This window comes from Astatotilapia calliptera, chromosome 1 (genome assembly GCF_900246225.1).
Source record: "Astatotilapia calliptera chromosome 1, fAstCal1.2, whole genome shotgun sequence".
In the NCBI taxonomy this organism is placed as follows: Eukaryota; Metazoa; Chordata; class Actinopteri; order Cichliformes; family Cichlidae; genus Astatotilapia; species Astatotilapia calliptera.
The window spans coordinates 10,117,000-10,189,088 of NC_039302.1; positions in this window are offsets into that span (position 1 = coordinate 10,117,000).

Sequence of the window (72,089 nt, forward strand, 5' to 3'; positions counted from 1 at the left end):
TATTTCTTCCTCTCTCGCTCTGTTTTTCTCATACAGCTTCTCTTGAAGTTTTGCCCCAAAACAAGGTTCAGAGTTCACTTTTAACTGACAACGTCCGCTAACTGACTGCAAATCCACCAGCAGTTGTTTTAATAGTCAGTTTCTGTTGTTTGTGGTGTGTTTGACAAACTGAATTTCTTCTGGCTAAATGGTCAGAGAGAATCTGCAACCTGAAAATGTTGTTTTAGACTATGTAAAGACAATACATTGCATTTTTGTTAATTTTTAATGTTCTCTTTCTGATAGTTAAATAGCTGAACAATGAATTTTAATTTGCTAAACTAGCACTTCCTGAAAAGCTGGTATTGCTCGCCTGTTTGAGCAGGTGACCAAAGGCTAATGGCTAGAAGCAGTAGCCTGGGTTCAATGCTAACTCCGCTCCGTTTCCGGTCTTCCTTTTTTGTCTGGAAAAATCTTCACTGTCGCATCAAATAAAGGTGGAAATGCTCCCCCTCCAAAAAGAATTACACAAAATATGAACTCCTGTTCAGAGTTGCAACACTTGCACTGCTTTAATGAATCTTTTAACCTGTCAGCACCTTCGATTCAAGCCTTACAAAAGTGAAAAGAAAAAAGAAAAGAAAAGGAAATGCTTGCTGCTGAAAAGACACCATCGTAACATACGACTGTTAGCGGTCCACCATATTATGGTTAATGCATGACTGATGATTGTTTTTGTCAATTCTGCCTGCTGGTTTGTAGTTTTTACTTGCAGCTCTGCTATGTGGTTGCCAGTGGCTTCCAACCACGTCAGCCAGACAAGAAGAGCACGTCTGCTGTCTGCACACATCAGTGACCACATTGCAGACATGCCTCCACACACATACACACAAATATGACAGACACATCAGATATAAAACATGTAAGTAGTGTGTGAACCTAATAGTATGGTTCCCTAAGCATGTGTGTATGTGTGAAAGCGTTCTGACACTTTGCACCGAGACAAACTGCAGCACTCAGCGGTGGGAAGATAAGGCCCAACTCATCTGCTAGATTGCCCCGACAACTGTGATGCTCCTGCACATGCACAGATGAGAGATTATGGATGAGTTCAGTTTAGGTGAAAGGAGAGCAAACATGCAGATGGCACATGTTTGAGGAGAGAGCAAACGTGTTTGGCGCTCAGCGCTGCTTATAATCGATACGTTTGTGCCATTTAGAGGACGAAAGTTTGCTTCGAGGAAATGGAACGCTCCAAAACAGAAGATAGACCCAAAAATAAATGGAAATGTACCACCTTACTGTGCAGTAATTTGTGGCTTTCCTAGGTTTTTGGGGTTTTTTTGCACTCAGTTGTTGAGTAGATCCAATGTAACATAAGCGCACAAATCGGCAGGAAAATAGATATTTGTTCGCAGGTTCTGCTCATTATGTTTGTGTGGGAGACGTCTGCTTTGAGGATAAGCGAGAACCCCCTCATTTATAACTAGTTCCACTTACATTCATCTGATTTAGTTTGTCTGGTAGGGGGAGTCAATTTACATCCTGCTTCTTCTTTTATTAAGAAGAAAGAGGAAAAGAATCGTTGTGAACAACGTCTCACCAGTTGCCATGACAACTCACCATACCCAATAACCCATGGAAAAAAAAACTGTGTAGCCTCATACACATAGGAGGACTCTGTCGGCCATGGTTTGAGGGCAGAAGCAAATCTTGTTTACAGAGCACAGACTTGCTCACACACACACACACACACACACTGCACGGAAACAATCTATCCACTTCACCGCAAAAGAACCTTCAAGCAACTCTGTCGGCACATCCTGTGTAGATACAGTAACCCACAACTGCATGCGGTGTTACAGTTTCTACGTCAGACATCCGTTCTGAAACAAGCCCTGTAACACAATGAGAGACTAAAAGAAAAGATAAGAAGACTTTAACGTTTGCTTCGGAGGTGCAAAAGGGCTGCAAAGTGCAGACTCCTCCTTAAAACGATTCCGGTAGATACGTTTGAAGCATGGATTGTTTCAGTGCAGGAGGAGGAAGGCGAGGAGGAGGAGAGAGCTCGGTTTAGAGAGGCTGCTACTTGTGGCTTTTGGGTTTGTGGGCTTTTGTATAAGATATAACGGTTCAGTTTCCCTGTCAGCATATTTAGGGCATGTAAGCCACCACTGGGGTTGTGAAACAGAAGACGTGCTGAGAACAAAAAAAAAAAAAGAAGAAAGAAAGAAAGAAAAGAAAAGAAAACAGGCCTTAAAAATAGTCACGGCGATGTCCTGCTGTACCTTTTGTTGCATGAATAAGGTGAGATTTTCAGAATAACAGCCCAGGCAAGAACACTTTAGTATGTTATTCAATATACAACAAGATATAGTTAAATATGGTCATCTTTGCATTATTAAGGAGTAGAATAAAACATTTATAAATAAAAAAAAACTAAATAATTCTCACATCTAAACTTTTTAATCATCTTAGTAAAGATGTCAAAACCTCTATAATGTAAATGTTGTTTGTTTACAGGCTCTCCCTGCAAACTATTAAATATCAAATCTCTGTCAGGGCAACACATTGATTTGTTTGAGTAGTAAAACATTATTACACAAGCTTCATTATTCCCTAATTTAATGCTCAATACTGTCTTGCAAGTCTCTCATAATTCAAACCACTTCATATGCAGACGCACAGTGCTCACCCGGTTTAAAAAAAAAAATCCAGATCAGATGTGCGCTGCTTTAAATGATCAAACGACCTCGTGTGCGTCGAGGAATCTGTGCTTGTTGGCTTTGTTCACAGCGCCTCTGCTGCCTCAACTGAGTGACAAGCTGAGAGTTAGACCTGGACCCAGAGGTCTGAATTATCTTTGATTGCTTATTCAGCTGCTAAAGTGCTTATAAGGCAACTAATAGGTGACAACACATCTGTTTGTTCAGGTTAAAGCTACAGCAACAGGTTAAATTAGGCTACCTTCAAAACTTCCACCACCGGGAGGCAGCATTTTATCTATGGCTGTGCTGAGATGCTTTCAGGTGTGTTGCTGTCTAAATATTGATGCTTTGCTTTTTAGCTACCCCCATTTCCTCAAGAGGCTTGTCTTCTTCCCACACTACCGCTGCAAAGATGAAAGCACATGTAATGACTCACTTGGTAAACCAAAAGAGCACTCGATGCACCACCTGGTGGTATAAAGCGGTATTAAATGAAAGTGCAGTCAAGCACTTGTTTAATTTCAGCTGACATCTCTCCAGCACAACAGAGATCCTTGGAGCATGAAGTCAGAGTGGGTTTTTTTTTTTCATATTCAACTGACAGTCTAATTTAATTTGGGAAGGTTAAAAAAATATGTTTGTATGGTATGACAGGAATTTACAAAAAAATAAACAAAATAAATACATTTAAAAGTTTTTTTCTTACTCCAGCACAGGATGTTTGAGGATATTTACTTCTCACTGCCAAACCTTTGCGTGCATCATATTTGTAGGGACTGAGTTCAGAGCCTAGACACCAAACTCTAACTGTATTCTGCTGACATAAAATATGACTCATCTCAAAAGTGACTTATCTGACTGAAAGGTCATTTGAAGGAGAGCTTAACAACATGAACATCCACGAGTCATATTGAACTTGTTTTTTGAGTCCTGCTTGTCAGTAGTTGATGCAATAATTCACAAGCTTTGTGGTGTTTTTACAACACTGTAATTGTCAGAGCGAGTTAGCAGCAGTTTAGTAGCTGCAGTAAATTAGCAGCTCACTTGTGCTGCTGTGTGAGGCATTTCAGTGTGAACACAAAGCTCGCACGTACAGATACGGGGAGACCATTTAATGTTTTTCACTGAAAGACAAAAAAACCCCCCAAAAACATACATCAACTAACCCGGCTTCGGACGAATGCAAACCAGTTTCAGTTTTTAAAGAAAACGACCGAGCAACATGATAGAAAGACTGTCCATACTTTGAGTTGACTTGCTAATGAGCTCATTATGGGCAGCAGACATACTGTATAATAGGGCTGCCACAAACGATTATTTTGATAGTCGACTAGTCACCGATTATTTTTGCGATTAGTCGACTAATCAGATCATCATCCATTGGACGTAAAACTACAGCTTATTGCACCAGCAGCATCTGCTCTTATATAACTATCATTAGCTTACAGCTTTAAGTGTTTAAGGTCTGTGCTAACTAAAAATAAAGACAAGATAGTTTATTAAATTTTAATGAAATTTGCAGATTGTTTCGGTGAAGTTTAATAAACTCCTTGCTATCTAAAATATAACAGGACACTGGAGTATATTCTCCAGCATCTCACACTTCTGATAATCAGCTGTCTGCTTGACGTTTATTCAGCTGTGTAAAAACTATAACTTTAATCTCAGACAAACTGATTTACTCAGGAACAAATAAAATACTAAAAAAAAAGCCAAACAATAACATTTTAAGTTATCTAAGTGACTCATATATATTTAACCTGAGTAGCGAAAGATGGCGGTGGGTTTGAAAACGATTTGCGGGGAGTCCGGTGTTCTCACGGCGCTAGTGACCTAGCCCCCGGCTCGCTAACGAGCTAGTGGGTAACAGATGTCTCCAAAAACGTTGGAGCGCTTTTGAAAATATGTGGTGTCCTGATAAACTGAGCAGATATTTGAGGTTTACACAGCTACATTCTCGCCTGAAAATATGTTAAACGTTTATTTTGTGACCCAGAAAGAATAATAAGAGTAACATTAAAACTAACTAGCTGCCGCCATTGTTGGAAACTGCGCTGGGCCGCGCTATGAATTCTGGGACACAGCTGCTTCTTCTTCTTCTTCTTCGGGGTTTAACGGTAGCTGGCATCCTTGTACATGCAATGCTGCCATCTTCTGTTTCAGTCCGTTATTACACTCTTAAATCCTGCCACTTATTCCTGCGTCTTTTGTGATCTTACAAAGCTTCAAACGACGCGTCGACTATTAAATCAGTCGTCGACGATTTTGATAGTCGACGTAATCGTGACTAGTCGACAAATCGTGGCAGCCCTACTGTATAACACTGCAGGAGCTCAGCAGCAAACAGCATAACCTCATTTCCTGGGGCTTCCTGAACTTTTAAGAACCTCATTAATGTCTTCAGTGTTTGTTTTACAAACTGTAATATTTTTTACAAATTGAAAAAAAAATACAACGGCACCCAGGATGCGCTCTTTTTGTCCTTAATGTAGAAAGTCAGTGAGGATGATTTTTGAAAGCACCTATGCTTCCAATATACGCATCTCTGCAATCAATCAACATATTTAGAGCTTGCATCTAATTTTCTGCACACAAACCAAAACAGGCGACTGCAACTATTGATTGTTTTCACCAACAAATAATGAGACATTTCTATTTTATCAGTTAACACACTGACTGTGCAATGAGTTAAAGTCTTAGATTGTCCCATGTGAGCATCTGAGCTCATAAAGCAGTTTAATTCTGGTGACTTTAGAACAGATAAAAACACGAGGTTTGTCAGATCTAATATAATCTAATATAGATCTTCTGTACAAGGATTATGTGTTGTCATTTACACAGTTACTGCCAGAAAAGTCATTCACCCTAACAGCACTGCCAGGTGGGGAGGAGCTTTTTAATACTCTACTTAAGCAATGCAACTTTATGAGTCATTGACTCAGTGCTTCTTTACATACACACTGGGTGTTATTACAGAGAGATCATGAATTTATTTCCCACTTTAAAGCCTGCACCAGAACGAGATCACCGAATCACAATAAATATACAGCAACGAATGATCTAGCATTCGGTAAACATGATTACTCCACATAAGCGTCTGGATTTCAGCTGAAGAGCTTAAAGTTAAAAGTAACATTTGACTATATTATTACTTTAAATGAAATAAAGTAGCTGCCATCATGATTGTAGTGTACTTTTGTAAAGGCTACATCAAGCACAGAGTCAGCTGAGGCCAGACGAGCCACCTGTACTAATGACTGACACAAAATTGATGGAAACGCTCACTAAGGTCCAACGTGTGTCAGAAAACTAAAAAAAAGTGTCACAGTGTGCATGGTGTTAGTCCCAGGGGGTTACTGGCTTTATTTGTGTGCAGTCGCCATGTCACATTTATCAGGAAATTCATTCACAATTGCATGTTTTATTCAACCAGTGCTCCAAATCTTAATTAAATCAGTTTACTGTTGCTCTCAAAACAAGCATCAAAAATTAACTGAAGAAGCTGCAGTTAGAAGGTAACTGGTATGAATTTAGCGTAGGCTAGCTGATCAGATACTCACCTAATTATTGCAGCACCTCTTACATTTATTGTCACACAGACTGCTTTTGGTATTACAGACACATGGAAGTACAATGAGGTAAATTACAATAGACCACAGTGTGTTTTAGCAATGTGAAAATGGAGAGTAGTTTCACGTGAACTTACAGCGACATTTAAAGATCTCATGGATTTTTTTAAATGCTCTAACCACTTTTTATGCTGGGTTTGAGTCATTAATACATGTGAAGTGAGAACTTAATGCACGAGGACATAAAATCTATGTTTTTCTACACATCTTCTGAATGCTCTCACTGCTTCACTCTCAAGTTAAATCATATTCTTAAAAATGTGCAGCGTGCAGTCACAGGAGATTAAGTTACTCTGCACATGAATGAATGCCAGACAATTGCTATTTGCCAAACAGTAGACAATAAGTTGACAGTGGTACAAAGTGTGGCCCAGAATCATACTCCTGCTGATTAGCAATGCACAAACAGAGGATGACATACTGTACACAGCCCCCGGTATGGACGAAAACTGCCAGCGAAATCCCCAAATTAAAATGTAAAGCTGGTCTAAGCACCACCTTGATGAAATCCCATATTAAGCCGAGCAGGGAGTCGGTGTGCACTGGAGGGAATGAGAGTGAAGCCAAGCCAACAGGGAGTTCTGCCTCCTATCTCGTCCCCCTTCCCTCTTTTTTTCTCCACTATCATTACCTTGCCTGTCACTCCCCACGCAATTTCCTCCTCTTTCCCTCCCTGTTCCTCATTCTCCCCTTTTTACCGACTATCTTTATTGCGCTTCCCCATCACTGTTTCCCCTCTCTCCTTCCTTCGTTACCTCTCGTGCTCCTCTTTTTCCCTCCTCCTTCTCTCTTCCCTCAGGTTGTTTCCTCCTCTCTCTATCTGTAGGTGCCACATCTGGCAGCTTTCAGTTCCAGACTAGGCCTGCCTGGCTGGGAGAGAGAGAGTGAGATAATCGGGCTAATCCCTCCGTCATCCCAGAGGCTATCACGCTACTCTATAACCCCCTAATCCCTCTAATTCCCTCACACTCTGCAGTCAGCCTCGCTGTCAGACACATCGGGATCCTTATCGCCAGGAAAGAGCTGCAGGCACAGTGTGTATGTGTACATTTGTGTCTGTATGTGTGTGTGTGTGTGTGTGGTTTCCTTTTAATCAGTGAGGGATGTGGCCTTGCAGCCAGACTGACCTGACCCAGGCTTTGAGGAACTTTGGCAAATGGATAAACAAACCATATCCATGGAAAAAAAGAAATACATCCAGAAGATAAACACACCCGCTCTTCCAATTAAAGCACTGTATGACATTGTTATCCACCCCTGCTCTCCCCCCCCCCCCCCCCCCCCCCTATCTCTCTCTCTTTTCTTTCTTAGCATAAGCTGGTGCAGATGCGAAGGAGTGTGGTAACAAAGAGCCAAATATTGGCAGGCAGACCAAAATCAATAAACACATTTTAAACACAGATTTGCTTGAGATGGAAGGAGGTATTTGAAAGATAATAACAGCTTCCAAACTGCATCGCGGATTGCCAACGGTTGATCACATCATCACAGATATATCGATCAATGTATCAAAGGCACGGGAGAAGGAGGAGAGGCAGCACTTCATCTGAGCAGAGCTCAGCTCTTGTTATCAGAATCATCAGTGACTGTGCCCTCTGAACTCTGGGAAAAACAGACCCATGAGCCAGGGCTGCAGGGTGGGCGAGGTGTTAGGAGGCTATTTTCTCCTGTATGCTGTCACCAGGGAACACTGAGTGTGTGGTGTGGAGTGTGTTATTGATCGGCGCTCCTGTTTAACAGCATGTTGTTTGTCATGCTTGCTGCTCTGTGGGTGCCCGTGGATTGCATTATTGGAATTTGGCGGTGTGCCGATGAATAACTGTCAGCCTGTTCGTCCATCCATTAGATTCGAGTGATGCTGTCTGAAAAATTATATTATTCTAAGTTAGAAGATAACGAAAAAATCACAAGATAAACTGAGGTTGCACTGTGTATTCTCCAACCTGACAAAAGATTTGAATATTTCTTGTTAAGAAGGCTGATTTTCAACAATGTGGATGTGCATGTTTTCTTCTCTGATTTGTTTATTGAAATACCAAAAGCCAGAGAACAATGCTACCTGGGACTGAGGCATTTCTTTGAATGCTTTGCCGATCGATTCCTGGTGTTTATGACTCGATGCACTTATGCTGATGACATTTTAGGTCAGTTTTTTTCTTCCTTTATTGGCACAGACAAAGTTTAAGACAAAGACAAGCATGTTTGTTTAACTGATGATCCAACACGGCAAAATGTGGAATAGACATGCCGGCCAACCGTGTCCTTTTCACGCTTTCCATCTCCAAATCGTGAAAAGGACAAACACGTATTAGTTGCATTACCAGCAGGGGGAGATAATCTAGCCACAAAGTCGGTATTGAGCAAAATGACGATTAAGCGAGGCAGCTAATATTTATATGCATGTCTGTTTAAACACTTTCCTGTGTTATTTTTATGTAGGCTTAAAATAAAATATCTCCCCCTGCTGTAACTTCTGCATGTGTGCACATTTCACATTTTAGGGGCAAAGCGTGAAATGGAGACAGTGTATGGGTTTGTCTATTACACGCTTTGCAGTGATATTGGGTTGGGTGATTCTAAATTGATTCTGAATGGTTGTGTGTCTCTGTGTTGTACCCAGCCTCTTCCCCTATGACGGCCGGGATAGAGGCCAGCTGTCATGGATTAAGAAGGTATGGATGTTATGTTTGTTAAAATGTCACATTATTAAAAATCATACATGCATACTGCATGCTTGATATTTTTACTTAATGGCTCAAACAATCATGGCCCAGCTCAGACTGACTGCAGTCACTCTCAGACAGACTGGTAAAGTTTTGCAAATACCTGCTGTCCAATTTATAAACACAGACAGACCTTGCAATCAGTCTGGGCCTGTTTGCTTAGACGGAACAACTCATCTGCAACCCATCACTTTGATGTAGAGGACTTAACTAATTTGACTGCCAACTGGTTGTTTAATGTGAATATCTGTGTAAGTAAACGCTAACAGGTTTGCGATTTTTGCCAGTTTATCACAGTTGAAGCCCATTTTACAGTATCACAAACAAATGGCCTGTAATAGTCAAATTGGCCCCATTCAATCGCAAGCTGATAGCAGACTGACTCTGTCTTATTGCTGTTTTATCACTGTCTCAATGACGCAATGGCACTTTTAAGACAGAAACTGGTCCCCATGTTTGCAGCAACCATTTCAAAGGCAACAAAATCGCAGGTTCCTCGCACACAGCAGTCTTGTGGTCTCCAACCACTAGGCTAACTGATGAGTAGATGATTCAAATAGTTACCTCACTACTAAACAGCTAATACACAAGCTCACAATGATTAATTGTGTTGCATGGTAAAATGCTGTTTGTTTAGCCATGAAATGTCTCCATGTTTGTGCTAATGTAAAAAGGGTCCTTTAAAGGGAACGCTCATCCCTGCAATCTAACTATTCAATTATAGACAGCAAATCAATATTATGTACGTGCCCCTTCTATATAAATACTTAGACCTAGATTTGTGTTTTTGATGTCACTGGTTCTGCATGTTTCTCAGCAATGCGACTGTACGACAACACAACATGTTTACCATTATCGTCTTTAAATCGTTTGCCTCCCACCTCTTCCGTCTATTGATTCAATGCAACCACATATTTATCTTCCCATCCATCCAAACTATAATTGCAGAAAAGATGCAAAGGACAAAATGTTCACAAGCCCCCTTGCCTCTTTCATCCTTTTTATTCAGTGTCACCAGTGCAATGTGGCATCTTATGACACTTCCACCCACTCCCCAACGACTCTGTGGTTCTGCGGCGGTGATGTGAGCGCTGGCATTGTGGCTAATGCTAGAGATTGAGCAGGGCGCTTGCAAGAGAGACAGCTCATCAAGCTGGGGAGCTAGCCAAGTGGAGTGTGACAAATCTCCATTTACCATCAGCGCACAGGGGCAAGGGTAAAATTAGAAACTCTGCTGCTTCTAACTCCCCGCTGCTAATTCCATTTCGTGCAAATTAATAAGTGTTTTTGTCCTCCTCCCCTCGCTCCACCCCCGCCCCTCATTCTCCAGCACCCTCACTCCCTCCCTCATCTGCTCTCCTTGACGAATTGCATTAGCTCAAGGAAAAAAAAGAAGCTCATACACTAGTAATGAGACATTGTTAGGCAAATCCCAAGTCAGTTCCAGCATTGTTTATGGAATAAATGCCTGATTATCAACTTGGGAAGTGTGTGTGTGTGTGTGTGTGTGTGTGTGTGTGTGTGTGTGTGTGTGTGTGTGTGTGTGTGTGTGTGTGTGTGTGTGTGTGTGTGTGTGTGTGTGTGTGTGTGTACCAGAGAGAAAAAACCACTGCTGTTGGCTGCAGGGCAAGATACAACTTGTTTTATGCTGTTGTTGTTCTTTTGTCATCATCATTACCATTTCCTATTTGACAAGAAAACACTCCAGATAATTTAGCAATTCATTATAAGAAATGACCCATTGTGAACTGAAGCAAGGCGCAGAATGCAGCAGTATGTTTATGGTCCTCTGGTGAAGTGTTTGCTTGTAAATGGATGCATTTTTCCTTTGAAATTTAGACTAATTTCCAAGAGTTATTCACCAAGAACATGATTTGTTGATAGTGATATGGCATTTAATATGACAACCTGAGGTTTAGCCTCCTTAGCCTTCTTTAGCCTTCAACATTACCAGCATTATTTTCTGTTGGGCTTATAGCTTGCTGTTGTTGTGGTTCTTTTTTTTTACTTTAGCGAACATTTTCTGCACTGCTTATGGTCTTGTAGGGTAGTTTAATCTAACAATGAGAGAAAAAAACTCTCATTCTAAATCATAACATCCTTTTGGTCTAGCAGTTAAGAACAATAGGCCACTTAGGATCGCTTGAAGCTCCAAAAGTGTCTCCCATTTTAAAATGACTAACCTTACAGTGCATGTAAATGTATTTATAGCCTGGTACTGTAGCTAATTTAAACCTTTGTGACTAATGTGTTTTGTTTTGTTGAAACTCAATTAGTGGCATGACCACTGTGACTGACAGGCGGATGCCGACACAGGCAGCTGTAGCCAGCAGCTGTTTGCTGAGCTTCCCCTCGCTCATCTGAGATATGTAACTAGACCTGCCATGTGGTTAACACTGTCAGGTTGTTACTCAAAGAAGTAATGATTTACATGTAGTATATATCAATATATACTACATAGATTGTTTGCACCCGAGGAAAGTAATTTGTTACACTACTTGTCACATTACTTTTGCATTACACTGTAACATGGCCTCGTATAACCACCAGTTGACAATATAAATCTTAGGTTATGGTCCTACACACAAATCACTCTAATGAGGACACAAACTGGATCTAACTTATAGTGTTTAAAAATGAACACAAAATGTTACCAAAAAACAAATAAAACTAAAAATCAGATTCTAGCTACAAATGGCTACACGCCGTTTGAATTGAAGAACTTATGCAATCACATTAAAGTTTGACTATAGTAATGGGATTACCTTAGAACAGAATTTAGAACGTTAATGCATTAGAATGTAATGTGATTACAGTAATGACTCATGGTGGGCCAGTTTGAGCTCCAGCTTTGTTGAGTAAAATTCACGGATTTTATTTATATGTTACTGAGCACTAATTAGGAGATACAGTTATTTTGCCTCTGTACATCTCCTCAGTGGATTGTAAATCAAACAATAATAATTCTATTCAGTTCGGTTCGGTTTTTATTTATATAGGCCAAATCACAACAACAGAGCCTCAGGGCACTTATATTGTGAGGTAAAGACTTTACAATTATAGAGCAAAAACCCCAACAATCAGGTGACCCGCTATGAGCAAGCACTTTGGTGATAATGGAAAGGAAAAAGGTCTTTTTAACAGGTAGAAACCTTCAGCAGAACCAGGCTCAGGAAGGGGCGACCATCTGCCTCGACAGGTTGGTGGTGAGGGGAGGAAGATGGGACGAAGAAACACTGTGGATGAGAGCCAGAGATTAATAATAGCTGGTGACTGAATGCAGAGTGATGTTTAAGCACACAGTGATTGAAAATGGGTAAGAAAAGAAGAAGTAGAAACACTCAGTGCATCATGGGAAACCCTCAGCAGCCGAGGTCTATTTTAGCATAAAAAAATGGGAGGATTCAGGGTCTCCTGATCCAGCCCTAACTGTAAACTTGATCATAAAAGAAAGATTTAACAAACCAATCGAGCATCATGAGGACTACTTTCAGTTTTCACAGCGTTAAGCAATATATTGTACTGTATGCCTAGTGTCCTTTAACTTCTGGCACTGACTTCAGTAGGATGTGGTGTCCCGCTCTTCTGCCCCATGCTCCACGTCTGTAATACACCAACAGCTCATCAGGAAAGGTTAGCTCACCAGCTGAGCGGCCTTGGCAGAGGTTATCGGTGAGAAAAATGGCCACATTCACGTCCCAGCATTCAGACCAAAAATACAAGTGGAAAAATAAAAAACCTCTGAGCCTCCCAGCTGTGATTCTGACCCGCTCTAACATCTCGCTGATAAAAAGGTGATGTTTGAAAAACCTCCAGAAAAATTGCACAAGTCTCCGCTTGCTGCGAGCTGTAAGTTCACTTATTGAACAGGAACCCTATATGCACTGTTTGTTGGTAGATGTCACATGAGCATGAACAGGAGGTTTTCCTGCTCTTCCCATACTACTGACACTCAGCATGCCTTTAAAAGCGGGTGTAGCTTTCATTTACTTTAGATCACAGGGAGTAATCCATTTTAATATTTACAACCTTTAAGACCTTTGATAGCAATTAGTAAAATTAAAAACACGTCATCATTTTTCTCGTCCACATCTATATCTTCACATGCTAGCTTTCAAATGTTACCCAGCGACACTGAATACTCATTACTGAAAGCAATGATTTAGGACTCACCATTAAAACCAACAGAAATGGGCAATGATCACTCATAAGAGCTTAAACAACCATCGTATGCTGGCAGTGGTGGATTTACAGTAGTTCCTCAGCCCGTCTTCCTAATAGACCTGCGATTAGCAGGCTGCAGTGGAAGGAAAACATCCCGGATCAATAGAGCACCAGGGAGAATCAATGGGCTGCTCCACTGTGGGCCTCAGTGACTAACAAAGCTGTAAAGTCTACCATTAACTCTCATCATAAAATGTGCATAATGTCGGGTCACTAATGCATTTGAACAAATTTAGTTCTGTTTCATTTCACTTTTTATACGTTAAGTGAAGAGAAAGATATTCCCGATGAGGTAAATCCACAGGGAAAAATACTTAGAGCACTATTGCCTAAAATGGAACTGACTGCTGCAGGTGGATAAGGAGATATAATATGAATGCATATAATCTAAATATGCAGTTTTATGTCATGGTTCTTTGCACTCACCTGGTACCGATCTGTATAAAACAAAGTAAAGCAGATTTAGGACATAAACCCCCAACCTCAAAATCGCAGAAGGAGCTCAACACCTTCTTTGCTTAGTTTGAGACTGTCACCACAGACTGTCTACCCCCCTCTCTCGGCCCCCGCCAGTTTGCTTCTGAGCAAATCAGTCCACGAGGGATGCCATCATCATCACCGTTCACAGAGCGCTGAGCCATCTGGAGAACAGGAAGAACTACGTGAGGATGCTATTCGTGGACTACAGCTCAGTGTTCAACACCATAATCCCAGACATCCTCACCACCAAACTGGACCACCTTCAGATCCCCCTACTTTACGCCTTGTACACATATGTCTGTACACCAACCCAACCAACCAACGTCATCATCAATTATGCCAATGACACCACCATGGTTGAGCTCATCTCTGATGGAGAAGAGACAGCGTACAGTGCGGAGGTAGAGAACGTCCTCAGAAAATAACCTGAAGTTGAAAGTCCGTAAAATAAGATAACTCATAATGGACTACAGGAGGCACAGACAGGTCCACTCCCCTCTGTTTATAAATGGGGAACGGGTGAAATCCGTCTCCACCTTTAGGTTTCTGGGCACCCACATCTGCACTGACCTCACCTGAACCCACAACACCCTTGTAAAGAAGGCCCAACAGCAGCTGCACTTCCTCCGTGTCCTCAGGAAGAATAACCTGGATAAGAAGCTACTGCTGGCCTTCTACCTAGGCTCCTCAGTGGAGCGCGTGCGCTCCTACTGCCTGGGTGTTTGGTACGCAAGGGGCCACTACTGAGAACAGGAAGGTTCTGCAGAGGGTAATTAACACCACCCCCAAAATAAATAAGCTGCTCTGCATCGTGATCCCTTCGAGTGTTTTGTACATATTCTTCTAATTTATGTATATTTCTCTATAAGGTATGTATCTCTTCTGTTTGCTATTTGTTCCTGATGCCTTTACTATTTATACTTTTTTTTAACTCTTGCACAGTTGGTGTGGTGCACCCATAATGTCATTGTACATATACAATGACAATAAAGGGCTATTCTATTCTATTCTATTCTATTCTATTGTTGAAACAAGTAACATAGTGGTATTTTAACTATTAAAATCCTGTAACACTTAGCAGTTGCTTACTGCAGATCTCAATGTTTCAATTTTAAGTCAAGATTTGTTAAAGTGCGCTTCTGAAACCTTGTTCAGTGTTGCTTGCAGTTTGCTTACTACAGCAAAAACAAAAGCGGACTGATTTGCTTATCATGGTGGGAAAAAACCCTTTGAAATTGAAGTGGAAACGCAGCAAGTACATTAGATCATTTGTTACCACAAGCTAAGTATCCAGCGGTGATTTCCGATTATAAGCAGCGCAGATACTCCTCAAATGCTTTAGCAGGCACTAAATTATCTGAGTTCTGCCCCCTCCCTTTTTATTTACTGTATAGCTAATACGCTTATTAATCATCTCACACAGTTTTGTTCAGAGGTTAAATGGTGTGAGATTTATCGCAACGCTGAAAAAACAGCCAAACGCCAAACTGATCATTGGGAAATTTTTAAGATTGCATTGGCAGTCACAAACTACTGAAATTGTTCACAATGATTCGACAGTGATAAAACAATATATATGACTCAGTGAGAGGTGAACCAGACGCACATGCTGCGTCAGTCAATTGCTGTGGAAAGCAGAGGAAGTCCATCTGCTTTCAACAAAAACAAAATTTTGTACATTACTGACATTTCAGAGTAAAGATAAGGCTGATAAAGGATATGCAAACTATGCAAAACCCGAAATATAAAAAGCTACTTTCAGCTGATCACTTATTCACAAGGTTTCGCGTGTTTGATTTTGCACCAGATGCAAACCTTAATGTGATGTGTTCCCCCTTCTCAAACCAGGGACCTTATGTTGTGTGTAAACCACTACACTATGAAGCCACAAACACTATGCAAAATACAACCAGCTGTAACTTCAATTATTATACAGCAAAAAGTTAGACTTTAAAGTTGTGGTGGTCCTGAGCCTGTTGACTCAGTGTTTTGTGTTTCTTTATGCTTTTGTTATTCTGATTAGGTATTCCAATATTATTCGCCATTTTGTTAGGTTTCTGTTCTGTGCCTGTCCTGGTCCCTCCGTCCATGTCCCCCCTGTCTGTCCATGATGTCATTATGTCTGCTTATAAGTCTGCTTCTGTGTCTCTGTCTGTCGTGTGCTTCCTGTTTTATTTTGTAGGTCTGTGTCCTATGTCAGTGCGTTCAGCTTTGTGCTCTCCCTGTCTCGTCAGTGTAGTCCGCGTCAGCTGTGTCTCCCAGCTGTTTCCTCTTCGCTCCGTTCACCGCTTGTATTTAGTGTCTGTGTCTTCCCCTACTCGGTGTCGCGTCGTTAACGTCTTCTACCCTCAAGTTAACTGTGTGTTCCGTCTGCAAGCCTGTCTGCTTAGTTTATTTCTGTATTCTTAGTTTAGTTAAGTTTATGTTCCTTTTCTGCCCAGCAATAAAGCTGCGTGTTTTGAGTTTACATCTGCCTCCGAGTCCTGCATTTTGGGTCCTTCCTCCCTGCCTGCCTGCACACAGCCATGACAAAAGTGTTAAACCATGAATACCACTAGAAGACAAGTGGAACATTTTCACCTTAGTGACAGTTTTTTATATACAGATTAATACATCAAGGGTTTTAGATATAAATAAAAAACAAAATAATCAATCATGAAAGGTGGAGGTAATATTCCAGCATATAAGAAAAGGTATAGCAACACATTATGAGCGGTTTGATAGCTCATTAAAGACAAAGAAGGCTTCATGCTGCCCATGTATACTCAGTGTTGGGGAGTAACGGAATACATGTACCGCCATTACATATTTAAAATACAAAATATGAGTAACTGTATTCCGTTACAGTTACCGTTTTAAAAGGTGGTTTTTAGAATACAGTTACTTTGTTGAAATGAATGGATTACACAGCGGTATTTTCCTGTTTCATAAGGCTATGAACTCTATATTTTTGGTGTCCACACCAGTGGAAACCCAAACAAAACACGCATTAAGAGGCTCTCATGTCTGTGTCTCAATCTGACCAGAAACGGGAGATAGAAGCATGTAAATATATAATATATATATGTATATACAAAGTTGACCCAGACAACCAAGTAAAGCTAGTTTTCAGCTACGAGCCCGACACGGAACCCGACGTATTAGCCAGAGGTCCCTTTACGGCTTCATGCCTTTACGATTCGGAGCCGAGGACCTGTTTTATATTCACGCGGAATAGTTTTCTATATGAGATCACTGCAAAAAGTGCAGCCTTACCTAATGTCCACCCTACTGTTACTCATTTATATTAAGATTTAAAAATCTAGTTGGTGTTGGTATGGCGAGTAACCTTCAGTAAAAGTAATAAATCACACAGCACAGTTGTAAAAAGCAAGATAATATATTAACTAATCCAAAGTATTCAGAATACGTTACTCTCATTGAGTAACGTAACGGAATACGTTACAAAATACATTTTGGAGCATGTAATCTGTAGTGGAATACATTTTAAAAGTAAGCTTCCCAACACTGTGTATACTCATACATGTTGCACCACGTGAAGTGTCCTTTGCGTCATGTACAACGTGAGCTGCAAATAAGCAGATATATGTACATATCAAAAAAAGCAACAGTGTATAGATACATCTAAGTCATTAAGGAAACATTATGAGAAAAAACCCCAAAACCTCTAGATGAGCACAGATGATTTTGGTGGTTTTAATAAATACTTGGAGAGGAACTTTAAAAATGAACTGATCGATTTTGGGCAGGACCTCAAACACACACATTGCCATGACTGGCATTCCTTTCAGGTGCATATGTTTAATATGTTGCACACAGAGCAGCAGTATCCCCCTGCTGCAGTTTCTGATTAGGCCAGGAGTACACAGGTGACTATGGCTGCAACTTAAGGTTATTTTCTTCTCTCACTGCTAGATTAAATTTAGTAAATGAGTTTTTTTTTTAAACACTGTCTTAAAAAGGAACCAGAATCGTTGCTTTTTCCATTCTAGCTCTGCTACTCAAAATTAAATTACTTTGATTTTTTAATAGATGGACCGTGTTGCTCTACATTTCCCTCAACAGAGCACACTATAGGATTTAAACATAACTCCGGGCTCCGAAACAGGTGTCAGTGGACACCTGAGCTGAGCAGACCTGACTAAAGGGGTACCCGTCTGCAGGTGCCTTAATAATTCAACACAAGTTTTATTCGCAATCACAATATCGGTGCTCACTGAGCCGTTTGTAGACTATCCCTCAGGCCTCAATAGTTATTAAAGACAGAAATTATATATTCATAACACAGGATATTGCTGCTTGTTTATTTATAGCTTGCTTCCATTTTTCCATGATATTTTGTCAGTTGACTTCCAAGCTATCTACCTTGCACTGCCTCAGGCCATATATAGCACTCCCTCTCCCAAAATGAAAGAAAAAAAAAAAAACAGACAAAAAAACAAAAAAAACAACAACAACTCAGGAATGGCTAAATTGAAAGTGCGTTTTTCCATTATTTTCAGGTTCGACCACCACCAAGCTATTTCCTTGTTTGCTTGTGCCCAGACTTTGCAATGAGGATGTCTCTTTCATTCGCAGCCTTACAGACAGCTTGTTTGGTTCAGCAGCTGCCCAGGGACTGCAGAGGATGCTAGAGAGAGCGCAAGCCCAACATTGTTCGCTGTAGTCAGGGGCTTCCAAGGACAAGATGATATTATCACACTCAAAGAGATGTGTGTATATGTGTGTGCATATAAGACACAGCAACTCTATGTTTCCTAATAAACATTTTGGAACGGAAATGTTTTTCACTGAAGCAGGAAAAAGACAAATCTTACACACAACATGTAACAAAAACACAATTAAGGAATAAATAAAAGAAAAAGAAATCTGTTTCAGTTCACTTACAGTTAACTAAGCTTCTCAGCACCTGGTTCTTTGCTTCTCCGCCTTTGTTTATTCCACTGCCAATACAAGCATCCTGCTGGACACACAGTCAATCATCCCAAAATGTCAGCACCAATGAGCTGTGGCAAAAAGCCAACAACCAGAACCCCCAATGAGCGACTTTCACACATTTAGCAGAACGCCTCACATCAGAGATATTCGCTGCATTTCACTTTCCAAAAAAAAAGCTGTTGCCACAGCACATTTGCTCCCACTTAGCACTCAACATTCACAGAGAGACAGTGAAATCCTTGTTGTTCAGAGTGATTAACAGGAAGGAAAGAGAGAGGGAGAGCAAAAAAAAACAACATTTCCTAAATTGGCTGCCTTCCAAAATGCATTTGTCTTCATTTGTCAGAGGTGAGCCACTCTGTTCTGCTGTGCAGGGTAGTTTGACTTCGAAAGCAGCGACTTGGCTCAGTATTGACGAGTCAATCAGCAAAGGTCAGCAGGTTTAGGGGAAGTGGGACACCTGAGCGGGACTTAATCTCCTTCGTCCTTTAAGTGAAGGATTTTGGACGAATAAGCAGGTGCTGCAAAGCTATTATCTACCCCCTGCCTTGGATTTGTCATCAGCCAAGGGCAGAGGGGCCTGGAGAAATGCCAGCTGCACTTACTAATACACACAGAGAGACATTTGCAGAAGAGCCAGAAGTTGGCACCTGCCATTTTGCCTCTCTGATAGGCATCTAATGCAACCTCCCTCTGCTCTTTTATCTCTCCTCTCCTACTCACTTCCTCTTCCCACAGACACGAGCAAATCAAAGTAATGGGTGTACAGCTGGAGCCCGTGTCCTCCGCTGGATAGCTGACATAATTGTCCCCCCCTCTGCTGCTTAATGGAGACAGTGTGCAGATCTGACATCTGCGTAAGTGCCCCAATTCCCTAAGTGACATGACAGTGTTTACGACTCCACAGGCCTCAAGAGTGTTGGAAGTTTCCAAATTCATAGCCAATTGAACAGTAGCTTACAGATGATTGCACTGTGTCCAGTAACATCAATGAGATGTCTAAATTTATGGAGCAAGACCAAAAAAGCTTGAATTTGTGAAGCGTGGGTTAAAAGCCTGGAAGACATCAGTAAGACAGGTCTGCATTGGACAAAGTTGTGGACTTTATAAATTGGTATAATCAATTACAGATGTCGAAATGTGAAAGAGCAAAAGTCTCCAAGATTTACAAGATCCCGAAAAGAGGGAACAGAGAGGATGACATGTGTTTGTTTAAACCAGAATGTTCCAAGTTAAATGTGACAGCAGGAGAGATCTCATCAAGTGTCTCCATCATGGCTGCCAGTGACAGAGTTCATAAAAACATGGTTGTGACTGAAGCAACTCACACGAACGAAGATCACACACACGCACGCACACTTTCTTGGCTGTCAGACACACGGGGGTCAGGAGAGCCAAGGTCAAAATGGGAGCATGTGGAAAGGGTTTATTTCCCACTTGTCAGCGTAACCTTGGTGACGTCAGCTCGCTCGATACTTAAGAACAAACCAACCTTAAACTATCAAAAGTCCAAAGAATAACAGTAATAGACGGCACCATGCCAAGAAGAGGAAACATCAGGACGGTGAATCATTTTATAAACCTGGCGATCAACCAATGAAAGTTAAATTCTCAGATTGCCTTAGTGCTCAACTTTGAGTTAAAACCACACACAACATCCAGCCCACTTTTAAATTGTACATAGCCTACGGGGATTTCGTCAAGTCTGTAAAAATGAGAGCGATGGTAATTAGCTTAGTGAGTATCTGCATGGCATTAGCTTTGTTTCATGAAGCCAGAATGCATTCTGAATTAGGGAGCATGAATGTATCAACAAAACTCTTGGGAATCCATTCAAAAGCATTAAAAACACTTTGTTCTAGATGAAAAACTTTAACCTCTTTGTGGCACTGGAGGGAGGACTGGAGCAAAAGTTGGTGAGATGCAAACTCACTGACAGACAGATCAGCGCTACCATGGTCTCTGTGGATTAAATTGTGTACTTACTCTCTCCCCGCTGACAGGTACAGCAACACATTATGCACTATGATGTACTCGTAACAGTTAAAGAAGTGCTGTAAACATCTCACCCTTATGGCATCCACCTTGGCTATGGTCATGTGAAAAAGAAACTGTTTCCACAGCACTGCACAAAGTCCTGTGGAAAACTAAATATACCCTGTGATTCAGTAGGTTTCACAGCATTAACTTGAAATAACAGTTTTCTGTATGTCTTTATCGGTCTATCACACTGTTGTGGGGGATTTTGGCCCACTCTTCTTTACAACATTGGTTCAGTTCAATGAGGTTTGTGGGCAGTTGTTTAGGAACAGCTGTCTTAAGGTCCCACCAGTGTTTTAATCGGGTTGAGGTTTGGACTTTGACTGGGCCATTGTAACACACCTTGTTTCTTTTCTTTTTCAGCAATTCTTTTGTCGATATGCCAGTGAGCTTTGACATCCTTGTCCCTAATTTGGACCAAGCTTTAGCTGTCGGACAGATGGCCTCAAATTTGATTGTACAATACTTAGAAAGGAGTTGACTCAGTGATCGCAACGTGCCCAGTCCTGTGGCAGCAAAGCAAGCCCAGAACATTACCCCTCCACCACCGTGCTTGACAGCTGCTATGAAGCAGGCGATTGTAATGATATGTCGTGTAATCTAATTGTGCTGTCATGAACGTTTAATATTTTACATACTAACTGAGGCCTATAGAGTGTGAGTGAGTTTCTTTAATCGTTGCACAGCCTGATGGGATATTGTGGCAATGTGTTAACAGACACCTAAATGCTGCAGATGAGAAAACTGGCAAAACTTGTGCTTTTATAGAGGTGCTCACACATGTCAAAGATCAGTTAAGCAGTGCATTTGATTAACAGCTCCTGGCTGCTACTTAAGTCTTATGAAATTGGTCAGGTTGCACATAGTTTTTCCACAGGATTGCATTTATCTTTTTTTTTTTTTTTTTTATAACATCTTTTCTTTCTGTGTTTATTTGTAAAATGTAAAAACATTTTCAACCCTCGTGTGAAAGATCAAAATGCGCTATATCCATTTAACACCGGCTCATTATTTAGCTTTATTACTTTACATTTCTGCTCTAACACTGAACAACAATGTACTGCACAATGTAGTATAGCAATTTCACACTATGCACTGTGTCCCTCGGCCTTTTTAGACATGACCTTACCAAGGTGCATGTTAGCAAATGGATTAGACATTAAAAAGTCTTTAAACCAGCTGACTCTCTAGTCCAAAAACTGTGCAACATCCATTTTGCTCCATTTTGCATTGATAATAACACAGGTTAGTTCACTGCTGGTGAGTCGCCCTCCTATGAGTGGTTGGTCTGAAACTGGAGCATTTCCAGTAGCGAGAGTACAGCTGATGTAAGCCGTCTTTATCTCTGTGCTACATGTGATAAACAGCAACTTTTTTGCAATTTATATGTTAAACCGCTTATCTGCCGATAACGTTCTGCCAGCGACGCCACACAGCATCGCACAACATGTCAGTTTTTCCTTCACAACTGTTTCCATTCACATAGGTACAAATGTAATGTCACATAATATGATTGTGTTACATCTGTTGTATATTTAAAAAAATGTTCTTCTTGGGTTTAAAAATGTCATTTTAAAATGTTGTATTTTCATGTGCTAACTAGGTTGGATTTGTTGCGGTGGTCTATATGTAACAAACCAGGAAAAAGAATCATATTTGGCGCCATTATTTGCACTGAACTGCTTTCGTTAAAGCGTTCACAGGCATGTTGATGGAGGGCTTCAGTGTTATGATCTACTCGAAAAAGCAGATTCTTCAGGACTTTGTACTCACCTTCTGATTCCATTACATTTTCACAGCACTAATGGAGCCGAACATACGGTACAAAACATTTATGTTTCAACAAAAGCCAGTTTTTGAAGAGTAATGTTCAGGATTATTGTGATATTAACTACTGTATAGATGTCTGTCGGTACAAGCACCTGTCTTACGCCTGTGCACAAAGCCAGGAGGTCATAGTTATATGTAGTCACTTAATCATTTTTTAAAAATATTGTCCTTAAATTATTTGCCTTGTACAAACTCTGTTGTTAGACAGTCTTAAAGGGAGAATTATTATTAAATATGATTAAATAGGATTGCATTTATCAGGAGGGGCCACAAAAACGTTCTAATACTTGAGTAAAAGTATGTCTACCTGTGAAAAAGTCTTGCTTATCATGCTTTTTTTGCTCTAATATTTTATCCCAAAGTCAAGCAAATGAAGACATCTAACTTCTTGGAAAGACGCCATACTGTTTGACCTACACACACAATCAAGCCAATAGGCCTCGTTACAATACCTGTAAGCACACACAAACCTCCCATTAGCGTTTCATGGCACCGGCGCCCAACGGCTGAATGATCAGGCGATGATGCCAAAGCAATATCTATAATTAGGACATAGAGCCGGTGGAGAATGAACCCTGTGCTTGGCTCCTTCCCGTAAGCAATTAAGACTGAGGCAGACAGATCACTGTGTCAGAGGTTTGATTGAGGAGTGGGCCAAGTGCACAGCTGAGGACGTTATGGCTTTCAAGCTGAGTGGGTTTTACTGCGCTGACAAAATAGGTTTGTCAGCCACTTTTGTTTGTTTTACAGATTTAGCCATTTAGTATCACTTAGCTTATACCACTGGCAGATGTTTGTGATTAGGAGGCAAATTTATTTGGAACGCCATATTATGCAAACATTAGCAGTCATAAACCAAGATATTAGGTGTGGACAACCAATGTTAAAAAGACATTGTTCTCAAACAATTAACTTTCTTTCTTGTCAAACTTCAACTGTCATAAATGTCTAAAACTGACTCCTGGTATTAAATAGTACTGATAAGCAAAAATATTCAAAAAGTTGAAGCTATTTTCCGAAGACTATAATGTAATTAATGGTGGAGTTTGTTTGCCTCACGGTCCACTTACACAGGTGTTTATACTTGGCCGAACAGGGCTCTACTTAAATGTTTCCTATCTTGCTGTGTTTCACAGGAGGGGCTGACTTTGTTATTCTAGTTTCACATTTTAGCAAGAAAACAAAAAAAGTAATCACCTGAATAAATGTCTTGATGCTCAATCATCCAGGTAAGGCTGATCAATGGCCATGAGTGCCATTCACAGAGAGTTGGGGAATGGCTGCAATCACAGCATATGAAGATGGTGAAAGATGTACCCTTGGCCCCCTCCTTAATTCAGAGATGATCTTTCTCTTTTCACATAAATTACCTCCTTGACTCCGCGCTCAAACCAGCGTTCCTCCCTGTCCATACGTGTACATCCTCATCATTGAAGGCGTGTCCACTGACCTGTAGGTGTAAATAGACTGCAGAGTCCTGGCCTGATGAGGTAGCTCTTTTGTGTTTTGCCTTGCGCTTCGCCAGAGGTTGTTTGTTTTCCCCGATGTATAAATCACAGCAATCCTCCTCGCACTTAACAGCGTACACTATATTACTCTGTTTGTGTCGAGAGGACCCGATCCTTGGGTTGGACCAATCTTTGACGCAGCGTGTTTTAGAGTTTGAAAGCCACAGAGATGCAGTGATTAGTGAAAATGTGTCTCAGCTGTTTCAGTACTCCTGAAACATACTGGATCTCTAAGGGTTTTCATCCAGTGGAGAAAGAGATCAACTCCTGCCTAAGTGAAGACCCAGAGGGGCTTTCAGTGATGAGTATGTACACATCCTGGAAGAAACACTGGTTTGAGCGGGGAGTCAAGTAGGCCATTTACATGAAAAGGGAAAGACCATCTCTGAATCGAGAAGGGGGCCTAAGAGTACCTCTTTCAACATCTTACAATGTTGTGATTGCAGCCTTTCCCCAATTCTCTGTGAATGCTACTCTTGGCCATTGATCAACTGTCATTGACCAGTGGTTTTTGACCAGTGGTCATGACAATTTACATTATCAAGAAACTGACCTCGCAGCCCATTGATCATTCAGTGGGCTGGTTTCAGTCACTGTGCAAAGGTACTGTTTCTAAGGTTGGGGAAACCTGCAGTCAGCTGAGACTGAAGGCGATGACTGACAAAACGTTTCTGCCACTGAAAACTCTACGTCCAGATGAGCATCATTTTGGGGGACACATGAATAATTGCTAACACTTCTTATCTAGCCAACTGGCTAAACTACATGTTTTTTGCAGAAAAAGTTCAGACTTCACAGAATGCTGCAGTGGGAAAAAGCAGCAGAGTTTCACTCCTCGAGGTTCTGCACTGTCATGCAACACTTTATGGACCTTCATCTTTAATTACACCTGTGCTTTCTCAATGGTGAAATGTCAAAAAAAGGTTTATAGACGGTTTTCATGGCACTCTGTAGTGTTACAGTAGGATAATGGGCTTTCTATTGTTGGAGCTGTCTCACTGGAGTTGTTGCAGACCCTGGCACAACTAAAATTATTGTGACATTATGCAATAAACTTGCATTTAAAATGGTTATTTCAAAGATGGGGACCGGGTTTGCGACATCTTAGTTTCCACCTTATGTGTGTTTGGTACATGCCAGTTTAGCTTACCTGGTTGAGCAGGTGACTTTAAGCTGCAAGGTTCAATGCAGCAGCCTCGGTTTTAAATCAATCCAGGGCCCGTTGCTTTGTGTCTTTCCTCTCTTTCACCTTGCCTTTCCTGGCTAAGCTCCACTATTCTGTCAGAAAAATCCCAAAAACTTTTAACTAAAACAGAAAAGCAAGTTTGTAGTGTCAAGATAACAAAAACACAGAGTTGGTTTGCAATTGAACAGGGTCAGTTGGCAATTACATGCACTACTTTTATGATATTTAGGCAGTGATACATCTGTTGCCATCTACATACAGAGAAATTTACACATACAGAACTTCATGCCTTATAATCAGAGTCCAGCCAAAACCTCATAGACCTCACAGATCTACAAATAGTGATATAGTTGCTGCAGGGTGATTTAACTGCAAATTGACAAAGGCTTTCAGTAACCTTTCTTTTTTATAGGAATATAACCAGAACACAACTATCTGAGTTGTCTCCTATTGTACAGATATGCATAGCAGATGAGTTGTGTACAGACTGACTCAGGGTGAATGCATCGTGTTGGCAATTGGTCTGCATTTCTAAATAAGCAATTTAATTATTTGCAAACCTTTACCAGTCCATCTGAGTCTGCATGTGTTTGCAGACACGTTGCTTCCAACCTGGTGAACTGTACAATCACCTTGCAATTGAAAGTGGCTGTGCAGATGATTATGATGTTGCACGCTCAACCTCTGCACAGCCAAAAAAAAATCAACACAATCACTAAACAACTGCCGATTTCTTAGTTGCAGAGAGGATGTTGTCCTGTTATTTTGTTTTTGCTGTTTTTAAATCTGGGGTGACCGAGCCATTATGCAGCTGAGTCATCATTAATGATGATGATCTGTGCTTGTCTTGCAACGACAAGTCAAACATGAAAAACATTAGTACACAGAGTCCAGTGAATCATTTACATCCCAGCATAAATATACCAACTTGAGTCTGAGCAGAAGTGTAATCAACCTAACTCTAAACAGCTCTGTGGGAGCTCTACACTTTCTGCTGTGAATACAAACCCAGATCAGCACACCGAAACTTAAAATACCCACACACACTGTGATTTGACTGTGATTATAACAGCTATTAATGAAAGAACGAACACTGTCCTAAGAAATGCTGCAATCTTATGATTCTGATTGTTCTTGTTATTCTCAAACAGGCAGATAGATCTGTTGTTTGACAACAAATAGCATTGAATATTTGCTTGGGAGGTCTTTTGGAAAAGGGATTTATCTACCAGACTAAAGGCCGTCACTGGTGGTCTTACTTACTTCCTTACTTTTGTTTATAGCCAAAGACTAGATCATAATACAGCAGTTTTTACATCAGGATACAAGGCCAAGAAGAGTAATTACAGCAGAATGGCCAGTAATAAACATATCGGCAAAGGGCACTCGTGGCTCAAGAGTTCGCCTTGTAATCGGAAGGTTGCCGGTTCGAGCCCCGGCCTGGACAGTCTCGGTCGTTGTGTCCTTGGGCAAGACACTTCACCCGTTGCCTACTGGTGGTCAGAGGGCCCGGTGGCGCCAGTGTCCGGCAGCCTCGCCTCTGTCAGTGCACCCCAGGGTGGCTGTGGCTACAATGTAGCTTGCCATCACCAGTGTGTGAATGTGTGTGTGAATGGGTGGATGACTGGATGTGTAAAGTGCTTTGGGGTCCTTAGGGACTAGTAAAGCGCTATATAAATACAGGCCATTTACTATATATATATATATAGGTATAGGTTGCTGGTTGCTGTGAAATTAATTGCTAAAATCTGGTCAATGACACTGTGGTAGCCACTGGTCACTAGGTTGCTGTGATTTCATGAAACAATAACGCCATACTTGTCAATGCTCTTGTCACATCTCGTTTAGATTACTTAATTCTTACTGTAATTCTCTTCTCTATGGTCTACCTCATAAATCTCTCCTTAAATTGCAGTTAGTTCAAAATACAGCTGCTTGTATTATTTCCAGAACTAGATCCACTGAACATATAACACCTGTTCTTAAACAGCTCCACTGGCTTCCAGTTCATCTCCGTGTTAATTTCAAGATCCCACTTCTTACTTTAGAAGTGCTTCATAACCTCCATACTCCCCCATATTTATCTGATCTTCTCCATACACACTCACCCCCTCGTACACTTCGCTCTTCTTCAGCTTCCCTTCTGTCTGTTCCACCTGCTCGCCTGACTACCATGGGACTCAGAGCTTTTAGTTGTTCTACCCCAAGACTTTGGAATGCACTTCCACCAGATCTCTGGACCACAAACTCTCTCATTACTTAGAAATCACGTCTCAAAACCCATCTATTCAAAATTGCATACACCTGATTCTGTCTTAGTCCATTTTTACGTTGCTCAGCTTTTATACTTTTATGCTTTTTTTTTTCTTTTTCTTACTATTATTCTTGTGCTATTGTAAGGTGACCTTTAGGGTCTTAAAGGCGCCTATAAATAAAATGTATTATTATTATTATTATTATTATTTCCCTGACTGGTTGGTTACGTTGGTTGCTTACTGCTGCTAGGTGAAACAGGTCGAAAAGGAGTACACAGTGACGCACCAAAAACCTTGAGATTGCCGCAGTTGCCCCAAGTTTGAATGGAAGATTCAAACTTGTTTGCAAACACTTGCCAAGTGATAGTGAGACTGTGAGCAAGGTGACGCGAGGGTTGTTTGTCTTCAAAGTAAAAGCAACACCTTTAAAAAACGATTTCGGGTAAGGCAAACGTTGTCTGTTTCCTGTTTATGCCACACACTTTCCAGCTTCACCAACACTTAGCAAGTAGTTGACAAGTCTTTGCAGACACAAAAGTCAAAAAGCGTCTTTTGTGCAAACTACGGACAATCCGCTAGCAATCAAAGCAATCCCAAGGTGGTTTCTGGTGCCGCACCAGCAACATCCAGCACCCACTTGCTAGCTAACACAGATTTTTCCCCAGTGATCAGAAGTTGCCATGTGGTCACCGACAGTTCTCAAGGCCTGTGTGGCTGAGGGCTAAAACACAAGTTGAGTTTAAACAGGGCCAAAATATTACAGGCTGAAGCTTACACACAAAATTACACAAAAAAGAGGGTGTGCACTTTACTAATCTAGCATCACTTTCCTGAATTGCCCTTTAAGCAATACAAATGTCCAAAATTACACGGAAATATGCTCAGTAAAACAGTAAGCCTACTTAAGTTTTTATTTTTGTTTAAATAACTGCACACTTCCCTTTAATGGCGAAAGCCGTGTAGCTGTGAGTAAGTAGCTGTTTGAGTAAATGGATGAATAATACAAGAGTTTAAAAGGCACACAGAGAGACAAGTACATAACGTATGTGCTCATACGGGCTGAGCGTCGGCTCAGCGTGAGGCCCCGTGTGTGTGCATATGTGCGTGTTAATATTATATGACTAACTAGAGACATTAAATTTAATAAGGAATTTACATTTCAAATAGAGGGCATGTCTTCGGTAAAATGTGTTGATCCACAAAGCACGATTTCCTCTCTAAGTGTTAACCATGTAAGTATATACAAAGCTCAGTGCACACTTCCACGCAACAGGACTGTAAAAATCTTCAGGCGCTCTGCCTAATTGGTCCCTCTATGATATTTTCTTACAGATCCCTTGAAGATTTGTTGATATTAATATTTTATGAGCGAGATTTTGCAGACTCTTGCCAACTTTTGGAAATTAATGAGCTGGGGATGCACAAGATCCCCTGCCAACATTCACAGCTAATGCGGTGTGTATCACAAGAATGACCTGTGTTTTGTGTGTGTGTGTGTATAATTTGGGTGGGTGCGTATGACCCATGTGTGTGTGTGCATCTGGTTCACTTATTTTTCTTTTCATATTTTCTCTTTCCAAGCAGCCTTAAAATAAACTCCCTGAGATGTTCTCTTAACTGCAAAAAAGATTTAAAGTCAGATACAAGATCAATGAAAGCCAAGTTCACGCTCCCCTGGTGACAGAAATCGGGGATTAATATCACGTATGCACAGCTTGCCCTATTTCAAAACGTCTACGGCGGAAAAGACCAGCTTCACTGGCTTGAAGAAGGGAAACAGGCAGCCGTATGGAGACAAGACTCCAGTTTAATCTTTGAGGAGTAGATCAGTCATTCATTAAACTTTAAAACAGATTAAAAGAGACATACCAGAGGTGATTTTTCTTCTTATATTAGAGCATTAATATAACTGTGGTAGGTTGATGTAGTGCAAAAGGTGCATACCAGGATTTTCCCTAACCTTCACATAAGAATCAAAACTAAAACAGACAAATGTCTTCAATTATTATGGTCGGGCTCCATGGGGAGTTTTTCTATCTCAATCCAAGGCACCAATCCAGTGCTTTTCAACACTTCGCAGCGATCAATAGCGGTTTAGAATTTAAAACGTTTTTATATTTTTCTGCAAAGATTTTCAGCGTGAGGCGACCTGTTCTTCCAAGGTATTCACATCTTCATGACCATTTCAAGCTTCTTTGATCAATAATTTGTAATAATCAAAAGGTGAAGGTGAGTCTGTCATCGCGGGGAGCTGTTGTCGGGCAAGTGGTGAGCTCGCCTCACGGGCACTTCTGGTAACAATAGAGTCATTCAGAGCTACTTCTAAAATTACAAACATCATGAGGCAATTATCAATTTCCTGAAGACCTCAGATGAAACACACGTCATGCAGAGAGGGCCCCCGACCAGTGATAATTATTTCTACATGGTATAAGGAATTTCCTTTTCCGCCACAGACTCTGTTTATTTTCTGTCGATGAAGATAAACAAATAGCCTCAAGAACCGAAATGGTATGAAATTCAGACATTAACCTAACTTGATTCAGGGCGAGAAAAGAATTCAGTCAGTCTTTTACAGCATAACAGAAACACAAAGGAAGTTAGGTATGTGCTTGTTTTTTCTTTTCGTGCAGTATACTTTCCAAAGTAACTGAAAGCATCTAGCAACAGGTCCAGGGGAAACAAGTTCAGACGATCGAGCATGGTGTAAACACAACCTCAAGTTAATCAGACTCATCTGAAAGAGAAACCCAAGCAGAACAGCAGAATTACAACCCGAGCGCCCGGCTGTAAACATCCACTGTTTACACCCTGCTTTCCTGGTTATACACTAACCTACTGTACTTACCGTAGCTGTGCAAGCTCACACTTTCCCTGCATGTCATTAGTGGAACGGTGCCCACACTCGCTTTTGAGTTATACCTCAGAATAAAGTGGGTGTTAATCTAGCTAGACTTCACTTTACAACAAAAAAAAACAACTAGCTTATCATAACACAACTTTTGACTGTTGATTTGTTCTACTCATTTTTAGCAGTGCCACCCCCATTTAGATGAAACTGAGCATGTGCTGTTAAACCCTGATATACTTACACGGTCCTCCTACAACTGATAAAGCCCCTATTTTAACAGGAAAAGAAAGTAGTGAGGAGTAGGTGAGCGACAAACAAATTGGTGTTCAAGGGTTACAAAGTTCAGAGGTGAATTACTTAAAATACCAGCAGTCATCAGAAGCAAAACACAAGCCGTGCACAGATCTACATATTGCTCACATTATTTAAGGCAGTCTGGAGCTCAAATAATCAGCTAAATGCAGTCAAATGTTTCTCGGCTCTTCAGCCTTTCTTGTTTTTACTTCCAACACATGGAAAAGTTACTCAGCTTTTAAACTACGTGACTGACTCGATAATGTTGTTATGGCAAACGGCAAGATGTATTTTGGAAAAAAATATATTCAAATGTCTCCATAATAATTGCGAGTGATCATCGAGGTAAAAGGGAGACAAATGTGGGAGATGGAGGAAAGAAATCTGCATTCGAAATGGAAAGAAAAAAGCCAGAGGAGAGGAAAAAGAAATAGCAACTCAGGGGGCAAAGAAAGCATAAACACAGGAAATTATTCATAGTCTGAAAGTTGTGTTATTCGCAGGCTTGGCAAAAACACTGAACGAACACGACTGAGCACACACACACACACACACACACACACACAGTACGCACTTGCTGGCTTTGTGCGCTGTGTTTGGGAGACACATCTCTAGAGTGCGGTGCAGCCTTCCACTCTGCTCAATATTGCATGAGCCTCCACTAAAGTTGAACCCTGCCTTTTGTTTTAGTTAAGCAGCAGAATAAATAGAGCATAGCCGCAGCATCATAGGGACAATTAAATAAACAGCAGCACAGGGTTTTAGGAGACAGTGTCGTGCTAATCACTCGCTGCACTGAGAGCACTGCGCTGTGATACAATTAAATCACAGCCATTTATTACACTGTAAACTAAAGCCTGGGAAGAAAAAGAGATAGGGATTAGGGATATATTTTCCTTCTAAATGTGTAACATGGGCACCGAGATTGTGTAGGTGTGTATATGTGCAATGGGGTTGCTTCTCAAGCTCAAGACTTTAAAACAGCACAGGGGATATTTGAAATAATAACTGATGCAAAACAGCGGATTTGAAAAGAGATTTATTCGGTTCTGCATCACAACCGGTGAGTCAGCCTTTATTCCATAAACCAAAGCTTATCTGTCTCTTAGGATGGGTATGATAATATTGTACCAGACAATGGGATTGAAAAGAGGCTGAATTCAAGCGCAAACATTTATGTGGGCATGTCATGTTTGCGAGCTTCTCTGCAGCCATACCGCTGCATTGACAGTGGGAGCCTTTCACCGGCATTTGTGACTGAAAATAGAACAGATGTGAGCAAACTGTAAAATGGACTTAGGAGGTTGTGTGCCAATAAAAAAATATTAGAAAAAATCTTTACTTCCAAACACGAAAAATTACTGTTTTAAACTCACAAAATGAGAAAAAGCAGCAAAAACCGATCAGGCAAACTGAGAACATTCAGTCTGTAGCTGACATTTAGCAAACTTCATCAATGATTAACGTTACTTTCATTTGGATACCCTTTGTGTTCGGATTAATGACAGCATTTCTTTTAAAGCCTCATCTACATCAGACCTGGATGGCCGCTAACTTCCTGCTTCTTAATTCAGATAAAACTGAGGTTATTGTACTCGGCCCTGAAAAGCTTAGAAATATGGTATCTAACCAGATTCTTTCTCTGGATGGCATTACCTTGGCCTCCTTGGCGTTCTTCCATTTGCGCAACATCTCTAAAATTAGAAATATCCTGTCTCAGAGTGACGCTGAAAAACTAGTTCATGCATTTATTACTTCCAGGCTGGACTACTGTAATTCATTATTATCAGGATGTCCAAAAAACTTACTGAAAAGCCTTCAACTAATCCAAAATGCTGCAGCAAGAGTCCTGACAGGGACTAGAAAGAGAGAGCATATTTCTCCTCTTTTCGCTCCCCTTCATTGGCTTCCTGTTAAATCCAGAATTGAATTCAAAATCCTGCTCCTCACATACAAGGTCTTAAATAATCAGGCCCCATCTTATCTTAATGACCTTGTAGTACCATATCACCCTATTAGAGCACTTCGCTCTCGCTCTGCAGGCCTACTTGTTGTTCCTAGAGTATTTAAAAGTAGAATGGGAGGCAGAGCCTTCAGTTTTCAGGCCCCTCTTCTGTGGAACCAGCTTCCAGTTTGGATTCAGGAGACAGACACTATCTCTACTTTTAAGATTAGGCTTAAAACTTTCCTTTTTGCTAAAGCATATAGTTAGGGCTGGACCAGGTGACCCTGAATCCTCCCTTAGTTATGTTGCAATAGACGTAGGCTGCCAGGGGATTCCCATGATGCATTGGGTTTTTCCTTTCCAGTCATCTTTCTCACTCACTATGTGTTAATAGACCTCTCTGCATTGAATCATATCTGTTATTAACCTCTGTCTCTCTTCCACAGCATGTCTTTATCCTGTCTTCCTTCTCTCACCCCAATCGGTCGCAGCAGATGGCCGTCCCTCCCTGAGCCTGGTTTTGCCGGAGGTTTCTTCCTATTAAAAGGGAGTTTTTCCTTCCCACTGTCGCCAAAGTGCTTGCTCATAGGGGGTCATATGATTGTTGGGTTTTTCTCTGTATCTATGAAGCGCCTTGAGGCGACTTTTGTTGTGATTTGGCGCCATATAAATAAAATTGAATTGAATTGAATCATTGTTGTACAGTTAGATAAAGTGTCAACAAACCAAACTAATCAAGATGAGCCAGGAAAGGAAATAAGCTGATGCTGGTCTATGGTAATGCTAAAGCTAATGCTATGTGAGCCGACTGAGCAGAGAGATTGTGTTCAGAAATGACAACATTAACTGGGTTTACTGAGTAGAGTTCATCACTGAATCACTGCAAAGCAGCTCAACATGGACAGTGAGCCTTTTACATTGACCTCGGCAGACTAGAGTAATCGCTCTCTGCTTTAGCAACAGCATTTATGTTCGCTACTGCGCACAACACTAAGACCAGCCATTCTCAAGAGCTGTGCGAGCTGCACGTCATATGTAAGGAAAAGCAAACAATGGATGGAAATTACCGATGCGGTTACATGATGGAAAAGCAGGACTTTCAGCAGCTAGCTAAACCTTGACCAGAGTCACAACATTCAAGGTAGAAAATATTTTTTTGCTATCATGTGATAATACTGTGCAGCTCCTGATGTGTTATTTATTAATAAAATGTTACAAAGATTTTCATTTTGTGAGAAATGTTATTGAAGTATTACCTTGGAATATTATGATATAATTTTGAGTTTATATCACCCACCCACCCTACTCCTGAAACCACGCTAAGTGTATGTAAAGAAGATGTCAGCTGTATCCTTAAAACACTAAGATGTGTTAAACGTTAGCTTAAAAGTGACACGTTAAAAGTGACAAGTGACGTTAGGTTAAAAGTAACAAAAAATAGAATAATTTCCCTTTTTTTGTTTATTTGATTCAAAGTAGATTAATGCTAATAAAAAGGTAATCTACTAAAAATAATTGAGTTCAATACATACTACAGAGGAGATAAAGAGGTTAATATTTAATTTGCAGGTAATAAGCATTTTTAAATATACCAAAACGTCATAATGGTGTAAATGACGATTGCACAATGTGCAATGTGCTTTGTGGCTACAGAACACTGGCACCATCTGTGGTTAGACTGGTTCACAATGCAGTTCAAAATGCTACTGGAAACAATATCTTCTGGGAAAGTTGAGACAATTACGCATGAAAAACTGGAAGGTGATATCACTTTTGTTTTTCCAGCTAATTGAAATGGCGAAAACTGACAAAAGAAAAGAGTCCCTTGTTTAAAGAGGAAACAAAGGCGAAGAGTAAACTTTGGATGGACAGTCACTTGGTGAAGACAGGTCTAGGAACCAGGAAGGTTTCAGTGCAAGGGTGGGAACATGCATGCGTACAGTGGAGGACTCCATGGGCAAACAGTTGTTCCTATTTCCTAGTTCAACTGGAGGATGCATGCACTGTTAGAGCACTTTTTGTGCAACAAGTTGGAGCGAATGTGGACACTGGCACGTAGGCTGGCGTTAAACCGGTGCTGATAGCTTGCGTCATTTGCACCAAAGCAGAAAGTACAGTTTAATAGCTGCTTCGTACTTTGTGCAAAAAACAAGCTAATATTTTTGTCTGTGTCAGTGGTCACAGATCAGGCAATTATTGTCATAAAAGCTCGTCTATAAAAAATATTCCGCTCTAATCAAACTTGATTGCCATTTTTTATGACAAGCAAAGTCAGGCGTGAAGGAGGTGCTAGCAAGTGAAAACACTGCAAACACAAAATGTTAAGTGAAGTTTGCTGTCTGTTGTTACTCGATTTCAAAGTTAACAGCTCAGTCATAGAACAGCAACCTCCTCACAACTAGGAGAAAAATCAGCCGTTCCCCAGTCACTGCACTGAACTGTTTTTTTGCTGTCAAAGACTGACTGCAAGTCACGACAATTTGCAATTATTTCCAACTAGTCACCCAGAAGTCACTTTTCGATTCCAAGGTGACTACACGGGTCATCAGTTGGGAGGTAACCAGCTTTCAAACAATCATGTTGCAACTCACACTGACTGCAATCACTCTTTATCACAGCCTGGTTTATAAATGCAGACACTGCCAACAAACTGCAACCAATCTGAAACAGCAATAAGTGTAACTCATGCGTGATGCATCTTTGTACAATAGGAGACTCGATGCAACTAGTTGTGTCTGCAAGGTTGCAGAGCTGGTATGTCATTTGCAGTAAAATCGCCATCCTGCAGAAACCATGTCGCTATTTGTGGTGGAATTTCTTAAATTCTAAATTTCAAATCCATGATGTTCTCACTGAAGTAGTTAATCTGTATTTCTGTATACGCAAAAAAAAATTTGTATCCAGACAGCAACAGATTTGCAACAAACGACAAGAGATTTGTGATTTTTGCCAGATCTATAACGGTTAATTGCCACATTAGCTCAGACTGTGTGTCATTTCCAACTTTACTCCATTCACTTTAAAGATGGCAGCTGACTGTGAGTAGTTGCAGATCTGGTCTCAAAAGATCCATTTCAAAGGCAACAAGATCAGAAAGTCGTTTGGACACGGCTGGTTGTGCCACAGTCTCTGCCCGCTGTCTTCTTTCACATAATCTTAGAACGGAACACAGCTGAGCGACTTAACCAAACTCAGTGTCTGCTGGAGTGAGTGAATGCTCTGCGCTCTTATTGGTCAACCTCGCAGAGATGACAGAACCATCATGCTACATGTGAAAATTAAAACTGAACATGCTAGCCTCTCAGTTGGCATCTTAAAAAGCATCCCAGAAGGAGAATCATTTTTTTGTCCCTAATGGCACACACTACGTGACATAAAACAGTTGTCATGGAAATGCGCATGTTATTTCCTCCTAACCCACTTCCTGTACAGTCTTTTTTAGTTGTGTGATGAAATACCAGGTGGGTAATACTTATGATAAAGGTAAAAGTCAAGGGAAGACAAAGGTGTGCTGCTAGTGTGGCACAAAGCAATTGAATGACCCATTGATACACAAGCACTAATACAATTAGCGGTGACACCGGCCTATTAAGAAATTGTCGAGCTCTTGCCGCATCGTGTATAAAAACAATATTGCGTCAATCTGAGTTAATATCCCAGGTCTCCAGAAAGTGTCATCAATTAAAGCAATGTCAGGGAATGTAACTCTGGTTTACTGCTCTGCTAAATGACAGCTCTCCAGCACAATTAACCATCCATTCACTCAGATATATATCATTTTCATTATTTGATTGTATTTACTTCCACACAGATGCAACAAGTGCATAATTATGGCTGTAATTAAGCTGCAAAAAAAACCCCCAACAACACAAGCACTGCCACATGAGCACCTTTGAAACAATGAGTGCTCGATTCATTAGCATCTGCTGTAAGCTTATTAATCATCTAACAGGCAATTAGCAAGCTGTTACCATTGGCGGCTGGTATGTAAATATATTCCTGGGTTAATTTCTTCCTCAGATAATAAAGGAAACATTATGAAAATGAGCTCTGCCACTATGTAAATGATCTATGCTGTTAATTGCACTGCAGTGTTTCAACTTGGATCTGCAAATGGCAGCGTGATGGGCTGGCACGGAGGTTATATGCCAGGTTGCTGAGGGAATGAAAGTGGTAGGCATCACACTGCAGCCTGCATGACAATTTATGGGGTGTTCAAATGCCTTCCGCCAGCCCTTCTGTCAAATAGATAATAAACCTTGGCTAGCAGAGGTGGGCCCAGAGGGACTGGCCATGTGTGAAAGAGTGGGGGAGTAAAAGCAATATATGGTAAAAAAATAAATTAAAAAAATAGTGACTGTGTATGTGTGTCCAGTCCTCTCCACACTGAATAAGCCTACTGCTTAATACAACACCAGCATATATTATATCCAAAGTAGTTATTGGGGGGAAAAAAAGACAAAAACAGCAACAAAAAACCCCCAAAAACACACACACACACAAAAACACTAAACGGCTTCTCACACAAATACACTGCATTTTCCATTAGCTAATTAGTCTTCACTGCACATGTGCACGTGTCCCATGCCATGGCCACACTAACAGGATATCAAGCCATGCTGAGAGGATTTTCTGGCAATCTACTGCTGAATTCACAGCACAACAGCACTAATGACACTCGGGCCCGACATCCATCATGGCAATGTTCATAAAGCCTGTGCCAACATGTAGCTTCCCTTCGGCCCTTGGTGCTAATCTATGCAGTGCAGGCACGGAGAAGCCATTACAGCTCTGAATACATGATGAGGCTCACAACTAATACTTCTCTCCACACCAGGGGGAGGTTGGAGGACGAGAGGCAATATAATTGAGGCCAGGAGGCAGATTGTGATCTATTGACATTAAGCTAGGGCTCTTAATCTGACAGTTGTCCCCTCAGAGATGTTGACAGACAGCTGGGTGGGCAACCATAGCCTTTTACGTGGATGCACGCCACATAGTCCTAACTGTTACATTCACACCACCCACCGCAAACCTGATGTCAGTTTTCTTTCTGTGCAACACAAAATCATCAGGAGACTGTTAACTCGGCACCTTAAAAACAAAAGGAACGTGGATGAATGCCACGCTGAAATCTGCAGTTAGTACTGTGTGAAGCCCAAAATATTCCCTGTATTGAAGTGCTACATATGCAATATAAGAAACCCGGCTGTTCACCACATATCTGTTTTTTGGCTCACTAACAATGCGAAATACATATACGTTGGTATTTTTTTATACAGCAACCTAAGGCCACATTTGAGACGACACAATCACTTCGACAAAAGCCGACTGTGATTTCAACAAAATGCACAGATTAGATCTCCTTCCATGTTTGGAAATGTGCCGCCTCCCTCCGTGCTGCAGAAGTGCTGCCAACTTTCAATGAAAAAAAAGCTTGAATGACACGATGCACTAATTAACATATCTATGACGTGGTTGCATCATATGTGCAGCCTGCCTAACGCCAGTAAGTGTCAACCATTTAGATCCACTAGCTTCGTTCCTTCCTAAGCCGATATTTTAACAAGGCAAAAATTCCAGTAAAGCTGTTCTCATTTACATATTTTTCCTCGTTCTTGTTGTCAGACAATGGGGCTAGTATGAAATACTGACTCTGCCAGAGCCCATTTAGACTATATTGTTCACCAGCAGTCACTTAGAAGCTATTTGCAAAGCTGCTGCTTTGCCCTGCTAAAATCCTTGTAACTCATGACAACGTCTGACAAAATCCTCACATAGTGATGCCAGTTGTGCTATATTTACGTGTAAAATGACCACTCGGAGAGAAAGGTGGTAAACACGAGCAGCTCATTCACATTTCCAACGCAGTCCTAAAAACTTTGCTGCTCCTGCTGGTTGAACAGGACAGATGCAAAGACAGATGTGCCTGCAGTCTAAAGGCATTTTTTGTGCGTATTTAAGTAATTTGACGAAAATAATAGTAGCAGTATTCTTTAAACATTCTCTTATATTGTGCAATAATGCTATCAGAGGTTGCTTAGGTCACTTCCAAGCATTACACAGCCTGAACTTTTCAACTTTTAATATTTATAGCTTTTGCTTGTCTTAAATATAATAGCGAGCAGAATGCGGCTTTTCAACACTTGGATGAGCAAACAAGGCATTTAAACATATCATCTGCAGCTTGCAATCAGTAAATTAAATCCATCAATAACTTTGATGGATGAAGTTATTTTTAGTTGTTATATGTGAATAAAATAGGCCACACTGGTGGTATTATATTCAAAATCGCTCCACAAAAATGCTGAAAACACACAGTGTGAAATTCTTTCATCCCTAAAATTTGACACACACTGCTCTGTGAAAGAAAAGGACGCAGAGGCACACACATACTATCACACAAACTGCTCTCCAAAGCCAATTAGATTACATCAGTGAGTCACATGCTAGATGGCTTCACCACTTAAGTGTTCCCAAACGACCATTTTTTCCACTGTCTCGGGTGCGTCAGGCTGTGATGTGTGGCCCAATCATCAGCAACACGGAGCCCTCGTATATTTAAATATGCGTGACTACAGGGCATGTTATTCTCCCCACATGTTCCCTGGTCTGCCTGTAGACTCGACTGATTTATTGACGCTCAGTGACATGGGGAGGAGATAGCAGATAGCGTAGCGGGACTCCAATGCACCACAACTGATGTGAAAAGCAGCCTAGCGTCTGAAATCATTTGCAGTTGCACTCCCAAGGCCCCAGTGATTTAAAGAGACATACTTCAGAGGGCTTCGGTGCCTGCCAGGGAAATGTAGTCACATCACATTAGACCCAAAGACATGCAAATAAATGCTGGGCCAGTGGAATCATCCCAGGCACATCACTGTTTCAAGGTTTCATTTTGAATCCAAGAGCCTTCATAGTAGCCTATTGAGTTTCATTTTGCACAGCTCTCAAACTTACATCACAGCATGTTTGAATATCATTTGATGGCACGAGTACCTTGAACTGTCAGGCTGAACCAGTCCACAGGAAAAAAAATCCCCAGAAATCTAAAAACAGGCTCATTTGCGAGAGCCACATTGACGAAAACTTCGACCACTCCTTTTAAAATCCTCTACCATGCAATCAATGCAGAGTTTGAGTAATGCTAGGCCCATTAGAGCTGACCAAATTGCTGCAGGAGGCAGAGAAAGAGTGTCATCTATTGTGGGAAACGATTGCTTAATATAGCAGCCGGGGCTTGAAGGAGTGCTTACCAGAGCACAATCCACTAAAATCAATAGCAACAGTCAGGCTATATTGTTTCAAACGAGGAAAAAGTGCAGCTACGATAAAAAGCACTCAATATTGGTGTCTGAGCTGGTGAGACGCTGAGTCAGGAGTCAGGAGTAAGTAATGCAGCGCTGTAGGCAGAGATGGAGGGAAGGAGGAGACAAGGGGTGAAGGGATAAACAGTGTAAGCAAGCGCCATCCATCCTGAAGGTCAGGAAACTTTTCAGGTTACGGCACTCCAGATTTCAGTGCTTTTTAATTTACCCACACTCACATCAGTTTCCTGCATGGAAATGATGACTAATGTTTTCAGCTATTTTCTAGTTAGATATGTTCAGGCCAACTGGTGCTGCAGTAACATGGCAGCAGGAAGCTGTACAGGAAGACTCTCTCTCCGTGCTTTGAATTAAAGTGTTTCAAAATAATTAAAATATTACAATATATTAAAGAGGTGTTCATCCCGTGCCAGTTAACCTCTAATCATCTCAACGTAGGGCTGTGCGATATGACAAAAATCTCATATCCCGATGTAAGACATTTATCGTCCTGACAACAATATAAATCACAAAAATGCAACATTTTCTGTAAATTCTGTGAATCTCGGGCAGCTCGACTTGCATGAAGTTTTTCCAGCTGGGCGTCCTGTACCTGGATTCGAGTGTATGAAATTATACATTTTTAGACATAAGTTGTAACGGCCGCCATTTTCTTTCACAGTTTGAGTCTAAGATTTATTTTTTTAGCACCTGGTGGCTCTTTTTTTAAACTCGCTGCATACTCTTTCACGTGATTCAGTTTATTTTGAAAAGTCTCAACAGGATCCTGAGCTTTATTGGAAAAGTTTTACGTGGAAAACAAACAAGCGGACAGTGGAGCCACGCGATGGTTTTACCGTCATTGTTGCTAACGACAACACATAAAAACAGGCGCTTGTCTGTCTGTAGTGTGGTTATATTAAATATAAGAGAAAGAGAGAACTTTAAGAAATTAATATAGCCACTACAGTGACCATCAAAACAATGAAAAAATATTGCTGTAAACAGTTTATTTTGCAACAGCACGAAACAAACGATAGCATAAAATGAAACGATAGATGTTTTTATATTGTCATCCGATATATATCGTTATATCGAACAGCCCTATCTTAACGGCAATCTCTTCTCTTCACAAAGACAAAAAAAACTTCTGAAATTCACCTAGAATTAATTCCACTCATCTCTAGCTAGGGTGTAATCCCCTAAGATGTCTAAGTTTAGTTTGGAAGTGAAAAAAGATCTGATTAGTTCTGATGTAGTCTGCATTCTTAAGTCTACATACATATATGTTTTAATTTTATATGAATATATATATTCTCAGCAACATCAGTGGAGTTTGAGCAAGTTTTAGATGCGTGTAGTATGTGCATGCCATCCTTAAAAGAGTGAATAAATATTGTAAGTAGGCCCATGTTGTGACAGACACAAAAAAGCAATAATGACTCTCCAGCGAGTCGACTCCTCTGACTTGGAAAGCAGTAAGTGATGGTAGTCCCTGTTCTGCTCTGCAGCCTCGGTGAGGTTGGCACATCTGCACAAGAACCAGCTCTCCACCTGCTGCAGGTTCTAGTTAGAGAGGCCCTCCGGTCAACAGTGGCTCTCCAGAGCAGAACAGCAACTCCTGCAGTCCAAGGAGGCGGAGCTGGAGTTGGTCCAACCGCAGGAGAGTATCCACCCTGCAGAGATAAGACAGCCGCTGGCGAGCACGCTGTAGGGAAAGTGAGTTGCGTTAATGTACGTGGGCAGCCCACCCAAGAAAACACTGTACGCTAGTTCATTTTCTGTGAGCAGCAGCTTGGCGCTCCTTTGAGCCTAGCCCCAAGGAGTTACTCACACATTAAACCATTTTCCATCAGCTTCGAAGAAAGCATGTGTGACATTTATTTAAAGTTATAATAATGTAACTACAGCCACTGCTGTGGCTGCGACTGTTAAAAAGGCGACCACAGGAGCTCACAAGTTCATCAGAGCTCTCAGTGCAAATCAGTTTAGGTTACTGTGTTGAGTCACTCCTCTTTTATTACTGCATATAAACTTCTTCCTCATTTGCTACTGAGAAAAGACTTGTTAAAAAGTGATTGCTTGTCAGATTACACAAATATATGTTGTTTAAAACCTGTAAATGAATAACTAATGCTGTTTTTCTGGCTTCATCTAAATCCTAACCTGGACTTTCACTACAAGGTATTGAACTTATATCAGCATTCCTCAGGGCTGTTTATATCTTACTCTCTGACATATTTCTTTTAGATATGTAGACCTGCTGCTTAAGAAAACCTTCCCTTAAAAAAAACTAGCATTACACCCACAGACCTCAGTTTCACTGTGATCCACTCATCCTGGACTCGGTCGGCCCGAATGTCTCTTTGAGCTGCAGCCTGGAGTCCAGCTCACCTCATCAGTATGTATGTGCCCTCTTCATCCCCAACAACAACAGAGGCAGGAGGATGAAAAAAACGAGCGGGATCCCTTAATAAAACAGGGCTGGATGGAGCCTTGTGAAGCCACATTCCCTTCATTCTGGGCCTGATATTTGTTGAGCACAGACAGCAGACTCTTCAAAGGCAGGGAACATTCCTGCAGGCCTCCTCAGATCTGAGACTCGGCTGCCCTCACTGCACCCCGCATACTCATTCATACACACACACACACACATAGAGCAGTGCAAACACACTTTTATCCTTTACTTCCACTGCTGACCTATCAGTGCAGATCAGAGGAGCGCTCATTAGTGTGCATCTTGTGTGTGTTGTTGTTTACCAATAACTTCATCTCTGGATGTTTCAGTATCAGCACATATTCTGTGGTTACCGACTCATTTGCTACCAGAGAGCAACAAACGTTAATATTTTATTGGCTGCAGTGGTGCACCTGCAGTTTTCTTTGAGTTTTTCTCAGTTTCAGTGTTACTTTTAGTTTTCTTAATGATCCTTATGCGCAGGGTGTTCGTAGGGGGCAAGATTTCAGCATCGGTACTGAAGGTGTCTGACTAATAATCATATCTAAACGAGCATTTGCACCTAACAGGCAGTTCGTTATCATGTTTTTATTTTTCATTTCAATCACGTAAAATGTAAATGTTATACCTAGTTCTGGTTTCTTTAAGTTTTGTTAATAAATAACATTAGATGCATTTTTTTTTGTTAAATATTTTATGTATGCATCGTAGCATGCAAAAGTCTTGCACCACCCCTCATTTCTTCATATTTCGCTTCACAGGAGACAAGCTTTCTTGTCATTTTTAAAGCAGTTTTGAGCAATAATTCTCCAATATTTCTGTGAATGTTGGTCATTTTTCTCACATTTTTGTTTGTTAGACCACTTAACGCCAACCCATGAAGGAGTCAAGGATACGGTTGTGTCTACACATAACAGAGATCTTGTCAAAATTAATGGAATTGAATTTACTTTTCCCAAAACACACACAGTGGAGCACTATCAGTCATGGATTGATCATTAGATTGTTAGAACAGTGTGTTTGCCTTATATACTGCATTCCATGTATTTCATATATTTCCATCTTTAGACATATTTCAATAAATCACTGCACCAATTTCTCATTTTCCTGGCAAAGTATAAATACGTGGGGGAGTCTCAGTCTTCACGGTGAAGACTTTTTGAAAACATAAACTATAACATAAGGTAAATTAAGTGCTGCTTTCTACTGAGTTTGAGCACTCATAGCACTTCCCAGTACAAGTCTAATTCTCCCAGTCACACACACTGGGGTAACTCAGGGCTCAGTATCTCGTCTTGGGACACTTTGACATTGTGGCGGGTGTGGCTTGGGCACGGCTTCATGGGAGGCTGAGACACACCGGAGTGGCTGTAGCTGGAAAGCTGCAGCCGAGGTTTGGAGGAAACATCAACCGGATTAAAAAGTGTAAAAGTGCGAACTACGTGGTTGGGTTCATTGTTCCTGTTACAGACACAAAGACAGAAGAATCAATGCTCCGACATTAAGACTTGTAGACAACCCACTCTGCCATGTAAGCCACCACCACCCACACTGAAAACTCTGGCAGATATAGGAGTGGTATGGGATAAAGCTATTGACTGAATATGTCCACTGATATGGCTCCTACCAGCACAACACTGCTGTACAAAGTTATATGAAAGACGATACGGTTTCCTTACAGCAGGTGACGACAGCCTTCCTCTACCAGAGGTGTTAAATGGTAACGGCTTCACAACGACTGAAGCCGACCCTGCTGAGCGAGATGACATTCTTGAACGTCATGTGAGTAATTTTCCAGTTGTCATCACTGGATCCACGTGAGAGATTAATCGCAAGGCGGTAATAAATATTAAACAAGCTACTGTAGCCGTACAGTAACGGTGACAGATGTACATTTATTTTGGGCACAGAAAAACCAGAGCATAGCTTGAAGCCGTGTCGCTCGGCGCTGCTCGGTATAAGCAGATAAGCAGCGTTTCAGCCGGTGCAGAGACGGCACTAACAACATATTAGCCCTGTTGCTTTGTTTACCTCAGGGCTCAGCTTTCCTAGAGGCTATTATAAATTAGCATTAGTGGCAAAACGCAATTAAGCCCAGCCTGCTCCATGTCACAGGCAGATCAACACCATGGAAAGTCATGCTAATTGGCTTAGCACTAAGCCTGTTTGAAGTGTGCTAGGTAGTGGCACTGGCTTATGACTGATACACAAATCTGGCCTCATCAAAGGGATGCCCAGGCAGTCTTACCTTCGCTTTAGTCATACATCACTGATTGATTTATTCAGGAGCTTCACTCTACAGCTGATTACTGAGAGTTCCCGAATGAAGCTGCAAGGCAGTGGCAGGGGACAGAGTGAGAAACACCCATCCATCAGCGAGCTGCCAAAATGTTTTAAGCAAGGTAAAAATCCATCCACAGTGAGCTTGTCTCTAATTTTTTTTTATTTAACTGGCAAACATTCCAGGAAATACCAGCACATAATGCAGCATGAAAAAAACATGCAGCCCTATATCCAAGTTCATGCAGACTGATGGTTATGCCTCACTTTTTCTCCCCCTCATCCTGTTAAGATAGTGCAGGATGACTTTCCAGGACCCTCTTCAGATCTGCTTCTGTATTACTGCCTCTTTGCATACTCTTCACCTGCCAACATTTGGGTATTAAACCAAGCTTTTTTCCAGCATTGGCAATAAATTGGAATTTATTTGAAAGGGATGATGTGTACAGGTGTGAATATGGAGAGAAGAAAGTCTTGCTTGATCTTTTCTTGTCTGCCAACAGGCTGACAGCATCTCCCTTTCCAAGAACATATTAGCATTCCTGCAGCGCACTCCAATCTCAATGCTCCTTGTTGGGTCAGAGAAATCAAAGCGGTGCACATCTGAGAAATATCAGAGAGGGGGGACGCATAGATTAGCGCTCACGGGTTGTATCGCTAATTAAAGTATAAGAGGGGAAATGGTGCTGGGCTGCTCTCTGGGGACAGGCTGCTATCAAGTGATTGGCTTCAGGTAATCAATAGGCTCCCTGGGCTGTGGGAGTCACAAGGAGGGATTTTCACTTTTTGAATTTTGACTTAAAATAAATTTGGCTTGCAGAGGAGAGTGAAACATATATATATATTAGAGATGGCACGATACCACTTTTTTATGTCTGATACCGATACCGATATCATAAATTTGGATATCTGCCGATACCGATATGAATCCGATATAATGTTTTTTAATCAACAAAACTGTTTTTTTTTAAATATCTTGCTGCATTTTGTACAAGTTCATACTCAAGTTTAAAACAACAACTACACTAAAGCTATTCTGTTATACCTATATGCAAAAAAAAAAAAAATTCATAGTTCAGCAATACTGATCAATCTAATAAACTTAAACCTACACCATCCTCCCTATTCTGGTATTTTAAAGGGTACCTAGCGTAAATATTAAGCAACCTAACTAATAGGGTTCCAACTCCCAGCAACAACAAAAATAAATAAATAAAAAATAGGGAACCACCCCTCACGCTCCACCTCATGATGCTTAATCAACGTAATCAACCTTAATTTGATGCAGTGTGAAAAAAAAATGCACAGAAATCAATTATTTTTCAAGAAATATTAAATAGATTCAACATCTTTCTTCAACAAAATTGCAGACTGCACAGATGGTACCTTCCCAAAGGAAAAAGTACTATAGCTTACTAGGGTATATTAGACTTAATAGTCACTATATACAGTAATTGACTTCTATTCATTTTACATCAAATTAAAACTTTGGGTGTAAGATTCGGATAATTATTTATTAAAAGCTAGACATTTTAAATGAGAATAAGAAAGAAAAGTATGTCTTTGTGCCCCCTTTTCCCTGTTAATGCCCTATCGGCCCCCCTGGCTAAACTTTGCTAGATCCGCCCCTGCACAGTTACCAGCCGTCAGCTACGTAGAAAAAGATCCTCGAGTAGAAAGTAATATTAAATAAATTCTAACAACAGCTGATCAAGCTTAAACGTGCTGCTGTTGTTCAGCCGATGGTTTCCTCTTTCTGGTGCAAAGTGAGCCAAAAACAAACCAGAGAGACAGACTCGCGACAGAAAAGCCGATCAGCTGATCATTAAGCAGTTTCATGATTGAAGTAGCAGCCAGAAGAGGCAGTCGCTCCATATTTCGTTTGGTAAGCTTAACGCAGGAATGCTTTACAAACATTCAGAGATGGACTTACACACTTGCTTTACTTCTCTCGGGGATAACTTTGTCGGAGATGAAATGCCAGGTTGCTAGCGAAGCTCCACATGCTATCCAGACCACCGACAGGTCCCGCATGCCACAGCCGCTCTATCACGTGATGCATACTGCTCCGACGTGCTAACGTTCTGAGGTGAGTTACAGCGTGTTGCAAGTTTTGTGAGGTGCTTTCGTGATATTTAATGGATCGGATTACATTTTTATTTTTCTCCGATATCTCCGATATCCGATCCAGTAATTTAGGTCAGTATCGGACCGATACCGATACGTAATATCGGATCGGTCCATCTCTAATATATATATATATATATACATATATATATATACATATATATACATATATATATATACATATATACATATATATGTATATACATATATATATATACATATATATACATATATATATATATATATATATATATACATATATATATATACATATATGTATATATATATATATATATACATATATATATGTATATTATGGCATGCCCTTTAGGAAAATATTATATATATATTCCAACCAAAGTCTGAATATATAGAATGAAACTTGAATATATAGGATGAAACTTGAATATATAGGATGAAACTTGAATATATAGGATGAAACTTGAATATATAGAATGATCTTTTGAATATATAGAATGAAGCTTGAATATATAAAATGATCTTTTGAATATATAGAATGAAGCTTGAATATATAGAATGAAACTTGAATATATAGGATGAAACTTGAATATATAGAATGAAGCTTGAATATATAGAATGAAACTTGAATATATAGAATGAAGCTTGAATATATAGAATGAAACTTGAATATATAGGATGAAACTTGAATATATAGGATGAAACTTGAATATATAGAATGATCTTTTGAATATATAGAATGAAGCTTGAATATATAAAATGATCTTTTGAATATATAGAATGAAGCTTGAATATATAGAATGAAACTTGAATATATAGAATGAAGCTTGAATATATAGAATGAAGCTTGAATATATAGAATGAAGCTTGAATATATAGAATGATCTTTTGAATATATAGAATGAAGCTTGAATATATAGAATGAAACTTGAATATATAGGATGAAACTTGAATATATAGGATGAAACTTGAATATATATAGAATGATCTTTTGAATATATAGAATGAAGCTTGAATATATAGAATGAAACTTGAATATATAGGATGAAACTTGAATATATAGAATGATCTTTTGAATATATAGAATGAAACTTGAATATATAGGATGAAACTTGAATATATAGAATGAAACTTGAATATATAGAATGATCTTTTGAATATATAGAATGAAGCTTGAATATATAGAATGAAACTTGAATATATAGGATGAAACTTGAATATATAGGATGAAACTTGAATATATATAGAATGATCTTTTGAATATATAGAATGAAGCTTGAATATATAAAATGATCTTCTGAATATATAGAATGAAACTTGACGTCACGGAGGCGCTTGCGCCATCTAGTGTTTTCCTTGTTTGTACCTGCGAGGAATGGCACTATGAGCCAGTCCGCACGGAATTTTGTGGCTCAAATTCTAAGTAATGAGGAGCTAATTAACACCCTGGCAAATGCATGTTCTGGGCAACCTAATATTTGTACTAGTGTACCGCATCGTACTACTGATGAAGAAATTTATTCACTTTTTCGTCGTGGAAGACCAAATGTAGTGAACCTCTCCGGTCAGATAACCCCTGGTTATCCAGCTAACGTTACTGCGGTCAAGTGAGCCCTCACTTACGAAGTCGCAGTCAAGCTAGCCGCCCCGCCAGCCGCACCTAAAATGTTGTTGCACTACTCTTACGCATATTACGGTATAGGTGCCGACTGGCTTAGAAACGCAGTGTTTTCTGTCCTGACACTATTTTACTTCACAATCCACTCCCAGTTTTGGTTAATCTCCACTTTCACCCCTGTGATCCACAGCCCAAATTACTGTATGATTCAGAGAAAATTAACAATAAAATTTACCCAATTTACTCAACTATACTTTTAATGTCCTCATCTTTGAGCTCAGATTACAGGAAAACTGAAAGAGGTGACGCAGATATCTCACTGGATTCTGACTCTGGGTGACCCCCACTCTGCATGCTGTGATCCACAGCCAAAATTACTGTACAGTTTTTGAGAAAATTGATAGTAAAATCTTCCCATTTTGCTTTACTGTACTCTACATATTGACATCTTTGATCTCCGATTACAGGAAAACTGTAAGAGGTGACGCAGATATTTCACTGGTTTCTGAATCTCGCCACTCTTCACCCTGTCATCCACAGCCAAAATTACTGTACAGTTTTTGAGAAAATTCATGGTAAAATCTTCCCATTTTGCTTTACTGTACTCTACATATTGACATCTTTGAGCTCCGATTACAGGAAAACTGTAAGAGGTGACGCAGATATTTCACTGGATTATGAATCTAGGCCATCTCCACTCTTCACCCTGTCATCCACAGCCAAAATTACTGTACGGATTTTGAGAAAATTGATAGTAAACTTTGCACAATTTACTCTACTGTACTCTATATATTCTCATCTTTGAGCTTAGATTACAGGAAAACTGTAAGAGGTGACGCAGATATCTCACTGGATTATGAATCTAGGCCATCTCCACTCTGCACCCTGTGATCCACAGCCAAAATTACTGTACGGATTTCTGATAAAATTAAATCCTATTCCATTACCAAACAAAATGAGTTCATTGAAGTATTTGCTTAGCTACAAGAAATGTCTTTCCACACACAATTTAAATTTTTCAAAATGTCATTCACACACCACCTCAAGTATCAACTTCAGTTTTAGACATTATTTATTCAGTGCTTAATCACAACAATAGTCAACTTAAGGCACTTACATAATAAGTTAAACCTTACAATAATACATACAGAGAAAAACCCAACAATCATATGACCCCCTATGAGCAACAGTGGGAAGGAAAAACTCCCTTTTAACAGGAAGAAACCTCCGGCAGAACCAGGCTCAGGGAGGGGCGGCCATCTGCCTCAACCGGTCAGGGTGAGAAATTATGTGCTTGACCGGCGTATACGACAGCTTGTACCAGTTCCCACGAATATCCAACAACCTCGCACAGCCATTGAAGTGGAGTGGACCAACATTCCACAGGCCACAATTGACAATCTGATAGACTCCATGCGACGATGTGTTGCACTGCATGAGGCAAATGGTGGTCACACCAGATACTGACCGGTTCTGGGTCCCCAGACCCCCAATAGCGCAAAAAACTGCACATTCCAGGGTGGCCTTTTGTTGTGGGCAGTCTGAGGTACACCTGTGCACTACTCATGATGTCAGATCAGCATCCTGATGTGGCACACCTGTGAGGTGGGATGGATTATCTCAATATAGCAGATGTGCCCACTACCACACATTTGGACTGATTTGTGACCACTGTTTGGGAGGGATGGTTATATTGTGTATCTGGAATGAATTTTCGGTCTCTACGTCCATCCCATGGGGAATGGGAGCAGTAACAAAGGTGTTGCGTTTATATTTTTGTTGAGTGTATCTAAACTGTGTAGTAGTAATATGAGAAATCAGTAATCTGAGAAATGTAATTTCTCACCCTGACCGGTTGAGGCAGATGGCCGCCCCTCCCTGAGCCTGGTTCTGCCGGAGGTTTCTTCCTGTTAAAAGGGAGTTTTTCCTTCCCACTGTTGCTCATAGGGGGTCATATGATTGTTGGGTTTTTCTCTGTATGTATTATTGTAAGGTTTAACTTATTATGTAAGTGCCTTAAGTTGACTATTGTTGTGATTAAGCACTGAATAAATAATGTCTAAAACTGAAGTTGATACTTGAGGTGGTGTGTGAATGACATTTTGAAAAATTTAAATTGTGTGTGGAAAGACATTTCTTGTAGCTAAGCAAATACTTCAATGAACTCATTTTGTTTGGTAATGGAATAGGATTTAATTTTATCAGAAATCCGTACAGTAATTTTGGCTGTGGATCACAGGGTGCAGAGTGGAGATGGCCTAGATTCATAATCCAGTGAGATATCTGCGTCACCTCTTACAGTTTTCCTGTAATCTAAGCTCAAAGATGAGAATATATAGAGTACAGTAGAGTAAATTGTGCAAAGTTTACTATCAATTTTCTCAAAATCCGTACAGTAATTTTGGCTGTGGATGACAGGGTGAAGAGTGGAGATGGCCTAGATTCATAATCCAGTGAAATATCTGCGTCACCTCTTACAGTTTTCCTGTAATCGGAGCTCAAAGATGTCAATATGTAGAGTACAGTAAAGCAAAATGGGAAGATTTTACCATGAATTTTCTCAAAAACTGTACAGTAATTTTGGCTGTGGATGACAGGGTGAAGAGTGGCGAGATTCAGAAACCAGTGAAATATCTGCGTCACCTCTTACAGTTTTCCTGTAATCGGAGATCAAAGATGTCAATATGTAGAGTACAGTAAAGCAAAATGGGAAGATTTTACTATCAATTTTCTCAAAAACTGTACAGTAATTTTGGCTGTGGATCACAGCATGCAGAGTGGGGGTCACCCAGAGTCAGAATCCAGTGAGATATCTGCGTCACCTCTTTCAGTTTTCCTGTAATCTGAGCTCAAAGATGAGGACATTAAAAGTATAGTTGAGTAAATTGGGTAAATTTTATTGTTAATTTTCTCTGAATCATACAGTAATTTGGGCTGTGGATCACAGGGGTGAAAGTGGAGATTAACCAAAACTGGGAGTGGATTGTGAAGTAAAATAGTGTCAGGACAGAAAACACTGCGTTTCTAAGCCAGTCGGCACCTATACCGTAATATGCGTAAGAGTAGTGCAACAACATTTTAGGTGCGGCTGGCGGGGCGGCTAGCTTGACTGCGACTTCGTAAGTGAGGGCTCACTTGACCGCAGTAACGTTAGCTGGATAACCAGGGGTTATCTGACCGGAGAGGTTCACTGCATTTGGTCTTCCACGACGAAAAAGTGAATAAATTTCTTCATCAGTAGTACGATGCGGTACACTAGTACAAATATTAGGTTGCCCAGAACATGCATTTGCCAGGGTGTTAATTAGCTCCTCATTACTTAGAATTTGAGCCACAAAATTCCGTGCGGACTGGCTCATAGTGCCATTCCTCGCAGGTACAAACAAGGAAAACACTAGATGGCGCAAGCGCCTCCGTGACGTCAAGTTTCATTCTATATATTCAGAAGATCATTCTATATATTCAAGCTTCATTCTATATATTCAAAAGATCATTCTATATATATTCAAGTTTCATCCTATATATTCAAGTTTCATCCTATATATTCAAGTTTCATTCTATATATTCAAGCTTCATTCTATATATTCAAAAGATCATTCTATATATTCAAGTTTCATTCTATATATTCAAGCTTCATTCTATATATTCAAAAGATCATTCTATATATTCAAGTTTCATCCTATATATTCAAGCTTCATCCTATATATTCAAGTTTCATTCTATATATTCAAGTTTCATCCTATATATTCAAGTTTCATTCTATATATTCAGACTTTGGTTGGAATATATATATAATATTTTCCTAAAGGGCATGCCATAGTATATATATATACATATATGTATATATATATATATATGTATATATATATATATATATACATATATATGAATATAAAAAAACACCCAGCACGCCCCTGCGGGCGGTTTATCCTTCAAGCTCGGGTCCTCTACCAGAGGCCTGGGAGCTTGAGGGTCCTGCGCAGTATCTTAGCTGTTCCCAGGACTGCGCTCTTCTGGACAGAGATCTCCGATGTTGTTCCTGGGATCTGCTGGAGCCACTCGCCTAGCTTGGGAGTCACCGCACCTAGTGCTCCGATTACCACGGGGACCACCGTTACCTTCACCCTCCACATCCTCTCGAGCTCTTCTCTGAGCCCTTGGTATTTCTCCAGCTTCTCGTGTTCCTTCTTCCTGATATTGCTGTCATTCGGAACCGCTACATCGATCACTACGGCCGTCTTCTTCTGTTTGTCTACCACCACTATGTCCGGTTGGTTAGCCACCACCATTTTGTCCGTCTGTATCTGGAAGTCCCACAGGATCTTAGCTCGGTCATTCTCCACCACCCTTGGGGGCATCTCCCATTTTGACCTCGGGACTTCCAGGTTATACTTGGCACAGATGTTCCTGTACACTATGCCGGCCACTTGGTTATGGCGTTCCATGTATGCCTTGCCTGCTAGCATCTTGCACCCTGCTGTTATGTGCTGGATTGTCTCTGGGGCATCTTTACACAGCCTGCACCTGGGGTCTTGCCTGGTGTGATAGACCCCAGCCTCTATGGATCTTGTGCTCAGAGCTTGTTCTTGTGCTGCCATGATTAGTGCCTCTGTGCTGTCTTTCAGTCCAGCTTTGTCCAGCCACTGGTAGGATTTCTGGATATCAGCCACCTCCTCTATCTGCCGGTGGTACATACCGTGCAGGGGCCTGTCCTTCCATGATGGTTCCTCGTCTCCCTCCTCTTTCTTGGGTTTCTGCTGCCTGAGGTATTCACTGAGCACTCGGTCAGTTGGGGCCATCTTCCCAATGTATTCTTGGATGTTCATTGTCTCATCCTGGACTGTGGTGCTGACACTCACCAGTCCCCGGCCCCCTTCCTTCCGCTTAGCGTACAGCCTCAGGGTGCTGGACTTGGGGTGAAACCCTCCATGCATGGTAAGGAGCTTTCTTGTCTTTATGTCAGTGGCTTCTATCTCCTCCTTTGGCCAGCCTATTACCCCAGCAGGGTACCTGATCACGGGCAGGGCGTACGTGTTGATGGCCCGGATCTTGTTCTTACCATTCAGCTGACTCCTCAGGACTTGCCTGACCCTCTGCAGGTACTTGGTGGTTGCAGCCTTTCTAGCGGCCTCTTCATGGTTCCCATTCGCCTGCGGGATCCCCATGTACTTGTAACTGTCCTCTATGTCTGCAATGTTGCCTTCTGGTAGTTCAATCCCCTCAGTTCTGACTACCTTCCCTCTCTTTGTTACCATTCGACTACAGATATATGAAATCTAAAATGACCAGAGGGATGTTGCCATGTGTTGGTCAGCTCTTCTTTATAATAACTGCCATGTAAAATGCTCTTCCTGGGATATCTTGATTATAAATGAAGCTACAGCTAACCAACAACACAAAGATCACCAGAAAAACAAAGACACATTTCACTCTCAAGTCTTAATGGACAAATATACACTCTATACTCTATTTCTATTTTTTAGCAATTGGACAAGAATTCTGGAGATCAGGCACAATAGGTTCAAGTATTCACCAACCTCATGAGCAGTTCAGGTAATTGTCACATGGTTCCATGCACAGCTGAGCACGTTATCTGTTTTTGTCTTATCTGTTTTGTTATTCTTTGTCATATCTTCCTGAAGACACTTCCAGCTGTCTTTTTTAACTTAAGAGTTACATTTTAGTTTTACAATAATTACAAAGAAACATATCAGTTTGTTCTGTCAGCAACTGTTTTTTTCAGCAGAACTCCTTCAGTATAGAAAACAGGCAAGCACGACCTTGCTTGCAATGGATGACATGATGGCTCATAAATAAAATTACCATCGTTTTAATGATATTTCAGTACAGGAGCTCGGTGATGCACAGATTATGCAGAGGGAGATGTTGCAAAAAATGAGACTTTGTGGATAAACCACAGATTTCTTTGCTTTCAGCCTTGACTTCATCTCCTCCTATGCCAGCATATTAATGCATATTCGTCTTAGTAACAATTTATAACATTAACTAACATTTGTCATGTAGGACATTTACTGTAACAAGATTAGAAGATTAAAATAAGCTAACTGCCTATCTTTGATACCAACAGCTGATATGTAAAAAAAAACAAAACTTAAAGCTTTGCTGATGGATCACATGGCTGAGTCTATTGTAGAAGTTGTAAGTCAAGGCAGCAAACCACCAGTTAACATTTACCCAATGGTTCTCTTTAGCTCAGTTTAGACAGTTTTGTTCTTTGTTTTGTTTGTTTCCCAGTCTGCAGCTGTTATCTGCGAGCTCACCCTGTTCTGATCAGCCACAGAGACAAATAAGTTCCTCAGATAAACTCTGTGAACATTACTTTTCCATCACAAGATGACAAAGTTAGTGAGTACTCTAATGAACACAGTGGAACATTTAGCAGCTTTGGAGCTGGTGGCGAACGAAAGCGAAGCTAAAAGATAACAAATGCTGCACTCATATACATTTAGTGTGAGTCATTCTTGTTTTTAAGAAATCTGTGTATAATACAAACAATGTAATTGTAGTGGTTACACTGAAAAAACCATCTTCAACCATCAAATCCAATATGGAGTCTAATAGCTGGAAGATGGAAGCAGACAGGTACTGGCAGCCAAATCTGTGGATGATAGCAGCGTTGTTTTGTTTACAGACCACCTACCGCAGCCTTCCCGTGTAAGAAATGTCTGAATCCTGTCTACAGGCATCACAAAGCCCTTCAGACACACAAGCCACTGAAGAGGTAATACAATGGGCGCGGAAAAAGGACTCCTCATAACCTCTCCCCTCTTCTATTTATCCCACAAACCCCTGCTTTGATCAGCGAACGTGTCCTCGGGGAGGCTGGCAACAACAACAGAGCAGGTAATTCTGCCTCACCCCCTCCTGAGTCTATCATGTCCAGTGCAAAACAAGCCAGTCTCCCAACAGAACTGGCCCCGATTTAAACCCAACACTTCAACCTTTTCTGTCTTCACAAGAAAGGAGCAGTGTATTACCTAACGTGCACCGATGGCTTTGCATGAAAAATGAAACGCTATGCAAGGCTAGACAGGAGACGAATGAAAAGGATTAGAGCGTGGGCAAGGATCGGATACAGCCTTATTTACAACTGACAATGTTTTGCTGTGGAGAAGCCACCCTTAATTTGCTGCTTAATAGCTGACTTCCACCACCATGTTCAAATCCCCCTGAGAGGCTTTTGTGGTTTGTTCGCAAGATGTCTCCACTGCATGCATTGCAAATGAGTCTTTCAGAAAAGCACCTCACCTTCCGGCCACAGCTTGCAACGCACAAGATTTTTTTTCCCCCTCTTTTATTTATTTATTTATTTTATTCTTACCTTGTTCTTTTCCACTTCTATCTCACAGTAATAACCTTCAACTAACCTTCAAACCACTGTGAATAATTTAAATCCTATTTTCATATCAATGGAGGAGTCAAGCCAGGCAATTATCTTTTATCTGTGTACTTTGCTGTCAGAGCAAATCATAATAAAGTCTTCCCAGGAGAGAGTGAGAGAGCAGAGACGGAGAAAGAGACAAGGCATAGATAGTGCAGAGGAGCCATAGGCCACGAGGACATAGTGGTGGAAGAAGGGAAAAAAATTGGGGGCAAAAGAAACACCCCCAAAAAATTCAGCAAGACAACGGCACAAAGAATAGAAATACAAAGTCTGGACGCTTGTGATGCTATCTGTTAGACTCTAATGAAGAGAATGCATAATTCACTAATGAGCAGCAGATCTGTCATGGAAAGAAACACTGCTTACATCTGCGCCGGTTTCCAGGAAGGGGATGTGGCGGCTGCCGCATGTGCGGTTTGGTGTCTGGTGGAAGACAGCAAAGATAAACATGACAAATTGGCAGTTCAATTAGAACTTTTGGTTCGCTGTTTTCTCGGTGCATAGCCGACAGCCTCACTCAGTGACACGCTCTTTCCAGGCCAACGTGAAGCCGTGTTAAAGCTCATTTGTGAGACAGTGATATAGAGCTGTGTTGTAGATGGGTGCATCCTAGGGAAAAAAAATGGAAAGGGAGAAAAGGAAAAAAAAATGTGAAGAAGAAATTCCCCCTGGTACTCATTAAAATTCAGCAGTACAGCAACACCTACCCCCACCACCACCCCCCTCACTTTGCTCCTCTTTCCCCTCCCTCTGTCTTTTTCTCTTTCCTCCGTCTGTTCAGACTGCCATCGTCTCGCCTTGTTGCCTCCCTGCATGCCTCCCTGGATTGTCCATGATCATTTTTGATGAATTCATAAAACTTGCTGCATTCTTGATTGAGATGGAGCGGTGGAGAAAACAAGAGTGATGGAGAAAAGAAAAGCAATATCCACAAGCGCAGAGGAGGGGATAGAGAAGGTGGGGGGGGGGGTGAAGCAGTGAATGTGTTTTGGGGTGATGGGATGCACAGATAACAAGAGAAAGAGGGGAGAGGATGAAGGTAGCAGCTATAGGCTTTGCAATATTGATCTGTGGTGCACAGATGAAAAGAGCAGGTGAGCACTGCAAGTGAAGGCAGGATTTCCTTTGGTCGAGAGTGAATGCAGGGCACGTTATTGAAAGAGCTGCCATCTTTGAACCGAGACCAAACTTTCCCTGACTTGCATATGCCTGCTCCTGCAAATCCCCCATGCAGGCCGGCGGTACAGCACGTAACACCCAGGATCAGAGCAAACAGGGGTCTTCAACTGCTCACCAAAGCCACAAAGAAAAACAAGAAGAGATGCAAACTAATCCCTAAATGTAATTTCCCAGACACTACTACATACCTGATGTCCCCAGCTACTTGACACTTCGAAAGCAACAGGTGACCAACAGTAGTGTGATTGGATCAGCCCGCAACTTGTCAGTGAGAGAGATCCCTAATCCAACTACAAAAATGTTCATTAGCCTTTCTCTCAGACTTGAAGTTTGATGAAACATTTTTATAATCCAGACTTTACAGTACATAGGCCAAGCACTTGTGCTAAACCATCCACAAATCTCTAAAAAGTAGGAAGTTTAACCAAACACCAGAGAGCTGAGTGCTTGAATGAATGCAGAGAATTCATTTAAAAAGAAGAAAGGTAATAAGTGAGAAAACGGGCAAACACCCGAGTAGCAAAAAGATTGCAGTTCAATCAATGGCCACTTGAGGCTGGCTGTTTGTGGGATGAATCTTTATTGAACTGGCCTGTTTGTATTAATGTTACCAGCAGTGCTGGTAAACAGTTGTATTTCTTTCCATATTTGGTGTTCATGTCAAATTTTAGGGACATACAATTTACCTGACACATGAAATAAACACAAATGTAGAATATCACATCGGATCTATTCGGTGATAATGAATACAAAATTAAAAAGAATTTGCACTTATAATAAATATTCTTGAAAAACATACAGATGTTGATAATCACTGTATGCATGACAAAGTTCATGCAAAGTTTCACCGAGATTGACTCACCCATTCAGGAGGAGGTAGGGTGTTGATATGTATATATGATGTGATCATTATAGTAAGATGTTCATGTTTTTGTGGTTCACTACAGACTGTCCAATGACAGTGAGTCATACAGCCACGTCACTGTGAACTGCTTCCTGTCTGGACACACATACACATTGATGAAGAAGAACCACATGGCTGTAAATTCATGTACACAGTGGTTAAATACACTATATTAAACAAATCCAACTTAAACAAAAGCACAAACAGTAATTTAAAAAAATGAGTTTTTAATTTCATTCTGTTTAATTAATGTGTTTACTTCATGTTCATACATTTCATTATGTGGAAATCAGGTCTTTGTATTAGTTTTCTATGTTTAAAAGTCAATATAATAAGAATAAATACAAATACAAATTGGAAGACACTGATTATGTAGTTACATTGTGGATTCATGTATATTTGTTCTGTACAAACATGTTACTATATGACAGCCAGAGATTACCCATACTTGAAGAGGCCAGATATTTTACCTCGAGGGCCTAACACCTATTAAGTCCTAATCTTTTTTCTTCCTGCCCTTTATGACCAACGCTACCAGCCTCACTGAAACAAACACATACACGGAGCAGAAAACACATAATCTCCCAGCCTTTGAATTACACACACTGACTAATTGACCAACAGCCTGGTGCAGAATCTATCCCCAGAGAAACAGCAGCGTGGAGGAGAGAGGAGGCTGGTTAGGCACAATCACAATGGGAGCGGACTTAATGATGTGCTGAACATCAAAAAAAAAAAAAAAAAAAAAAATCCTTAATAAGCTGGGAAATTCTCTCCCTATTTTCAGCTGCAAAGAGCTTGTCTTCTAAAACATACTGTATATGTTTCTTTAGAAAAGCACAATTAGACAATTACACTAAAATGTATAAATATCATTAAGACATATTCAGAGCTAATTAATTTAGAGGCTGCTGCATTCTCATGTGGGGAAGGAGATGGAAAATACAGAAATAACAGAGGCAGCAAATGTTGCTTTCAATTTTCTTTTTGTTAATTTGCAGGCTCCCCGCTGGGAGAGGTAAAATAACCCCCAGTCAGACTTTTTTCTTTTGCTGTTAATAATAATAGCGCTGCTTTTTCAAGCTAGGCAAATAGTGAGGCTCATTTGCATTGCTTAGGATATGCATCACTGCAGAAAAAGGTCCAAAATGTCCTTAAAAGCTGCATCAGCTTCAGTAAGTTTTTGTTTTAGTTTTGTCCCCCCTCTTTTTTTCTTTTTTCTTTTTTTACTTTAATGTGCTAATAAGTTGTCGGAGGCAGTTCTGGATTTTGGCACAAGCACATGCACACAATTTCTCATTATTCCTCTAGCCTAAACCCTCTCTCTCACAGTCTCATGTTGTCTCTCATCCACAGCCCCTCTTGTCTCCCTCCTCTGTCACCCAGGGGAAAAATGCCCAGGCTTTTCTCGTGACAGATCTGCTCCCTGCAGATTTGAACTGCACATCCTGCCTCTCTTCAAGGTGACAGATGGTATGCCGCGCTTTAACCCAATTCGCCCCTAAAGCGCGCCCCAGTGTCTTACTAACACTTTCCTCAGTACAAAGCACACGCAGATCAAACACCATCCTATCCCTATAAACTTTATCAAAGAATAGCTAGGAATGATTACAAGAGAAAGATCTGGATGACCTGCCAGAGGGGATTGTATAAATCGCTTGTAGATGCAAATGCAACTGTGTACTATTAGTGGATTTGCCAGAGAACACTTTTTTTTCTTAGGTGAATGTTTACTTGAGCTAAAACCTTTTGTTGGATTAACTAAATGTGCTGAGTTTATGCATATGTATGATATCGGCAGCATCCTAGATTGAAAATGATCACCACAGGCAAAGTACTGGGCTGAGCCTCAGTTATTTCAGTTCTATTATTTCTATTTTTTCATTAATATTGTTAGGATTTCTTGTACTTTAAAAACAAAGAATGCTGACAAGCATGAATGCATGTGAGGAAATGAACTCTTCATAAAGAGTTGCCACAATAAATATCGAAAATAACTCATCCAATGCTTGTTGAGACCTCTGGATCAAATTAATGAGGCGACCAACCCACCAAAAGAGTGAAGGGGACACCGCTATCACGCTTGCACAGAGCTTGCCATTTTCCATTCTGAAATGTAGTTGTTTTTTAAATATTCAATTCAGTTCCATTTTATTTTGTATAGCACCAAATCCCAACAAGGAGCTTTACACTAAAGACTAAAGACCCTTTAATGAATAACTCACAACTTATCTATAAGACATTTTTGCTGGTCAGGTGTCAATCCACAGTAGGTTGATAAAAAAATGACAATAAGATACTAATAAAGGCTAAAAATTACTATCAGATACTCATTCACAACAGTGGTGTTTTCGCCTCCTCCAGCTGGTACACAATTTCACACAGCCCCTCCCTTCACTAGCAGCTGAACACATGAACTGTATTCGTTGTTTGCAACACTCAACAACACTTTGTGAGGAATTTCAGAGGTCAGTAATTCCAGTTTCAGCAACAGTTACGTATTAAACAATTATAAGAAATGTTAGCATGGCTGGAGCAGATGTTACCATTAGCCGTTTAATTATTAGCAATTACCCAATAGTAGGGGTGCAACGATATTCGTATCGATATTGAACCGTTCGATACAGTGCTTTCGGTTCGGTACGCATATGTATCGAACAATACAACATTTGTAATTTATTTTATCAACTTTCCTTCTGACGATGCTGTCTGTGTGGAGCGCTCAGTGAATCTGCGTTCGACTACTCCGCCTAGGCTGCACTGTCAAGCGCAGATCCACTGAGCGCTCCACACAGACAGCATAGTCAGAAGGAAGAGCGCAGGGCAAGCTAGCGAAACAGAAGTTAAGCTCTCCTTTTAACATGGCAAATTGAACCTCCCCCACCCTCATTCAGATCTGGCGTTTGGAATTATTTTGGTTTTCATGTGACGTATGACCCTGAAGGTAAGCGCGTCATGGACTAAAGTAAAACAGTATGTTGGATGTGCCACGCAATGCTCAATTACATGGGTGGGAGCTAGTGTGTTAGCGCAGTTAGCTCGTTAACGTGTTGGCCGTCTAGCCCCATGCACGGGGCTATCAGGGGTAGCTCGTTAACGGAGATTTGCCGTGTTGTGGCGTTAAGGTCATTTTAACCCTGAAAGCACTAGTGGGAACACAACGAATATGACTGCACATTTACGCCGACATCATCCTAGTGCAAAGACAAAAACAACAAGCATGCATGCTACAAACTTTAGCCGAGTCATTTAGACAGCCGTTAGCACATGATTCTCCTTATGGGGACCTGATATGTTTAATATGCTGCTGAGAATATAGCCCAGAAGAAGCGGATAGTATAGCTTTTATTTTGGAAAGAGCCATTTCTCTGTAATAAATTCTCTTTTCCAAAGATGAGTGATTCCTCAATCAGATACAGGGCTCGCAAAATCGCTAGCCCGACGTCCTGGGGCTAGCGATTTTTCCAGTCGGGCTACCAAAATCTATCTCTGCCCTACCCGTCGGGCTATTGTAGGAAGGAAAAATATATGTCAATGCTTTTGCATTCTTTCGGAAATGTAGCTGGGTAATTATGTCATTGGCATCGGTGAGCCACTGTCAATATGTGACATATTGAAATCGCGTTTGAATTTGCGCTTGTTTTTTGCTTTCACTTTGCAATCGCATGAACGGTGTATAGAGAGCGACAGTACTGATTGGTGAGTGATGATAATTTGTGCACCAATTCCTCTGACATCGTCTTATTAATCGTTAGCTTACTATGCAAACATGACAAGTGAAATCTCCCACAGCTTAAACATGTGAGAGGTTGATCGCACAGAGAATCGCTGAGCTTATGTGAGTGTGTGTGTAAAAGCAGCAGGATATATATTTTAGTTCTGCTGAGCCAAATAAGACAGGTCAGGGTGAAGAAGTGACAGCCAAAGAAAAGCTTACCGCAAAACGGAGAAGTTATGACAAATCAGACTATAAGGCAAAAAGAAAGTGCAGCTTTATGGTTTCATGGACAAAATAATTTCTGTGGCTGCAATATGATGAGCTAAATAACCAGGGCTGCACATAAGTGGTCCGCAGGTGCGCATTCGCTGTCAAAATAAAAAACACGCACAAGGGTTAGGGTTAAATTTAAAAACTGTACTTTTGAGTTAAAATATATATTTATAATTTTAATAAATGACAAATTAAAAAGGCATGAACATTTTTTTTGTATCGAAAAAATATCGAACCGTGACACCAAAGTATCGAACCGAACCGTGAATTTTGTGTATCGTTGCACCCCTACCCAATAGCCATACTAGCCATCTATTATCATTAAGGTAGCACTTTAGATTTTAGAGCATTTTAGAAAGTTCCCTGTGATGTTCCATTTGTGGTTGGTTTGTGAATCTCTCTCTGCTATATCGTGGAGTAAATTTAGAAAGTGACTTTTTCCAGAGTCAGCAGCAAACCATATGAACTATGGCAGGGTGGCATTCGGCTCAAGTCACTTTACTATTCCAAAAGAAAAAAAAAGCCTGCACTCACAGACGCTATGAATAATTACAACCATACATGCATAGTACACTCTCAGAGAAATGTAGTTACAGTTATAAAAGTGCAAAAATATCTGTGTTAGATTGCAGGAGACTAACAGGAGAGACCTTTTTCCAGGTAAAGAAGTGGATCAGTGAACTCACCACACACTGAGACATGAGGGGTACTTTCCAAAGTCTGACCTGCATAGACCCATCCTCTCAGTGCCCTCCTCATTCATGCTGCTTACCATGATTGCTGCAGAAGCACTAAACTACTCGTAACTGAATAATTAAACTGAGCTCACACTGCAATAACTTATCATGATATGGGCGTTTCAGGTTTTCATTATCGAATTGTATGATACACTGTAACTTATAGTCTTAGTGTATAAGTAGAACTGAGCTGAGGGACTGTTCTTTCATTTTTATATTAATACATTTCCAGGCAGCTAATGCTGGGTTTTTGATGGAGCCTAACTCTATATAAGAAAAAAAAAGAAAAAGGAAGTGCCAAAAAGAGGCAGGCACACTGGAAGCCTTATACCCATCATTTCCACTTTCACGCATGTACAAGCACACACACTTTCACGAACTATCAAAAGAGAAAAAGTCCAATTCAACTGCAAATCAGAAACATTTACGTGCTTTATGAGGCGAGGTGACAGCAGCACGTTCCTCAGGCAGCGTTGGCAGCCTTCAGGTTTCACAGTGTTTTAACAAGGCTCATGAAAGTATCCAAGATGTCCACTGTTCCTCTCATCCATCACATCCAATAAAGGTGAAGCAGCAAAAGCTAAGGATGAGACTCATGTTTTTTTTTTCCGCCTTTCTTCTCTCTTTTCACCTCAGGCTAGTCAGAGCGAGTTAGTGTCTCACCCCAATGTGTTCATAATTCAAATGGCAACACTGTCTGTCGTGGTGATGTGCCATGCATTATTCAGCACAATCCTTTCTGCCTGCAAACAGACAAATGCGATGCTATTATGGCAGCACTAAGGCAAACAGCAAACAATCAAAATGGCAGACATTAATTGCTTAATTAGGTGACAAAACAAATGGGGAAGTTGACAACAAGATAGCTGCCACTACATTTTGGCTGGTTTATACATTTTAAAGAGGTCCGGCCATCACACAGGCACAACAGGTGCATTTGAAAATTCAGATTATAGCTTCACGGATCTTAATATATTTATCGAATTATATTCTGCTTTAAAACAGCAAAGAAGTGCACATTATCTATTGTAATAACCATGGATCATTATCCGTTTGTCTGATAAATGACTACTAAAACTAAGAAAATCCTTGTTTTCTTCTATGGAAAACACATCAAAAGGTGAAAATAAGTGAAATCACACATTTCTTTAAACTAGCATCCCCAGGCTTCTACCTTTCTACCTATAAAACCCGAGAGCAGTCAAATGGTGGAAGTGGAAGCTAAATTGGCTAAATTGACCGCGGAGTCATCATTTTGCGTTTCTACCTTTAAAAGCCGGAGAGCAGTCAGTCAAATGCTGGAGTCATTCATATGTATATTAGGTCGTTACCTAGGAATTCTAGGTAACGACCTAAGGTAACGACAAGGTACCACATGTGTACCTGTAGCAGTGAACACATCGCACAGTGGCCTGATTTTTTTTGCACCTGTGTACTTGGATTTTAGGTCGCAAGCCACCCAAAACTTGCTCCATGCACCACTCAGCAGGCCATTTGTAAATATGTGTACAAATGGTTGGTTTTTTGTACTGTTTTTATCAATAAATGTCAGCAACAAAGGACATACACCCATGTGTGTTGATTTCTCCCTAAGATGGCAAACTGAAACACTCCAAGTTGGTGACTTTTGGAGATTTGTTTCCCTGGATGATTGAGAATGCATCAAGATGAAACACAAAAGGAAGCTCACCGCTTTTAGCAGCTCCCCCACCCCCTCAATCACTCACTGAGTGATTGAGGGGGTGGGGGAGTGGAGTGTTTCAGTGTTTCAGTTTGCCATCTTAGGGAGAAATCAACACATGTCCTTTGTATGTCCTTTGTTGCTGACATTTATTGATAAAAACAGTACAAAAAACCAACCATTTGTACACATATTTACAAATGGCCTGCTGAGTGGTGCATGGAGCATGTTCATTGGTTCATGGACCTCCCTGAACTAATGGCATTTACTGAAAATGTTGAAATGTACTCACTCACTTTTTATCATTATTTGTAAATATGTGTACAAATGGTTGGTTTTTTGTACTGTTTTCATCAATAAATGTCAGCAACAAAGGACATACACCCATGTGTGTTGATTTCTCCCTAAGATGGCAAACTGAAACACTCCAAGTTGGTGACTTTTGGAGATTTGTTTCCCTGGATGATTGAGAATGCATCAAGATGAAACACAAAAGGAAGCTCACCGCTTTTGTTGCTGCCATAAATGCCATTAGTTCAGGGAGGTCCATGAACCAATGAACATGCTCCATGCACCACTCAGCAGGCCATTTGTAAATATGTGTACAAATGGTTGGTTTTTTGTACTGACATTTATTGATAAAAACAGTACAAAAAACCAACCATTTGTACACATATTTACAAATGGCCTGCTGAGTGGTGCATGGAGCAAGTTTTGGCTGGCTTGCGACCTAAAATCCAAGTACACAGATGCAAAAAAAATCAGGCCACTGTGCGATGTGTTCACTGCTACAGGTACACATGTGGTACCTTGTCGTTACCTTAGGTCGTTACCTAGAATTCCTAGGTAACGACCTAATATACATATGAATGACTCCAGCATTTGACTGACTGCTCTCCGGCTTTTAAAGGTAGAAACGCAAAATGATGACTCCGCAGGGGTCTAAGGTAGAAAACCAAAATGACTGCTCTCCGGGGGTCTAAGTGTTAACTCGAAGGTCCCAAAGGTTCAGATTATAAATAAGAATAAAAAAACATTTGTTGACCACTGTGCCCAAATTAAAGGGAAAAAATCCAAAGCAGGGTGGCTTCTTTGGCTTAAAGTCAATTCATTGATTAAATCTGACTTCGTGCTTGGAAGTCTAGCTGAAATCAAATAATGTAATGGCCCAGGTGTACGCAGAGAACCTCTGTTTGATAATCTGAGTCAATACTGCTTATACAATCAGGGGCAGAGAGTTTGAGGTGAGCTAGCAGGACGTGGCCTCTGCTCCAAGTTGATTAAAGGTTGACTATAATCCCGGTCAGACTCAGAGTCTCCGCGGACAAACACAAGTGAATCATTACTATTTTTATCATGTGCCCACTCCACTCCACAGCCATCAGTAGACTCATGATCAAAGCCAGCGGTAGCAGATGCTATTCTGCCGAAAGTCCAGTGGGTTTTCTTTTGTGTTTTTTCTGCAGAAAAACAATTTCCATTATTGCTATGAAGCCATATAACCTTAAATCTCACACACCACAAAACAAAGCAGATGGTAGTGTTCCAGTTTATACCCAGCGGTGTGTGTGAAAGTCAGTCAAACAGAGTGGTGGAGGTGTGTTTCCGCACCTGACACAGCTTCTCCACCCACCTAACAAAGCGCTAATACAGGGAGCAGTTGTTCCTTTATCTCTCAGAGGAGCAGAGCCACCGGGCGGCTGCTGGACCTGCCCGCTGATGTCTCGTCACACAAAACGCAACACAGCGTGGACGCATTAGAGCATCTGCACGCACATACCCCAATGATGCTTTTGCCATAGCAGAAAAAGAACTAGTGCATATGCATGCACAGACAAAAACATACACATGTATTTTGTCACATGGAGAGACAAAAAAAAGAAAAAAGTAGGAGACACTTGTTCTAAAAAGACACTGATTTATATTCCAAAGTGCTCGTGTCAGATCCCGCCATGTAAAAAGGGTCCTATTACTAATAAATGAACACACAATAAAAAAGAAAAGAGTCCCTCCAAATCTGCCTGTGTTACGTGAATCTTTTATGCAAATGGAATTTCAAATGAGGTGGAGCTATCTTCAGAGACCTTGACTGTTTTTCCACAGCCCTCTATTAAAATTTATGCCACCGCAGATTTATAAATTTTATTAATAGCGTGCTGCTGAGGAAAGGGAAGCAAAAGTGATGAAACAGCTTCACTTCTGTCTTTCTTCTCTCTAGTCCCTCTCTCCCATCGCTGGTCCAGCGGGTCCCTCGTCACTCCTTTTCACTCTTTCATGCTCCCTCCCTCTGTTTCTCGCACACTCTCTCTTACTCCTCTGTGGTGTCTCATAGTGATTTTATAATTGGGCTCTTCTCATTGTTATTCAAAACCCTGTAGAACCAATTAGTGGCAGACCTCCCGACCTTCAGTTGCTATGTAATGGTGGTAACTAAAGACTCTAAGTGAGGCAGCTGAGAGCAAAGGTCTGAATTTTCTTTAGTTCCTGATTAATAATTCTGTCAACCCTATCACATGCAGACATTAAACAGAATTGCTAGTTTGAAGCGCCCTTCTTTCTCTTTTTTTTTTGGAGCTATACTCTGTCTTTTCACTGCCTTTTATTAATCTTTAAAGATGGCCTGGATCCTCCCTCCCCGGTCTCTTGTCAGATAAATGTTGAGATAAAAGGATAATGAGACTTCGCAGGGAACCTGGTGCGGTCGGGGAGGGGGTGAAAGTGACCTCTGCCTACAAGTGGATAGTCAGAAACGGAGCTGATGTGCAGCAAGAAAGCCAAAGAGATTTTCTTATTGCTGGTACTGTTAAAAGGTCCTCGCTTGTCTTTCATCACTGATGTAGGGCCTTTTTTGAAACCACGAACATCATACGGTGGATCTTTTATTTTTGCGTTACTGCCAGACAGCAGAGTTTCCGAGAGAGAACGACTAACGACTAAGTATAATAATGGACACCCAAGTATATTTTGCGATTTTATTTTATCACTGCTAAACAGCAAGCTTCCGGACTCCTGTTTCTCTACCAGCAGGTTGACCAAATCACTGAATGATGTGATCCACAGTGTCATCAGCTGCCTCTCAAGACAGTGTTTCATCTCACGGTCCGACAAACTCCCACTCCACCGGCCGGCTGCAGTCCTTCTGCTGTAGAGATCTGCTGCAAGCTGAGGGGACTCAAAATCTGCAGCAGGTGGAAAACTGCTCCACGCGCTGCCACACTGAGCTCACCGAGGCTGCCGAGCAGAACGAGGACCCCTGTCGCCACGCTGCGGTTTAAGAAACGCCAAACTCTTGACTATTTTGTTAACCTGACCTGTCACCAGAAAATGACATTTTAGAAACATTTCAGCTTGGAGTGAAACTGCTGATCGCACTGAAAAAGAGAAAACGAAACATACGTTAAAGCTTTTTGGTCTTTTTAGCGAGCTAATCAGATCAAGATGCAGGACAGACGTCTGCAAGTAATCTTATCTGGTAATGTGACTGAATGCTTCATGCTGCGTTCACACTGCTGCTGTGCTGAAACTGATGAATAATTGTTACTGGGTCAGATCTAGTTAAAGTCACCTGGGTGTCTGAAATGGGCTTAATTTGCTCAAGAGTCCTGTAAGTTTTATTGAATGAGTACTACTATCACTATTATGTGATACTAAGCTTAATCTCAGCTAAAGCATTTTAACATCGTTTCCACTTCCTCTCTGTTTTTTGCCATTTTACGGTTGAGCAAGTTGAGCTGCGGTACATCCGAGTCAAATTACAGGAACTGCAGAAGCTTAGGGTCCTCTGAGCGAAGTCTTAGTGTTCAGGTTTTGCTCCCTGATTGTCATCTAGAGAAGCGTCATTACGTCTCTAAGCTGTCATTAAATGTAACATAGAGTACAGAAGCAGTAAAAAGAAGCAGAAGAGGAGAAAATAAGACAAAGTGGGGCTACAAAACAGAATTGCACTTCACCTGAAGTTGCCCTTTGACATGCACAGGGAAATGTCTGTATCAGTCCAGCCTAAACAAAGACAACTTGTCACAGCCTATACATGTCTGTCTGGGCCCTGGTCATGCTCCCAACAAACAGAAGATGAACTTTCTGCAACCTTGTCAATCCTGAGTCACAGGCAGGAAGAGAAAAGAAGCCTTTGTTCACCTAGAAGAGTAAATACTGACAAATGTCATCAGACAGTGCACAGTCACAACAGATAACTCAGATATAACGTTCAGCTCAGCCAGATGCCACCCAGTAACACTTAGGCAGGGCCTGACAGCCCAGCACCAGAAAGAAGCGTCCAACATGCAGAAAGAAAGCCTCAGGAAATCCCTATAAATATATCAGCAGAGACCGACTAACACGGAGATGTAATGTTGACTTATTGATGGATGTGCAGACAGAGTCTGACAGACTGAGAGCTATTACACAGAAAGAAGGTATACACAGGCTGGTTCTTTTTCTCTATTTTCAAACTTGAAAGACTCTTCATGAGATCAACCTACAGTCTTAAATGTCAGTTTGGAGTTGAGCTTGTCAGGAGTAATAAAATTTAATGTAACACACTCACAATCAGAGGTTCAAGTGGCCACACAACTACGCCGAGCAATGACTCATCCTATCGGCGCTGAAAAAAAAAAGGAAGATGTATAATTGAAAGTCTTTTTTTTTCTACGGTTTTTCCCCTGCACAACTGACCTACAAAACAAAAGTAAAAATAATGAATCCACACAAAATCAAAAAGAGATTCTTCACCCTCAAATAACATGAAGCAATAATTTAGAGTAATGAGACTGAAATATATAAAAATGACAGATTAAATTTTTCAGAAACTGTATTTATTCAAAGGAACATGTACTTAGTATAAACTGAGTGTATACCCATCAAATACATTAAAATGTCCTTTTACATTGTACTTATAAGAACAAATTATATGGACAATTTACATGTAAAACTTTCTAAATCTTTCAAATTTAATAGTAAGTGATGACTAGCTCCACAACGATCAGTTATCTTGTGAGATTTTACATTTATATAACAGCAGGAACTAACAAACCTCTCTCTTTTTAAAGCTTTGAGAACTTCTTCCTCTATGTTAGGACTACACAACCACAAATTATTGGACTGTGTCTGGACTGTGGGTCCCGCAGCCCCACCCAGCCAACACTGTTTGAACTCAGGGCCATCTTGCTGTGAGGTGGATTAACCACTTCACCTAAAAGTTCGGTTAACTGCTGATTCTAATTTGGCTGTAGGTGTGAGTGAGAATTGTCTGGCTCTCTTTGTGTTGGCCTTGTGATGGACTGGTGACCTGTTCTGGATAAACCCCTCTTTGTCAGCTCACAATAGGCTCAAGTGGTTAAGAAAACAGTTGGCTGGATAGAGGGTTTGTGTTACAGCCTGTCAGCCACATCTTCAGGCTAGCTGATCACCTGACATTCACATTTCAACATGCAAATAAACTTTAATAAATGCCCCCTTTTTTTGCTTTTAATCAAGTCCTCTAAATACTTTGGGGTCAGCGAAGTTTTCTTTTTGGTTTTGTTGTTTTTCCTGGCCAAACAAACAAATGTAAGCATGAATAAGTAGGGGTATCTCTGGAGAAATGCACAGGGTATCCAGAAAGTAGCGGCGTTGTCAGTCTGAGATATCCCGTCAAACTCCTGCAAGTCCTAATTGACATCTCATATTAAATCCTGACAGACAGTGCGACATGCTGTTGACCAGATTGCTCCGAGAACCTGAATTTTACCGCTGTGTGCGCAGTAAACTGCAGGAGTAATTGGACCTCGAGCCAGATGGAAAATAAATGCTTTTATCGCCGTCAGCATAATGTGCAGTGATTGACATCGAAAAGCAAGGACTGCCATTTCAATAATCTCACTTTAATAAGAATTCATGAGGGCGGTTTGCCTGATTTTCCCCTCTATGATCGTGTATATGTGTGTGTGTGTCTTTCAGATAGGAGGCGTGTGTGGGTGCACATTTGTAGATGTGCGTGAATGAGATATGGCAGAGTGGGTGAAGGAAAGACAGACGCGCAGACGGCAAAACAACATTAAATATCTTATTTTCACTTGTGGGCTGCCAGACAAAAATAAATAATGAAAAGCTGAAAAGGCTTATTTTCAGTACTCCTGTGTAAGAGGAACTAATGACACACATGAGAAAGCAGCCCTCTAGTTAGTCCCATTAGCTTTATTAATAATAAACTCTGAGACCTTTCACACAGCAGCCTGAGATCCCTTTAGCTCAGGTTGCTAAGGGCCATTTTGCTGTGCATAAAGCTAACCCATTAAGGGGCTACTGCTGCCCTTAATCAGCAGTGCTTCGCTCTCTCGTGTAATAAACACTAGATTATTTAAGACCGATGCTCCCTCTTACCAAATTGGCAGTTAGCAAACCCATTCGACCACAAACTCAAGTGGATTACTCGATTCAACGCATGAACGCTCGCAAGCACGAGCACAAACACAAACAAACTGGCGCCCACACATGTGCACGCTTGCTTTGCACAAGCATCAAGACAAGAACTAATGAGCGCCAGATCAACGCTACACACACATTTCCTCTTAACATGGCAGCTCCAAGAAGAAAACACACGCTGATACCATGTGCATGTTTTTTGTGGGTTTTTTGGTCTAATAACAATTGAGGCATCATCTTGTTATATACCACAGCATCCACATTTAAATGCATAAGTTCACCTTTGCTTATATCAAACGAGCCCTTCACCTTTGGCCCTGCTTTTACTGGAACCCTATCAGTCACAGGAGTAGACTTCAACAATTCCCCTTTCATAAGTTGCCAAAATGCTGGTGTATTCCTCACATGACACCCTTGTTTACTCTCGTGTAACATCAGCCTTGTTCGGTGTCTTCTTTCATTTAGGTCTGAGTGTTTGTGAAGATATGGGAGGATGGATGAGGAATTTGTTGGCAGGATAGGAAATGAAACTTCCTGCTTTTTATTGGTGGGATCACATGACACTGCAGGGGATGTGTGGCTTGCAGAAGGGCAAAGCGAACCCTCACGATTTCATCAGCTGCCTCAGACATACCGAATGTGAACATGAGGGCCGCCTGTTTTTGAATAATGTTGGTCGGTAATGTTTTGTTTACCTAATGCGTAACACATTCGTATTACCTTTAAATGACACTACATCGCCTGTCAGAAAATACAAAATTAAATAGTTTTGATGTGAATTTCAAATCTGTAGATTTGCTTCTTTTTTCTCTTGTTTTGTAAACAGAGGATCTCTGTGATTTGCAATGACACGCTCTCAGCACCGTTCTGGAGGAACCTCTCGGTGCATGTTTATTGGTCTGAGGAATCCACTCTATGTTTAATGCCTGAAGCCTTGATTATATCTTGTGCGTCTGCTCGGGACTGAGTGATGTAAATTTCGTCATCAGACGGTGAAAGCGAGGGTCTGAGTGGATGTCAGCGTGCCTGCCAATTTTTGTGCCTGCATGAACTTGTCTGCTGAGAATTTACATTACAATGTACAACATACACATGCACCTCAGGCGGCGGACTTCAAAGAAGTATGACAGGAATAACTACTCATGTCTCCAGCTGTCCATATCCACAGCAGAGTATACTCAAAGCGTGATGTCTCTCTTTTTTCTCTATTTGCTTTGTGCTTGCCCCAACTGACCTGGTTCTGGGCCAATTGTTGAGTTATTTTTAGTTTATTATAAGGTTATTATTCAACTTATTTATACTAATGATCATGATTTTCATATGAGACAAATTATTAAACACTTATATATATTCTCCCCTGTTTTTATACTAGTGCCGCTAGCTTGGTAAACCACATATAAGTTGTGTGCCAACCAACATTAAGCAACAGAC